At 44.0% G+C, this 72,089-nt stretch overlaps 1 long non-coding RNA gene across 2 annotated transcripts; it reads left to right on the forward strand.

Moving 5' to 3' along the window:
* The first annotated feature begins 3,232 nt into the window (after positions 1–3,232).
* Positions 3,233–41,100, forward strand: LOC141941466 (uncharacterized). Of its 2 annotated transcripts, none has more exons than XR_012628335.1 (6): positions 3,233–3,353; positions 4,698–4,775; positions 33,720–34,333; positions 36,733–36,799; positions 37,652–37,732; positions 38,869–41,100. It is a non-coding gene; the product is annotated as an uncharacterized LOC141941466 (long non-coding RNA). The 2 variants fall into 2 exon arrangements; XR_012628334.1 differs by having other exon boundaries at positions 4,698–4,763.
* The last annotated feature ends 30,989 nt before the right edge of the window (positions 41,101–72,089 follow it).

Genomic DNA, 72,089 nt, shown 5'->3' on the forward strand with positions numbered 1-72,089 from the left:
TCCTGCAGTATTTGTTAGTAGTTCCCATTGCTGGGAATATTGGCAAATGGGGTGCTTGTTCAAACACTGCTCTCTAAAAGTGGATGCCTGAACTAGCAGGCAGGAGGCCTGACTGATGTAGCTATGTTGAAACAACCTCAGGTAATCACTCCTTCGCGTGTCTGGTAGATGGAGATAGGATTGGGGGAGGCCCTGAGGACACGCATGGTGAGTTTCTATGGAAGCTTATTGGAGATGGTATAGCATGAAGGGAAAGCGGTGCCCTGGTTCATGGCTGTCTTCCTGGGCAGCATTAGGTCATGCAGATAATCCCATGAACCAGGCAAAGAGCCACCCATAGGCTTTAGAGATGGACTGCTGATTCCCAGGGTGGTTCAGCATCACACTGCAAAAGGACAAGATCCAGTTGTTCCCCAGTGCCAGCTCTAACCCCAGTTTGTGCTTTCAGCTGGGTTTTTAGGTGACTTTCTGGCAGGCCCAACACAGATTGTCAGTTTCCCTCCCAAGGACAAGCATATTTGCGGAGACAGGTTTGAATTTCAGCTTGTTTCTCTCTCCCTCTCATGGGACAGCTTGGGGGATCTGAGCAGATCCCCCTACTTTGATCAGTAGTAGCAGAGAAAAGGCATGTCAAGGAGATGGAAACTATTTGTGGGTTGAATTTAGCAAGTGGTCTTGTCTGAGAAAATAGTTTCTACAAGTGCTGAAACACTTCCTTTCAGACAGAGCTTTAAGCAGGTTTCCTACATCATGCCATGCAAAATGTCTGTAGTGATTAACTGTAGACAGACTGTGAGAGGGATGATGAGTTTCACTACAACTCAATCAAACATCTCTTTTTGTGCCCCAAAGTGAAGTTTAAAATGGTTCTAAGCAATTAACAGATTAGGATATTTTTAATGTCAGGTGTGCCTTTGTGGATTGATCCACAGTACGTTCTTCCTTGTGAAGTATTTTGCTCTAGGCCATCTGCCAACGCTACAGAAGCACCAGACTGTGACAATGAAGGACTTGGGAAGATGAACTGAAGTTCCTCTCCCCACTCTGTAGTTCCAGTTTCACCATTTTTTAACCCCATGACAAACACAGAGTAGCTCAGAGCTCAGTATGTAAAGACTTCTTTGAATTTGCCGGTTTTGTCCATAAGATATGTAAGTGCCATGACCATATGGCACTGTCTCATTCATTCAGTTCCTGAGCTTTGTTTGTTTGCTCAGGTAGTGTCTCCAGGCAGTCTCCTCCGCTGTTTACTTTACTCAGATTCTATTTTCTTTACTCAGACTCTGTTTTTGTTAATATACAGGCTGCATTAAAAAAGCTAAAACAACTTTTCAACTCCTTATTAAGAATTTATTTTTGAGCTATACATTTATATTTTTCTAGTGCAGACACATCCACCAGAAGGTGGGAGGGTGTCATCTGTAAGAGTAAAACCATAATTTCTAATCTATGGGTTGGCAAAGTTGTAGTGTAGCTGTATGCTACAACCAAATCTACAACATAGGTGTTCTAGAAAGCATTATTGTAATTTCCCATCCCATATGGTACCAACAGCTGCAATATTTTATTTTAGGCCATTGACTACTGGAAGAAAAAGTGCATTGACCTATTGGGAGCTGCTAATTCTCTTGTGTTTGCAGAGTTCAACTGGCTCTGCCGAGCAAAGAGGGGAGGGAGTGGGGCAGGGATCAGTGACCCCTCTGCTCTTCCTGGGCTCAGTTCTGTGGCAGTCCCCCAGACAGAAGCAGGGGGAGGCTGGGCTGGCTGAAGGGGAAAATGCTGCTGACACATTCGGGGCTGTGGCAGACAGGGCCATGCAAAGCTCCTCTGCACATGGATATGATCTCTGTACTTATCTCTGTTTGACTTGGCATCCAGCATTCCTCCTGACAGATCAAATCCTGCTGCTTAGGTAGTTATTTTGTCTTCCTAAAGGCTACTCATAGCTGGGTGGGTATCTACTTACACTGCTCACACTTTGAGCCTGACTGGCCAGCTAGTTTTCCACCCATCTTGTGCACCAAGGTGGTATCTCAGTTGGATGGATTCACCTGCTCAGGGGGTGGGAGGTGTACAGCTTTGTACATGGGAATAGGGAAAAGCAGCATTGTTGTACTGCAGCTGCTGAGTTAGATTTCAGGTATCAGGAACACTACTGCATCCTGCCGCACGTTGCTTCTCTAAATTTATCCCTGTCAATACCTCCTGGGTTAGCTCTGGTCTGTGTCCACAGGCTGGGAGTGAGCCAAGGGCTAGGGAGAGGATGGGATGCTGTGGGTCATAGCTCATACTTCTGTTCAGTGCCTATCTGTCAGAGCCAAGGACCACTTCTCTCCTTACGTGGAAGAAAGAAGAAATCATATCCACGATTAGAAAGATGTGTAGCTTGTTGGCTGTGGCGGGGTGAATGAACTCTCCCATTCCTGACAAGAAGGGGTGCAACAAAATCAGTGTTTCAGTAGAGGGAATTAAGTATTTCACTCTTACACTTTTCCTGTCTTTCAGCACATTGCAAATAACAGAATGGTTATAAATAAAGCTACCCTGCTAAGCAAGCAGCTTAGGCTGGTGTTGGTAAGAAGAGATCAATTAATTTCTACTCACACCAGAAAACGATATTCAGGTCCCCTAGATCATAAGCTTCTTTGGGGACAGCATCACTGTATCACTATATATTTCTCTGACTGGTAATCAGGATGTAGGTTTGCAGATGTGAGGATGCGAGCCTGGGAATTCCCTATTTTGTTTTTCAGTGTATTTTGTAGCCATGTGAAACAGACCAAGACCTATCCAAAATGTCCCTACTTTCTCATTGTAGTGAAAAATTACATTTATCAGCATGGCTGAGTATTAGAAAAGTTATTAATGGAAAGAGTATGCAACTGTAAGGAGGTGATATTTAGTAACATGCACATGAAGTTTTTCTTCCATTAAAATGCTTCAGGCAAGAATGTATTGCTTGATTAGTTTTCTGGAGAGCAGATTTTCATTCATAATGCGAACACACATCTCAGCCACTGCTATTAATGTGAACATGCTCTAAAATGAAAATACGAAGAAGACAAAGCCAGGAAGCTGTCAGGGCAGCATAAAACAGCATCGGATCTTGACAAGGTGGGCTGTCCAGTCTCATAATAGTGTTTATGTACCATGCAAGGCACATGCTTGTGTGAGAGTCACTGATATCAGCAGAGTAGTCATTCACATAGCAGTCAAATTGGATCATCCAGTGGTCTTGGTGCTCCTCTCCAGTGTTTCTCTACAGTCCTTGGCTTTTAGGATGTTGTGGACAGAACTGCATGTTGCAACTTCCTGGGGACTGGATGACTGTTTCTCATCTGTTGGCTGAAGAGGTGAGTGATTTTTCCAGAGCTTACTTGGAAAGGAGGCTCATTACTGCAGTACCTTGCAGAGGGTTAGCCTTTGCTCTGCAGATTGCAGAACAATCTTGGTTGAGTGGAAGGTGAAATATAAAACAGAGCCCTCTTTCAAACGGACACTTTGTCTGGAAAATGCCAACTTCAATTTATTTTCCCTTCTTAGGGTCATCTGTGTTTCAGTATGTACGGCAGAGCCAGTGAGTCCCGCTGTTCAGCACTGTCACTCTGCTCAGTACAAAGCATGGTGGTTTGCACCCAGGCACACCACTATGCAGAGAGGAGAGCAGGTTAATGCTGCTCTGTTTGCATGTTGCCTTGGCCATATGAATGCATCAGCAGAGAGAGATAAATAACACAACAGAAACTGGCAATGAAGTGAAATTGCAGTGTCTTCTAGAAAGAGGATTGTATGAAGGGCTTGCTCTTCCCTTGTGGGTATGAGGTCAGCAGGAGAGTTAGAATGAAGGTGAAACACAAATGGCAAGGAGTAAAGGTAGTTTCTAGCAATGAAGGATGAAAATCCTCTGCCTTGTGAGCACTACAGAGGCTGAAGGGGCATCTTTTGCAGCTGATGGGTGAGCTTGTGTCCTTCCCAATCTTCACTTTGGTTCCTCTTCTCCCTCCTCAGTGAGTTCAGCCCTGAACAGCCAAGTATATCCTTCCCAGCACCACACTGAAACTAAATCCTTTGAGTGCAGTAGCTTTGAGGCACAGGGCTGAAGCTAAGATCAGCAGGCTGAGGCTTACATGACAAGTGGGTACCCAAATAAGAACAGCCAGCATATCTGTGTGAACTAGCAGAGTCTCCAGCCCGTCTGCCCTACAGAGAAATATGTGCTGGCTAATTAGAGGTACCAACTTCTAAATTGCTCTGCTGTCCTACTGGAATCTGTTCTTGGCAGTGCTCCCTTGACATCTGAGCTCAGAGCTCTGAATCTTTGCATGGGGGAACCCAACTGCTCCCAAAGGTTCCCCTCTGATCACCTCCCAGCCTGGCTGAGAAAGAAAAAAGACACATACATCACTGCCTTGATCCCCAGCTAACAATGTGACTGTGGCCAGGCTGACAAAACATAGTAGTTGAATAGTTTTTCCTTTAAAAACATCCACAATTCTTTTTCCTCTTAGATTCTAGTATTTCTGCTGCCATATAAGTTTTGGGATCAGGTAAATTGGAAATAGAATTGTTACCAAAAAAGTAAAAATTAACTGTTGAACTTAAAAATAAATCTATGAATTACTGTTCTTTTCCCCTGTTTGCATACTTCACTACTTCTGAGTTTCCTTCTGACATGGAAATTTCTACTGTGATTGCAGCCTGGCCAGGAAAGCTAAAAGCAGGAAATACAGATGGATAACTTGTTCACAGGAGAAGAAGAAGAGGTATGTGAAGAGGTAAACCTACATAAATATCTTAAGGCTAAGACACAGCTTGGAGTTGAATTAAGCTGCAATCCCTGTGCCTAGCTTTGCTCATTCAGTCCTTTCCTGTGTTTAGTGTAGTTGACAAAGTCCCATAAATTTCATGCAAGCTACAGGATAATTGAAGTTTCTGCTGTTCATGTTTGCCATTTCTCCCAAAGTACTGGAGGTCCTAGCTCCTGTTTTCTCCCTGCTGTAACACGAACTGCTTGACAGATTAATAGCATGTATTTTTTTATCTGTCTGCTTTTATAGTGTACTGTGAAACCTGGAAGTATTTTTATTGCCTATCATTTTCTCCAGAAAATGAGTGATTATTTGTCCTTTTTTTTTTCTACCATGAGAATTCAGGCTGGTATTGACACTTCCTGGGGCAATCTCTAGATGTAAGCACCTTTCACAGCAATATCAGCTTGCTCAACTACAATTCTGGGACTTTTTCATGTAGTGAATCCTTGGGTTCACAGGCAGAAATGTCACCTTACCACGCTAAGGAGAGAAAAGCTGTTCAGTCCCTCAGCCATTTTCCAGTCTGTGATTTTCACCCAGGTCTACAAATCCAGCTTCAAGCCTGTCTTGCCCTCCAATATACTGTGACATGTGTCTGTGCATCACCCAAAATCACATACATGTGTCTGCATGAGGAAATGAACTCATTATGTAGGGGGTCTGGAAGTGTTTAAACACGTAAGGTGTTATCTCAAAAGGCAGGAGTCACAGGGAGTTTCCTCTGAGCTTTCCCCATGAACCACATATCTCCAGTTTAAAGTTTTAGGGCAGCTCATGATCTGCAAGGCTTTGTGGCAGGGGCTTCTGAACTTCATCAGGTAAAAAGATGTTCTGCTGAAGGGGAAAGAGGAGATATATGGCATAAGCAGAACCAGGTTTGGAAGAGGAGTCAATGACCCAGAGGAACATTAGCTGATATCCTTAGAGAATCTTCAGATCCTTAAGGATTGTCAGAGTTTCATCAATCCCCAACCATCTGGTGTGATTTATATCCCATTTCTCCCATTTCCAGCTCAAGGCCAGGAGCTGGCTTGCAGCACATTTTAGTCTGAGTCATGGATGAGAGTTGTACCTAGGAGAATGAGGCTCTGTCTTGTGCAGGAGAGGAGACTTCAACCTAGTTCTTGCTTGTTCAGTGTCCTCTGGGCTGGACAGGCACCCAGATCTGGGGATAACAGGACATGGAACAAAGACAAGGAGAAATACTTGCTTCCAAAGACCACCTGTTGCATTTATTACAGAGTTAAAAATTGGTGAAGAGCATTTTGTGAAACTGCAGGGAGGTATCAAGGTGTTATGCTGATTTTGTGTCTTGGAGAACAACAATCTGTGCAAGAATTGTACAGGGGTGGTTCAGTTTAGAAAAGAAAAGACTAAAGAGGCATATGGTGAAAGCCTTACATTCATAAAAATCTGCTCTTTCTCTGCAGAAGGGCCATTAATTGTTCTTTGTGTCTTCTTGGACAGCACAAGATGTCAGGAACATCATGTCTGATAAAGAGAGCTAGGGTTGCCTCATGGGGATGGAGAGGCAGACCCACTTTGGCACTGGGCTAGCCAAAGGCACTGTAGGATAATTTTGGTTTCACAGAGAAAAGCACTGAATGTGCTGAAAGCTCTTCAGCATTCCATGGCTTTTGTGTTCAAGATATGGCAAGTTTTCACACCAAATTTGAAAAACTTTGTAGAAAAAAAAAAGTGAAGATAGACTGTGTACCTCAGGTCTTGTTCATGTGGCTGTGCTCACCAGCTACTATGTTTTGTGGGACTTCAAAGGCACCTGGATTTTGAAGGAGGGCAATTACTTTTCTAAGGCCTGAGAAAGTGGGATATATGAGAGTGGCTGCTGAATGTGCTCTTCAAGGGACCTGTTACTCAAACCAGATTGTTGCTTAAGGCATTCTTTCCACATTATTAAAAACACTGGAGGTCAACTCAAAACCTGAATTCTGTATGTTATGTATGGCCAGTGTCAAAACAAGGCAGGTGAGACAGATCTGCTTCAAGAGCCACCATCAAGGGCACCTGGAGCAGGGTCTCTGGTAGGAGCAAGGTGCACACACACAGCCTGCATATGAAGGTCCAAGGATGTCTCGGCCAGTGCAAGGGCTTACACTGACTTCAGTGTTCACAAAATCAAATGCACGGAAAAGAAAGCAAGTGACCAGGGGAAAAGCATGACATGGAGGAGGGAACAAAGGGAGGGAACCGAAGACATGAGAAACCCCAGAAATTCAAGTAAGCTGAATACTGAGATACTAGTTTTGGCCTGGGCTGTTGAAGGTTATCCACTGCTTGATTCATAGAGAATTTTTTTCCTACTCCTGTCTCAGTCTTTGATAGTTATTTGTGCTGTTAAGACATCTATTGTACAAGGAGCTGATTCAAAGCTCATGCCTCCAGTGTTCCTAGAGTCTTGAACTTCAGGACAGAAATACACACATCATATTTAATTCTTCTAGTCAAACTGACACTCTCCAGACCACTAGGATTAAAATATGGGCTTATGGTTTTCTTATGATTGGAAAATGAAAGTAAAATATCTTTATTCTCATTTCTCCCCCCTTCCAAAAAATCATATAATTAAGTATCTGTATCTACAGATGTCCCCTCCCTATATAGACACTATATCATATAATTAGCTACATGCTCAAATAACATCTAGATATTCAAGCTTAACCCATCAACATGAATATATCAGAAAAGGGAAATGCCAAGATAAAGAAACCAGTGTTGCTCTCATATTTTTAGACATATTTCTAGCTAAAAGCAATGCCACAATGATGGTCTTTTAACAGAAACATAAAGTTGTATCCAGTGGTTTCCACTCATGGAAACCCTCTCTCAGAGTTTGAGAAGTTTTCTTCTCAACAGAAAATAATGGGCTATCGCTCCTGTAGCATGGCACAAAATGTGGGAAATCCATCTTCTGCATTTCTTATGCTGTTTCCAACCTGCCACTCAGATCTCTGAAAAAAGGTACACCTCTGCTTCTCCATTTTTTGCTGAGGGATGCGAGAAGGACAGCAGTACAGCTCACAGCATCCTGAGTCAAGGAATTGGCACAGTGACAATTCAGGCATTTGGGGAACAATCAGCCCATTTGAAAAAAAAAAATTACATAAATGTGTGCTGGATAAAAACACTGGGAAACAAATTACAGAGAAAAGAGAAGCTGATATAATCGTTGTAAACAAAGCCAAGTATACAATTAGAGCTACTCAAGGCTTTTATTATGAGAAAGCCAGTTAATTCAACAAAATCCCTGTTCAGCTCTTTTTAAAAACAAACCAAAAAAATTCTGTGCCAGAGAAGCAAACTTTGTAGAGGAGCTATGTTTTATCTCCAGTGAAATTTAGTAAGGGAGTAGAGAGCAAGATTTTTTTTTTTCTGGAGAGCTGTTGTCGTGAGAAATAACTGGACATCACATATTAACATCAAACATAAGAATAAGGAATTGCAGCTATGAAACAGTCATTCTTTGAAAATGAAGCCTTCAATTTTCTTTTGTCAGGCTATCTGATCAGCTTTGCTTTTCCCCTGTGGCTGCACCATTGTTCTTCAGTATTGTGTGCCCCAACAGCACTGAAACACTCAGAGTGCCTGAAAAGCACCTTTATAATTTTGTGGCCAGAGAAATAGCAATGTGTCTGCCACAGGAACCCCACTGGTGGGTCTCATTCATGCAAGTGAGGCAAGAGCACCACAAATTCCTGGAATAAAAGCAACAGACATCCTGGACTGTGATATAACTGTTTTATAGGTAGATGGTTTTTACCTGGGTGGTTTTGCAGAGGAAAACAATGCAGTGAGACCCAGCAGCACATACAATTTAGGATGTAGGGAGATGGGAATATACGCTGTATGGGGCGCTTAAGTCTGGTGTTTGCAATGCCTGACTCCAAGCAGGACAGACATATTCATCTCCTATTAGCAAGAATTATCCTAAATAGGGCCAGGTGCATCAAGTTCATAGGTCGGGAGAGATGGGCTAATGCTGGCAGCACTGCCGACGCGTGATGGATGAGGTGCTGTGGTGCCCATGCTGTGGTGAGAGAGGCAGCAAGGGAGTGCACACCTTTTACCATTTCAGCACAAGCGGTGTGAGCCTGGGGAGCACCAGCAGTGCACTGCAACACTGCTCCAAACACGTGGCTGGTCCCAAATACATTGCAGGATGCCAGAAAATCCCCAAGGATTGAAGTGTCTTCGTCATCAGTTCTGCTGTCCAGGGGTGAAACCTATCGCTGTAAGTCATTGGGAGCAGCTCTCCAGATTACCTTTCACACGAAGAGGGTAGTCACTGCCTAGGATGTGGGGCACATTATGGAATGCAAGAAAAGACACTTTTGGAATTGCATGCGACTTACTATGGGATGCTTAGGGGAGGAAAACAAAGGGAGAAAAGGAGAGGGCAGTTTAGGTGATTTGGGGAGGAACAAGAATGGGAAAATAAAGGGGTAAGGGGATAGAAGGGCCAGTCACTTGTAAACAGTCAGTACACTTGTCTGGCTGTGCTCTGCAACCAGTTGCTGCTGTCTGTCCTATCTTCTTATAAACTTGCTTTCTAACTCTTTCCTAGGTGATGGACTCTGTTTTCTGTGCGCACATGTGTGTATGGGGGTGTGAGTGCAGCAGCTGAAGTTGACCGTGGGTCGGAGTGTGACAGGCGTGAGTGTGGGTGTGCAAGGGTGTGATTGCTAGCTGGGGCCAAGCCAGACCAGCCAGTAAGCAGGTGACATGGCCTGGGAGCAAGGGATGGGGGCCGTCTTTGAGGGTCAGCTCTGGGTGTGAAAGCACCAGTGTGTCTCTAGGGGCAAGAGCACAGCGGGGTTGGTCGTGGGATCAAGGGTGTCCTGACCAGCTGCATGTGCATGATGGTCTGTACCAGCAGCTGGAACAGGGCTACAGTCTCAGGGGGTCATATGGTCCCAGCAACTGGGGAGACTTGGATCTAGGGACAGCTACTGGGCAGACCAGGTGTCTGAGCTCAGATACTGGAGGGATCCACCTGGTATATTTGCATGTATGTTCTCATTAAGGAACCTTCATTCTGCTCAGCTAGAGAAGGGATTGAGATGAGGCTGCTGGTGCTCTTTGTGTTGATGTGAATGTCTGTTTGTAATCTCTGTGGCTGGCCATGTAAATAAATATATATGTGATATATAAAAGTGCTCTGTGTGCATGTGCCTACTGGGAAAACTTTTTTAGGCTCACTGTTGTTTGGACCTTGGGTCATGGAGCTGCAGCAGCCTTGCATCTCTCAGGCTATTGAATTCAGCATGCTGTATTTTCCTTGAGCAGTACCAAGATTTTATCTTGGCTGGGGAATCTCTAAAAACTATTGTGTTACATTTGTGCGTGTGGCATGGTTTTGGTAGTGGGGAAGGGGCTACAGAGGTGGCCCCTCTGAGAAACTTCTCGAAGCTTCCCCAGCTCTAAGTCAGACCCACCTCTGGTCAAGGCTGAGTCAATTAGTGACAGTGTCTGTGCCTCAGTGATAATGTATCTAAGAAGGGGAACCTGAGAGGAGGAGTTGTAGTTGTGAGGAAGGAAAACATCTGTGAAAATGACGAGGTCAAGTGGAAGGAAGGAGAGGAAGGGGGGGGAAGTGTGCCAGAGAAGAGAGCACCCTCCTGCAGCCCGTGGTGAGAGGGCAGGCTGTGCCCTTGCACCCATGGATGTCACTGGTGGAGCAGATGCTGACCTGCAGCCCATGGAAAACCCCACACCGGAGCAGGTGGCTGCACTCGAAGAAGGTCAGGACTTTATGGGAAGAAGCCCCCACTATTGTAGTTTGGTGCTGGGAGGACTGCAACACGTGGGGGTGACCCATGCTGCAGCAGCTTGGGAAGCACTGTGGCCTGTGGGAAGGACTCACATCAGAGAAAGTTCATGGAGAACTGTCTCCTGTGAGAGGGACCCTATGCTGAAGCAGGGGAAGAATGCAAGGAGTTCCCCCCCACCTTGAGGAGGAAGAAGCGGTGAGACTGACTGTGTCCCCCATCCCCTGCCCCCTGCATTGCTGGGGGGAAGGAGGTAGAGAAATCAAGAGCAAAGCTGAGCCCTGGAAGAAGTGAGGGTGGAGAGAAGGTGTTTTTAGAATGTGGTAATGCTTCTCACTGTCCCGCTCTGTCTGTTAAGTGTTGCTGTTGTTACTGTCTGAATCAAATTTATGTTCTTTTTCTTCCACTAACAAGTCTGTCTTTTGCCTGTGACCATTAATGGGTGAATCATCCCTCCCTGGCCTTATCTCAATTCCTGAACCTTTTTCTTCATTTTCTCCTTCCCAGCTCTGGTGGGGAAGGGGGCAGTGAGCAGCTGCGTGGTGCTCAGTTGTCCTCTGGGCTCAAACCACAGCAACTATGTAGTCCCTGCTGAACTTGCCTGAGCTGTTCCTTGAACTCAGCCCTATTTCTTGGGCTAACATGGAGGCAGGTTAACAAAGTAGACAGTTTTTAGAGCTGGTTAAGGTGCTTCAGAGAGGATCACAAGTTTACTCCCTCTTCTCAATTGGTAGATCCATCTTCCTTTCATGCAAGATACTCTAGGAAGCTGTTGGATTGCTCATGATTTGAACTTTATGGAAAGTTGAGCAAAGTGTGCTGTGGCTCACAGCCAGCAATAATCAGGGCAGGAGTTTGTAGAGACTCTGAACTTCAATTTGAAAAGTAAAAAAAAAAAAAGAAATTAAACATGAATGGAGTTCTGTGGCTTACTGAGCAACAGCAAAATTTCTGACACTTCTTGTCATCTGGGTAATGAGAAGGACATTTATACAACAGGAACACTGTCATAGGGTGAGTTTCCTTCATGGTCTGTCTAAACAAACCCAGATGTTTAAGGAAAAGAAACCTTATTACAATTAGTGCTGGTTAAGAACTTTTGGATGGTGTGTTTACTGCCTATATATCTGTAGTTCATCAAAACTGAAATTTTGTGTGAACATGCCCTGCACATCCCAGACCAGCTAAAAACATTGAAGTTTTCAGCTCCCTGCCAGACTGCTGGCACCTACACTCTCAGGCTACAATTTTGCCACCGGCAACACAGAGCTGATGCTTTCCTGAGGGCCTCAGAGAAAATATAACAAATGTTTTGCCTTCTCCGATGTCAACTCACTGTCCTGATGACCAGAAATGTCCCTAAAGCCAGCTTTTCTTAAACCTTGCCACTTCTGGGAGCAGTAGAGCAGAAAAAAGGGGAAGCAAAAAACCCTAGTAGAGGAAAGAAAGAGTGCAAAAAACCCCAAATAGATTTCCTGGTCTCCTCTGGGAGAGAGCAGACATCCTGACAAATGGATAGGGTCATCCTTTATGTATTGTGTGTTTTGCTTGTAGCTTGTCTTTGACATACGATTTACCATTAAATATCTGCCTTCTGTCCTTGAAAAGCACTCTGTATTTCAAAAGGAACAAAAACATCCTGCTGAGGTAATATTCTAGGCTATTCAGTGCAGCCAGCTGTCTTGCTGAACTGTATCTCTTAGGACCTTTTGAGGCGGGGTTGTCTTAATTGTGAGCCACTCTGCGGTATATGCAGCTGCCTGAATTGGATACCTCTCAAGGAGGAAAGATGATGAGCTGCTGCTGGGAAAGATGTTTTTTTGGAGGCCACAGCACTGTGTTTCCTCTTCACTGTCTCTACACAAGTACAGTCCCAGCAGCTCTGAGAGCTGTTGGGCCTTAAAAGCATTGTGAGCTCTTGGGAAACGGAACAAGAAAACACCTCTGAAAAGCTCTTGGGGACATCAATTCTAAGCCTTTGTCTGGGTAGCAGGTCAAATGTCACTTTGGTATGTTACTATTACTTCTTTCACTCATCTGGAAGAAAAAACACGAGCAATTTAACCTCGGTTTTTCTATAGGTCCCATGGCTGCAGCCTGTGTAGAGGAAGCTCTGCTATATTAATAAATAAATGTCATCTCTTCAGAGGTAGCTGAACAGCCCCACAACACTATCACAGGTGTCACATAAATGCTGCAATACAACATATGGTTTTCAGTTGATCTTACCAATGTTTAACTTGGTCTTTCCCACCTTGTTACTTTGGTTTGATTAATTTATGGGTAAGGTTATTAATTTTTATAAAGTTTCACTTGCAAAGATTTTCAGTGACAGGGTGAAACTGCCTTGTCTGTATAGTCTATGCATCCGTCAGAACATTCTGCCACCATTTACTGGCCTGAAGTCCTGTGAAAATCTGGCTTATGCTTAACTTCTTCCTTGAACACTGAGCATTTCTTCCTAAACTTCTTCCCGGACCTCCCACTCTCCCTTACTTGCAGTAGTCTGTGAAAGACTCCTGAATAATTCAATAGTACAAAGCAACTGTCAGTACCTTTGGCCCAGCACTGTCCAAAGAAGAGCCATGCAGTATCAGAGGCTTCACCACATCCTCACCCGTCCCTTCAGGGACACATAAAACTGACCATTTCTTTCTCCATAAAAAGACCTCCAACTTCTATTAAGTGTAGCTATGCTCTGTGTGAAGCAAGCAGTTAACTCCCAATAATCTCAGGCAGCAGCCACTTTCCCACACTTGCCAAGCTGATGCCAGAGTTTGCAGTCAGCAGAGGCAGCCCTGTGTATTGACATTAACTATACATCCCTGTCCATCTTAGATATATGCTTATATGTTGTATTGGGTTTGTGTGGTGGGGTTTTCAGTAGCGGGGGAGGGGGCTACAGCAGTGGCCCCCTGTGAGAAGCTTCTCAAAGCTCCCCTGGCTCCAAGCCAAACCCACCTCTGGCCAAGGCCAAGCCAATTAGCAACAGTGGCTGTGCCTCTGCGATAACATATTTAAGAAGGGGAATCTGGGAGGAGGAGTTGGAGTTGTGAGGAGGAGTTGTAAGGAGGACACCTATGCCAACACCAAGGTCAGTGGAAGAAAGGAGGTGGAGGAAGGGGGGGATGTGTGCTGGAGCAGAGACCTCACCCTGTATCCCGTGATGAGATGGCAGGGCTGCCTTTCTCCCACCCATGGAGGTCACTGGTGGAGCAGATGCTGACCTGCATCCTGTGGAAGACCCCATGCTGGAGCAGATGGCTGCACCCAAAGAAGGTCAGGACTATATGGGAAGAAGCCCCCACTATTGTAGTTTGGTGCTGGGAGGACTGCAGCACATGGGACAGACCCATGCTGGAGGATCTCGGGAAGAATGCATCCCATGGGAAGAACTCACGTCAGAGAAAGTTCGTGGAGGACTGCCTCCTGTGAGAGGGACACCACGCTGGAGTAGGGGAGAAGGCGAGGAGTCCTCCCACCGAGGAGGAAGGAGCGGCGGACTGACCGCACGCCCCCATCCCCTCTCCCCCTGCATCACTGGAGGAGAGGAGGTAGAGAGATTGGGAACAAACTGAGCCCGGGAATAAGGGAGGGGTGGGGAGAAGGTATTTTTAAGATGTGATAATGTTTCTCACTGTCCCACTCTGTCTGTTAAGTGTTGGTTTTGTTAGTGTTTGAAATAGTGATGTTCTTTTTTCTTCTCCCAACGTATCTGTGTTTTGCCAATGACTGTAATGGGTGAGTCATCCCTCCCTGTCCTTATCTCAATTCCCAAGCTGTTTGCTTTATTTTCTCTTTCCCATTCCTGAGGGGAAAGGAGTGAGTGAACAGCTGCATGATGCTCAGTTGCCCTCTGGGCTCAAACCACGACACAAGTGCATATGCATACCCTGTTGATGAACATGTTTCCCTCTAAAACTCACTTTCCTCATTAAAAAATGCTCAGAGGACACCTCCTTCTTATAGAACATTGAAAACTACCAGTGGTGTACCATTAACTTATCAGTGGAAGTTTTATACGACAGTTCTGGCTCTGTTTTCATGCCAGCCCTACAGAGTTGCTGCGGTAAGGTGGGGCTCTGCACCACATCTTCTTTCCAAAACATTTCCAGAAAAATGCCCTTTGCCAACAACCAAAAAGGCTGACTCCAGCTACCCCAGTGTAGGTCTTCCTTTGAGCATGGGCAGATTTCAACATGATGGTGCTAGAAGCTAAGCTTCTGATAGGATTTGTACGTACGCTCCCTGTGCTGTGCAGTGAAGTTGTGGATGGCTGCAGAAGTGCCCCGGGAAATATGCCCTCACTGTGAAACAACTCATGGGGAAAACCAATCCCAACCTGCTGCACTGAGCACAATGGGCTTCTTCCAGTACAGCCCTTCATGTGAACCCTGCCTGGAGTCTTGCTTTGCCACTGGTCCTTGTTTACTTATCTTGCAGGACAGCAGTTGATAACAGCACGCACACACACGTATAGATATATATTCACATATACACACATTCACATGCAGAGCACATCACTGGGAATGATGCTACTTTATGTGTCTCCCTAAATCATTTACAAGCTCTTTAAAATGAGGGGATTCCTGCTCCAGTATACAGCATCATCTTCTAGCACTACTACAGAAATAATGTAGCTGCTGTTAATTATCAGCCAAGGGAAGGGTTTATACATTAAAAACAATTCTTTAAGAGAGCTCTGTATCTCCCGGATCTTATCTTTCCTGTAAGAATGACAAAATGCTTTGCAGGACAGGAAGGGAAATTCCCACATACACTTCTCCTGAATCCACAAGATGAATTTTAATCTTTTATTTGTTGGTGATCCCTAAAACCATGGATTTTACTGTGCTGAACTCAGACTTCTTCTAGCTTCTCTTCTGACTTTTATTTCTGCCCTGAAATTCAGATTGTCTAGCTAATGAGCTTAAGCATGGCTGTCAGGAGAGTAGCTGTAGTGCAAAAGAGAGAAAAAGCTCCAGTTTGCTTCTGGAACAGACTTTTCTGTCTATGGTAGAGAAGAAGATGCTCTGGTTTATAGCAAATGAGCCTTTCCAAATGAATTTGGCTGGGCATGCAATGGCATCTTCCTGTCACTGAAAAATAAATTCCCCCTGAAAAATTCCCTTTTGATAAACAACTCTCAGAGTGACTTTGTTAGGTCAGAATTTAAACAAGAAGTCTCCTGTCTGTAGCAGGCCAAAGTCAGGGAAAAATAGTGATGGTTCTCTCAGCTATACGCAGCTGGGTTTTTTTCATCCTGGATCTCCTGTCTTCACAGCATGGTATGCTCCCAAAGCCAGATGCTCTGAGCATGCTTCATGGGCAGATGCTGCTGCTGCTCTGGTTAACTGATCAGGAGGCAAAGAAAAGCTCTGTTGTGAGCAAATAGTTAGAGCTGGGTGTCTGGCGAGCTAAGCACAGCCCCTGGAAGAGCTGCCTTCTTGGCGTCAGAGCAGATATCCTTTTCAAAGATATGTTCCAGTTTCACTAGCCTGGGCCACCGCTTGTCTGCTCCATGGGGAGGGGACGTCCCCTCTGCTCTGAGCAGGCTGGGTGAAATGCCGTGCTCTGTTTGATACAGGATGACAGGGCTTTGCAAGCCACGGCAGGACTTTTGGGCCATCAGCTGAGGAGTCCCAGGTCTGGAAACAGAGCAGGAACTTCCCTGAGGACCAAGAGCCACTCAGGCTAGTGCAGAGAGACATGGATTTTCTCTCTGCCCATGGGTGATGCAGCCTGGCCAAGCAGCAATAACATTTACCTACCTGTAGTGTATAATGTGCTACAGACATGAACAGTGTCTGTGAAGCCCAAGTGGGCAGGCAAGCTTAAACCTACCTGACACCCCATTAGGGACTTTTCTTTTGGCATCTTGATATCTTTTAAAATCTGATATTCCACAGCCATTGGATGTGCAGGTGTTGCTCCTGAGTGGCTGGTGCAGAACATGAGCCAAGTGCAGATTTCCCCCTGGACACTACTGACATCCTTGCTGCCATTCCTTGTTTCACAGGCCGGTGAGAGCTTCCTAAGTTGTGACCTGCTTGCACACATCCCAGATATGTTAACTGCCATTACAGTTTTATTCTCAGCCCACTGAGCCTATCAAAGAATAGAAACACACCTTTCCAGAATTTCTACCCTTGGAATTAGCAGAATTTTTTTTCTTTTGGATATATCTGTGCAAATTTGGCAGGGTCAGGAGACTCTTGTCCCAGCCTGAGAGTCATGAGGACAGCCTATTTGTCTACTCTTATGATTTCTGGAGGAACAGGACACCAACATGATCAAGATGCTTCTGTCCTAGACCAAGGGATCCTTCCCAGAGCCCGAATCTGTGGATAAGTGAAGCTCTCTCAGCTTTGAATTGGAATCTGTTGAAAGCTCACCAGTCTCAAAAGGCCTGCTCCACTGTCTTGGTCTCACAGAGGTCCAACTGTTGGCTAGATCAAATGTTCAACATAGCCCTAATCCACAAATCAAGTTGTTCTTTCCCTCCATTTCCCAGTAATTTCCCAAAATGTATCTTCCCAATATATTGTTTGCTACCAACTCACCTATAATATATGCTCCATTTCCCTTTAGAATGGAGGCCCATTCACACTCTGTGGCACTGCTGAAAGGTTTCCCAAAGAAGGTGGTACTGCTGTCGTCTTCTTTTTCCAGACTACACATCTATAGCAGCACCTTGTAAACTCTTGCTCCATCCTATAATCTGTTTCAGCCTTTTCCAAGTGATGGGTATTGTCTTAGTGTTTCTGCAGCCAATAAACCTTGGGGTGGGAGCTGTGAACACACAGGTACCCTTACACAGAGCTCTTCAAGTTTTATTTCATCCAGATCTCTTTTGTTTCCAGAATTTGCCCTTTCAATCCCATCCATCCATTTAAAAGCATCATTTGGCTGTGCAAGGCTTCCTCTGCTTGGCAAATGAAAACTTTTGTCAAAAATTATTTATGAGTCTGTTTTTTTCCTCAATCCCCTTTGTTCCATCCTAATCAACATTACCTGTTTTGTTCCACTGTTATGTGTACTACTCAATTTTGTGTGCTGTTGCTATCCCTTCCTTCCCGAATGTTCATGAATGTGATGAGGTGTTTCCAAACCAATTTCAGAAATAAAGCTCAATTGTCATCTTTTTGACAGTCAGTGATACCTTCCGACTACTTAGGGAGGGCAACTGAGCCAACCATGAGAAGCAAATTTCAGGGAGAGGGACAGGAGAAGGGAGGCAGGCAGGCAGGCAGGCAGAAAGAAAGAAAGAAAGAGAGAAAGAAAAAGAGGGAGAGAGTCTGCAATCCCACAGTGAGACAGAGAATCTGAGTCTATGGAAACTGGGTGAATTATTGATGAAATAATAAAACTTTTAAGGGATTTATGTGCTAATTAATAATAGAGTTAATTTTTATTAAATGGCAAACTCTCAGCTTATGCCATCCAGCACTGCCATGCTGAAAGCAGCTCTGCTTTCTCCTGCTCCAGGCTATGCTAAAGGCTCACAGGGATTATCCCCAGAATTCACACACAGGTGCTTTCAGATTCCTTCCACATCTCTTTTCTTATCTGTACATTAATCTCAGCAGAAAAGAAAGTGAAGTCAGGAAACTGTAGTATATTGCCCCAGTGTGAAAAGTCTTAGCTACATGACTACATGCAGTTCAAAAAGAAAATAGTTGAGAGAATGAAAAATTGGGTTTGCCTTCACTTTTAAAACCTGGGGGCTGCAGAGGCTTACAGATATGGGAAGCATCTTGCAATGTGAGTCTGATCAACTCACAGAAGAGAGTTCAAGAAATTAGCATTTTTTGGTTTTGAGGTGGATTACTAAATATTGCAGTGACTTTCTTAGGAACGAGGAAGGTCTCCATCACTTGAAATCTTGGATCAGACCTCTTCTGAAGTGATATGCTTCAATTCAGCAAGAAGTTGTCAGATTCAGTCATATAGTCTTTAGATGGAAAGGAAAAAATTAATTCTTCCTGTTCTCTGATCAGACTGGAAGGTTATTGCAACCCCATGCTATTTTCTTTCCTGTGAGCTGTTGATTAACATGTTGAAGATATTCTAGGATTCTAGCTTTTAGAATCATAGGAAGAGCTTGTTGAAGAGATCAATTTTTATATGGAAAGGAAATATATTCTCTCAGACTAGCTAATGTTATCAGAAGAAACAGACCCAGTTTGGGGTGCACAAACTCTTCTTCAGAACTGAAAAGAAAAGTAGTAACTTTCAAGAGGAGTTCAGTTTGGGAGTATCTGTTCTGAGGGTACAGGGTGTGACATTTTCTCTAGTGCTGAAGGTGCTTTCACCTGCCTCCAGATTGTTTGCAGGCAAGGAGTTTCCCAAGAGTAGTTGTACAGACACAACCAAAGAAAGAGTAAATTACAAGATGGGAAAGGAACGTGCGAGTTGGGTCAGGCTAAAAACTGGTTCACACTGACTTGGCCATCAAAGAAATAAATTGTAAATTAAACTGAATTCTGATCATTGCTTAGATGATTTGAGAAAAATGGTGTGTGGTGACCTTAGCTGGCTGCCAGGTGCCCACCAAGCTGCTCTATCACTCCACCTCCTCAACAGGACAGGAGGAGAAAATAGGACAGGGATGAAAAGCTCCTGGGTTGAGATAAGGACAGGGAGATCACTTACTAATTACCATCACAGGCAAAACAGACTCAACTTGGGGAAAACTAATTTAGTTTATTGCCAGTTAAGCAGAGCAAGATAATAAGAAACAAGAACAAATCTAAAAACACCTTCCCCCCACCTCTCCCTTCTTCCTGGGCTCAACTTCACTCCTGAATTCTCTACCTCCTCCTCCTGTGTGGCACAGGGTGATGGGGAGTGGGTGTTGCGGGCAGTTCACAACACCTGGTCTCTGCCACTCCTTCCTCCTCACACTCTTCCCTTGCTTCAGCATGGGGTCTCCTGATCTAGTGTGTAACCCATGGGATACAGTCCTTCATGACTTTCTCCAACGTGGGTCCTTCCCACAGGCTGCAGTTCTTCATGAACTGCTCCAGCATGGGTTGCTCCAGCATGGGTCCTTCCCACGGGGTGCAGTCCTTCAGGAACAGACTGCTCCAGCATAGGTCCCCAGCGGGGTCACGGGTCCTGCCAGAAAACCTGCTCCTGTGTGGGCTTCTCTCCATGGGCCGTGGTTCCTGCCAGAAGCCTGCTCCAGTTTGGGCTCTCCACAGGTCACAGCTTCCTTCAGGGCACATCCACCCACTCCAATGTGGGGTCTGCCAAGGGCTGCAGGTGGAGATCTGCTCCACCGTGGACCTCCATTGGCTGCAGGGGAAAAACCTGCCTCACCATGGTCATCTCCATAGGCTGCAGGGAAATCTCTGCTCCAGCGTCTTGGAGCACCTCCTCCTCCTCCTTCTTCACTGACCTTGGTGTCTGCAGGGCTGTTTCTCTCACATTTTCTCACTCCTCTCTCCTAACTGCTGTTGCTCAGCATTTGTTACCCTTTCTTAGATATGTTATCACAGAGGTGCTGCCACCGTTGCTGATAGGCTCAGCTTTGGCCAGCTGTGGGTCCATCCTGGAGCTGGCTGGAAGTGGCTCCAACATGGGGGCAGCTTCTGGCATCTGCTCACAAAAGCCACCCCTGCATCCCTCCCACTACCAAAACCTTGCCACATGATACCCAATACATGGTGTTAGACAGTTTTGGAGAAAGTGATACAAATGTTATTTGTTGAATAGAACAAGAGACAGTTATTCACAGAGTTACAGACTCACCGAAATACTGGTCAGAGGGGATCTGCTAGGAGCAGGGTTCTCACCAAGTGCTAGATCAGGGCAGCTGTGGTTTTACCTATGTGAGTTTTGAAACCCTCCAAAGATGGTGATCCCCCGTCTTGCCAATGACTGGGGATCATCCAGGGAAAAAGTTTTTCCAATGCCCAACCTGAACATCCCAAGCTGCAACTGTGGCCATTGCCTCTGTTACACCACCTGAGCCTGCTGAGGGGAGTTTGGCTGTTATCTTGGTAATTACCACCCAAGCTGTAGGCTGGGATTAGATGTCCCTTTGGCTTCTGCTTTTCCAGATTAATCCATTCCATTGCCCTCCACCTCTCCTTGTATTTCACGTATGCCAGATCTGGATCATTTTGGTAGGGACCAAATGGACCAGCAGTTTGTGGAGATGGTGTGTGTCATAAATCCAGTACCACTTTTGCAAGCCTGATTTTACAGATTCAGTAACCAGCAGAAAATTTCAAAGGTCTACCTCAGTACTGTACTGTTGTTCTGGCCAGGGTCAGTATCCCATTGTCAAGCATTGGGTTCATGGTGCATATGCAAGGTGACAGAGGCCCAGCACCAAGCTGTGAGAGCCAGGTACAGACAGATGTGGAGCAGCCCTTCAGGCCACATGTGCACCAAGAGAGTCATTGCAATATGCTGTGGGAAACAGTGTTCCATGCTGTGAAGTCAGGTATAAAAACCTGGACCTAGTGGAACTGGTTCTTCTAGATCATGGGATTACAGCAATTGGAGAAGTGCAAGTGGCATCACGCTTTCGAACAAGGGCGTCTGGGATTTAAGTTTTACTCTTCAAGAATGAAATTATTTTGTTTTCTGACATTCTTGGTCAAGCAACCGACTAGTGCTGGTGGGCATCATGATCTCAAAATAATCCTGAAGTGAGGGCAGCATTGTTGCTGAAGTGGTGAATCTGCCATAACTCTGATTTCTTTTTTATCCACCCTAGACTAGCTACAAGTTAGCAGCAGTAGACAGAGCTGTTTGCCTGCATCTTCTCCCCAAGTGTTTTGCAAAGGATAAGCTATGTCATTCAGTTTTGAGTTTATTTTAAGTCAGCAATGAAGCTTTTGTTTCCTGGAACAAGAATGTGTGGAAAAGATCAACTGCTCTTGAAATCCATGCTCATGAAATCCTTTTAACACCTCATAACCAGAGTGCACAGAAGATAGTAGAAGAGTCTGGTAAAAATAAATTAGCAAGAAACAATAATGAAGATTTTAAAAATGGAGCTCTGCTAAGCTGCTTAGAGAAGGACATTTAAATCTTCTTTTTGAAGTTGTACATTCACAGATTTATACACTATTACAAAATTAATCAGGGTTCTGTAATGTTTAATATCAACTTTTGTCATTACTCATAGCTGCATAGCCTTTGACATGTGTTACATTCTGTTATTTTTCTTTATCAAGAATTTAACATATTTTTGTTTTAATTTTATGCAGTGCTTTTATTTCCCTCTTGAGTATTTTAAATTTATTCCATGTTTTATTCACCCACTAGTGAACTTCTTATTTCCTTTGAGAATCATAAAAAAAGCCTTTATTCATCTAACAGGGAGAGTCCAGATGTCTCCAGCTAAACTGATGATGTATTTTGCACAAACCTATAAAATCAGGGCATTAAACAACTCTAATCCCCTTCCCCCCAAAGGAATTATATTAGTGTCACAACAGTGTAACCAGATTTGGGTTCTATCTCATTGTCTTCACTCTAGTTTTAAGTTCTCATTCAGATCAGCGGGCCTGGGAAAATATTAGTGGATAAGGTATTTAGACTGGAATTTAAGAACAGCTGAAAGGGGTTATGTACACAACTCTCATTTCACTCTCATTCTATAGGGCCAGGAAAGAGCTGTAGGATAGGATTTCTTTAGAAATAAGAAATATTTGGAATATTCTTACTATCCTCACAAATATTCCATTTCTCCTTCATGTTTTGGGTTAAAATACATTGTTTATGTTCTGTAAATTGGCACAGATCTCCACAATTATGTTGTTATATTCTAGAACTAACAACTTGTCTGTCTTTCTGCTTTAAAACTTCTCAGACTTTAATATATTTGGAAGTCAGAATCTGGAATTAGCTGTATCACTGACACTAAGCCTAATATGTACATTAAAATACATTTATACATCAGATTTTCTATCTGCAGCACCAAAATTAACCTCCTGCTGCCCCACAGTGCATTTCACCCAGGTTTTCCCTACTTACTTTCTGTCTTTCCTTGTACAAACCTTTGCCTCCATAAAGGTGACAGTGAGTAAGATATATACAGAGCCATGAATCTTAGCTGTGGACAGTGGCTCAATTTATACGTGTAGCTGCAGAACTGGTGTGTTTGTGTGACTACATAATCAGCAGTAAGTTAAATATACTGCTGTTTGTGTACCTACCTGCCTCTCAGTTCAACAGTTCAAAAACCCGGAAGCCTTATAGAATGCACCCAAATCAATATCTGCCCACTTATTTTTCAAGTGCCTGCAGCCACATGCACATCCCTGTGGCATAATTAATTGCTCAGAGCCTGGATAAACCTTCACTTTCTCCTTTGCACATTCTAAAGATGGTAAGAACAAACTTGTTGCTCCATGAGAGATGATGCAGCCTCCAGCTACAATTCAGCACACCCCTTGGATTCATGACCATGTCTGCCCACAAAACCAGCAAGAGCGTGACCATCCCCATCAGCTTTGCAGCCTTTGCATGCAGGCCTTGAATATTTGAGTCCCTACCATTTTAGCCATGCTCCATCTACATGGAGTGCAATGGCATGGCCCCTCTCTTCTTGCAGGTTTTAAGAACGTGCCTTTGGCATTACAGTGTTTGGGGCAACACTGTAAGCCTGAACAGCCACTCTCTGCTGACTTGAAACTCGAAGCTACCTGATTTTTGGTTGTTGAAAATCAGGGTGAGGGGGTACTGATGAGTTGTTGCAGGCAAAGAATCTCTGGACTGCTCCTGATGCAGACTGTGCATTTTGGAGGCAATGCCTTAATATGCTGGGCTTTAGCATGGTTTGCTAGGACACAAGGCACACGTGATCGTGCTGCCTGTCAGTGAGTTGCACTTCTGAGCACTTGAGTCTCTTGATCAATCTTACCAAAATTTGACAGTGGTCTCACAGATACCAAGTCCCTTGAAATTTTGTGAAACAGGATGGACAGGGATAGAGCAGTCTTTACCATGGCACCAGTGAGAAGATCAGCCCTTGTGAGACATCAGGGGAGACACATGTTTGGTCTCAGGCATACTACTAGGCAAGATACACATTTTCAGAAGAGAAAAGACTTTGAGGAACCATGCCATTTGTGACATGAAACTAGGCCCTGTCCTCCCCAGATTGGCTGGTAATGGGGTAATCCAGATCTAAAAGAGGCTACAGCTTCCCAGGGCTTGTGGCATCTCCAATAGCGAAGAGTGGTGGTGATCCCCTGGGAGATGTCTGTGACTCTCAGGTGTGTGATGTAAGTGGAAGTAGACAACTGGGCTCAGTTGTCCATCTGGGGACTGGTCACTTCAGGATATGCCATGATTTCTTCTTAATAGTCACAGGAAGCTCTTCTTGCATATACCATGTGTACAGAGAATATCACGTATGCAGCATCTGAGTGTTTTTGGACAAGCCCCATGCACTGTCCCATTTCCATTGCCTTCGCCTTTTGGATTCTCACCACCCAGGCACCCTCCCTCTGCACACAAAGTTGATCCTGTTTGTTATGTCTCTTCTGGTCCATGCAAGGTCCAACAGCATGCCATGCATGCAGTCTTCCCTTTGTTTCTGGGCTTTATTAGGACAGTGGCTTTGTTTTCTTTGGCAAGGAGAGTTCATATTAATGATCTATTTTGAGTTTTATTTCTTTAATACAGCCAGTGGTCAACAACATATGCTACCTCTGTGCCTGCTGACAGTGTAATTAGGTGCCTGTTTTCTCCAACAATGACCTCTCTTCCTCCTCCAAGTCCTGACCTGATAAATAAAACAAGTCCTTTGGTTACCTGAGGACAGCTACACAGTCCAGGTGCAGGTGGGAATGGTGTCAGTTCACTGCCCACCGTGCTTGGCCCTGAGTGAGGGAGCACATCAGTGCTGGTGGAAGAGAGAGCTGGAGAGAAGCGGAAGAGCTCAGTGTGAAGCAAGTGAGGAGTGAGCCAAGCTGGTCGCTACTGGGAGGTGGTGCAAGCTTTGGTGTAGGGTTGAGACAACAAGGCTTTCTCTGGCTTTCCTGGTGCTGGATTTTGATCTGGAAGGAGGCACAGCACAAGGATTCCACCCAGAGCCAGTGGGACAGGAGGTGGATATGGAGCAAAGACACTGACAATGTTGCCCAATCTTCAGGGCACAGCATTTTGGAAATGCCCTCCTCCCCCCACCAGTGCAGCTGTGGAGTGTATTACCCAGGTGAAGCCATGGCCAGGGGTGTTGTGGGCATCTTAGGAAAACAGTACTGATGCACCACAAGCCCCTTCGTGTGCAGATTTAGCCACCAGCCCTGCAACCATGCAAGAGCAAAACGTCTGCTATGCTGTGGTGTACAGGCCAACCACACCAGCTGTGCTCATCTTTAGTGCATGTGCACTACCCTAGGCACATTGTTAAACAGCCAAAACATAGAGATGGAGTTTCTCTGGAATTTCTATCAGCTTTGGACAAAACCAAGAGCCTCTCTGTAAAAATACTTTAAGCCTTGCTTGGTTGTGGGTCATCTCCTTCCCACAGCTTCTCACTCAGGCAATGGCTACTACAGGGATCCTGGTGTTTTCCTTCATCAGACAGCTTTGTGGTAGGCCTGCAGATGTTGAGGTTTTCTGTACAGCCACTTCCCAGTGAACCAGCCCCACCTGTTCATTCTAACACAGCGTAGGTAGAAAGATGGAAAAAACAGAGATAATATTTTCTTCCTTCTGACTCCTAGGGGCTAAACCATAAACACACATTAAGCACATACCTGTAATTTATCTCTTTATAAGCTAAATGTTCCTTGTAGAAATTAATTTTTAAAAAACACTTTGGTTCCCAGGTTTTTTTCCCTAGATTCTTTTTTATTTTTTCCCATTACAGAATAGATGGACTAACTGCTATTCCCACTGTTCTGGTTAATTATTTTAACTTTAAAGCTAACTTTAAAACTCCATAATATTTATCTCCTATTATTTTGTCTGGTGACAGTTAACTTCTAGAACAATGATTTAGTGTGTGTTTTACTTCTTACAGTTTACTATCTTCTGTAAAACATTCTAGAGATGAGTCCTAAAACACTTTTCACTCCCAGTTTTGCCTTCTGCTTGTGACTGAGGGCAATGCAGCAAGACCACTTGTCTCGCACAGGTTTGGAGGACATCTCCTTAGACATGCATGACAGAGTGAAACACATCATCATCTGGACTCTGCAGAACTGATCAGGAAGGAAAATGTGTTTTAAAAAGATATCTTCTGGGATGAGTTTTGCAAACCTAACTGCTTTGGAAATTGAAAGATTTGGAAATTCTACCTCTGCAACGCACGGGTCTTCAAGTCTGGATACCTTCATTCTTTCACTCTTCTCTGCAGACAAGACTCCAGGATGAAATCATGTGTCCTTCTGTCTGATGTGTACTGGGGAGAGCTTGTTTGTACCAAGAGAGGAGAATGGCCACATGAAAATCTGTGCTGAAGATCCCCCAAAAGTTCCTGCAAGCTATTCCACACTGATAGGTTTAGGTTGGGGTGTTTTAGTAAAATTTGCATAGAGCAAAATGTTAGAAAGAAGTGACTGAAACCAAAATGTAGGGGGAAATGCAGGAGTTAGGAGAAAGGGGAGTAGACCAGATACTGTTGATACCGCTATCCCCTCCAGCTTACCACACAAAAAATGTCACAGGTTTGATTGATAGGTAAAATAACTGCCCTGCTGTACTTTACAGCAATTTTGAACAAGTGTCACAAGCATAGTGCAAAAATACTGCTGACAAACAGACAGGGGGGACAGTAAGAAAAGATAGACACTGACAAAGACTTTGACTCATTAAAGTTCCCCTGCAATAGGGGGAAACCAGCCCATATAGTCACATGAAACTCTGCCTAAGGCCATATCTAGGGAATTTGTTAAGGGTCTGGGTCTTTACAGCATGACTTGAATTCACATAATGCTTGTTTTCCTGCTGTTCTGACTTGGAGTCAAAAGTATAAAGGCCAGAGGGGAAGTTTGGGTGTCCCGATGAATTTTGTGAACTGCACCCTGAGCTTTTTAAAAGTGATAGAAAAATGTTATGCCTATTGTCACTTTGGACAGATCATTGAAAACTGTATCAAGAGACAACTGGTGAAAGAGTCTCTATTTAACCAACTAAATAATGCATCATATGCAACTTCATGGAGAAAACGTTAATTGTTTATATATTATGAACCTTTGTGCAATTTACCTTCTTTTTTTCAAGTTCAAGATAAGAGAGGTGAAAAAGGATACTTTATTTAAGGAAGGTTTAAAAATATTTAAGAAAGGTTTAAAAGGAGATGTATGATGAGAACTACATGCACAAATATGTGTCCATATAAATATTTCTCTGTGTGTGTGTGTGTACACATGGAAACACATTTGCTTTAATCTCTGAAGAGGGTGGAAAAGTGACTTGATGCCTACATATTTTCACCTGTTTGCTGCTAGTACACACGTCAAACCCTGCGATATGGTAGCTAGTCTGGGAAGTGCCACTATGATAACTTATCATATAGCCTCTCATTTTCACTTCTGAAGATTCAGGCATGCAAATGACTGGCTGCATGATCTTTAAGGGGTAAGTTATGATGTTTGAGGTTTTTTTCCCCATGATAACGTTAGATGACAAAATTACTGAATCAGCTGGAACCAAAGCAAGAGAGCTCGCTATTGATGCTAGTTTTGTTCACAGAGGCAAATAGGCATGCAGGTCCATTTGCAGTTGTTTTTAATTCCAGCATGAATTTTTTGTGAGGAGAAGATGTGTTTTATTCCTATATCTACGCACACAAAGCCCTGGACTCCTTCGCGCTCAAAACTAGTTGGACAACCAAGATCCTGGAAGCAATCTGATAGAAAAAGATGCTAATTTCTTATTGGAGCAGCAGTTGGGATGTGGAAAGACAGAAGAAGTAATTGGGAAACTGGATCCTTATCTGCAACCTAGAGATACAGAAAAACGTGCTCTATTTGCAGCCATTCTCAGTACAGACCCTTTTCTCTTGTCTGTGTGACAGCTTCCAAGCTGAAATTTTTATCCAGAAGATAATGACAGGGAAAATGTATCCAATAGAGCTATCAAGAACTGTAACTGTCTATCATCTCAAACACTTTATATTCCAGTAGTATTGCATTTCTGTGGTATATGTGTCCACCTGACACATATGCCCTCTCTTGCCAGATAGAAGCAACACACCCAGTGCATATGTGTTCCTCTGAAACACGACAGACAAATGAAGTTATTTAGAACCTGAATTAAAATATTGCTAATGTACAGTCCACAGCCAGCATGGACTAATGAGCTGGGCTGGGAGTTATGAGGCTTCACTTGTAGTTGCTAATGTGAATAAAAGGTTGGCCAGTTCTCTTTAGCAGCTTTTCTGTCCCTCTTTCTGTCTGCATATTTAGGTCACACCATTTTCAGCACCACAGATTCCTGTTGCCAAACCTGTACTTTGGTGGGGTCCTGGGGCAATCAGATGATTGCTGAGAAGGGATAGATCATTAGAATTATGATGTCTTTGGGGAAGTACACATTAGCTTAAACATTTCCCACTTGGATCATTGTGGCAGCTAACCTTCTCCCTTCATTACTTCTAGACTGATGGCAGGTGACCTGCATCCATCACTGCGGGTGTTCAGCAAGCCATGGGAATGCAGTGTAGGTCTGTGATGTTGCATTTGAGTAGCAGAGCAGCTGAGTGTGTGCTGGCACTTGTCAAGTTGTTCCTCAGAAAGACCAAGTCGTGTTGGATGGCCCTGTGACAGTGCTGAGGCACCTGCAGGCTTCAGGGTTTGCTCCAGGTAAGCAGAGCAGAGCCAGAGCACAGCTCTGATGGGCAGGCTTCAAAAGAGAAGCATCCAGGGAGGAAAAAGTTATTAGCAGGAGGATCTCTATCTGGGCTTTTGCAGACTTTGAGCTGATAGACTCTCCAAGGGGGAATTTCAGTGCTTCACTTACTTCATTTCCCAAGAAACCTCTAAATAAAGGGAAAATGAGAGAGATGGAGACAGAAGAAACCAAAGCTTTTGACTGGCACATACTCCCTCTGCTTTGAACCCTGTAAAATGACTGAAGGTCCTGGCACATCTGGGCTCTTATATATCCCATAAAGCTGAGTGCATTTCATTTATGTCACACTTTTGAATATGCTTGAATGCACAATGAGCCATGCTGTCTGCCAGCGAAGGAAATGGAATGAAAGCAGAGCTGGCCAGAATGCCATAGGGCTGTTCCAAGACCTAGCAAAGTCTGGCTGCATTTTCAGAAGGTTATTTAATCTCCCCGCTGTTTTATATTAAAGGGATAATGGTCACAGACGAGAACCACTGACACTTGTTGGATAATAATCAACTGGAGTGTCTTGTCAGGTCTGGCTGCAGACCAAGATATGGCTCCCAGGAGTAGAGGTTCCCAAATGTCTCACCTTCTCCTTCTGCAGGTCTCCAGTATGCTCCAGCCATGCTTTTGACAGAGCTGCTGCCAGCTGTCAGTCAGAGGAGAGTTCAGGACATTTCAGGCTGCTCTTGAAAAATGCCCGTCACTGTGCACAAACATGGGAAAATCTCTGTGTCCCTTTTGTGCCGACATGAGAAGCCACGGCTCTTCCAAATGGCTGGGGTGACCAACAGCGTTTAAATTTGGTTATGGTGTGAAGATTATTTACATAAGTATCTCACAAACTTTCCTGCTGCCAGGGAGTAGCAAGGACTGGCTGCGCCCCAAGGGAGGGAAGCTGGACCCAGCATGATAACGTGGCTGGCAGGACCTGTAAATCCAGCAGTCTCCTGAGATTTGCCATATTTGCCTTTAGGCTGCTATTGTCCCTTGTTTACTGGCACAACATGCTCTTAGGATAGGTACCTACTGGTATTTACAGACTGAAGGATACAGACAGATTTACTGGGATTGCCAAAGAAAAATGCAATCCTTTGTAGTTAATTTCCCTGCTGGCACCATGTGCACTGATTGAATCATGCTCCATGGCCAACTCTCTCAACATGTGATCGTGCCTCTCGCGCCAAGACAGGCACATTATTCATCAAAACGCAACATTAAACTAAATTAATCAGAATTTTTTCAACTAAATGAAGCAAGATTTACCCCCTCTTTTTCTTCTGCATTTACTGCAGTGATAAGCAGACATCCAGTAGCCTAAAGGGATATTCTAGATACTAATTTCCTAGCTTTGTAGTTGTACACTTTCAATTTTTGCAGTGACTCTGAGCTGCTCTCCTAGCAGGACACAGAAGGGAGCTCAGGCTGGATACAAGCATATTGTGCACAGTAAGGCAGTGCAGGATTGAAAGGCTACAGTATTGTTTATGATAGCAAAGAACCTGGCCCTGCCTGAGATGTGCCTGATGCCTTGAGCATTGCCCCTCATTGGGTTGATTTAACACTCACACTCATTTAAAGGCTAGGTTGGCATGGGCCATCCTGCCTCTGCTGCTACACTGTGAAACCCTGAGGTCCACAGCTTCAAAAGAACTTTTAAATGCCTTTTATACTGAAGAACTTCAGCCAAGATCACTTCTAAAAGAGCCAGTGAAATAGTCACAGCAATGGAGCAATCTGAAGGGTTTCAGGAGTGCAAGGATGCTCAAGATGCTGGGATGATGAAGGAGTACAAGGGTCAAAGAGAAAAGACTCTGTACCTTTGATGAAAATGCTGAGTTCAGGAAATGTTGTGTGTATCCTGTCTCCCAAGGAGATCAGATTTTCCAAAGAAATAGGGGGGAAGGCTGATGCAAAAAGGTGGAGTTGTCTTCTAACCTCTTAATTTGTTTTGGTCCAGGTTAAACCAAGCACACTGATTCTCAAGCTTTGGTGATGCTCTGCTTTTTCACAGGAGAAAACTCTGATTGGTAGGGCAGCGCTACCTCCCTATGGAGCCAAACCAGAGACTCTGAAAACCTCCTTTCCAGGGTGTATGCTCTTCCTAAGTACCTGTTTGCTGTGTAATAACTGGGACAGGGACAGTAACAAGGGCACAGCAGGTGTTCTAGGCCTATGTTCTGTACCTTTGCAGTTCTTTTTCCAAAAGTATGGAGACAGGCAGAGTGGGAGAAGAAGGGAGTTTTGTGATAAAACTCTGCAACCTTCTGCACTGCAGCAAGGGAAAACTGAAGCTTGTCTTCAGCTTTCAATCCCAAATTGTAGGACCCTGCAGGTCAGGGTCTGAGCTGGGCAGAGAACCTGGGAGTTGAGAACTATTGCCTGCTGTGAGTTTGGGGTTGTATTTCAGTCCTCCTTCCCTCAATTTCCCTTTAAAACCTGTGGGTCAGCCCAGCCTCCTTGCCTGCTGTTCTTGCAGTGCCATTTCCCCTTTTCATTTGTCAACTCCTTCCTCCTGCTGTAAAGTTCATGTGCAGTCAGTCTCCCTGCTCTTTACTCCTTTCTGCTGCTTTACCAAATGTCAGCACTATGCTTAGAGACGACAGTTAGGCTTACAGACCTAGCATAGCCATACCAGTTTTAGTACCAGCTCTGAGTAACTAAGCACAAATTAGGGATGAAAATCAGCTGTGTGTATATCAGATCAGATGTGCCTCCATGGGGGCTGCTCATGTAACCTTTAATAAAAAAAAATCTGCTTGTAAAGCATATCTGTTTGCAGCCTGAAACCTGCAACGTGACAGAGTCCAGCATGATCAGACCAGGGTACCTTCTTTCTACAATGCCATTGAGCTGAACCATACTTCCTTCATTAAGCAATCAGATTTCTAGCCTTTTAAGGGCTTGAAGTCTCACAGGATTTGGCCAGCATTTGTTTCAGACACTGAAGAGCTCTTCTTTGCCTAGCAAAGACATGAATGCCTGTTTTTCCACTGATTCAGGGCATCCTAGAGCTCCTCAACTGATACTCTGTGTGATGTCTAATCAGACCTGCAAGACAACAAAATATGTTGGTTTTTTGGTCATGAAAGTTCTTCATAACATCCCCCGTAGGCAGTACGATCATGGTCATGTCACCTTCTCAATATCTCAGTACAGCTCTGGGGACATTTCTGGAGCAAGGCCAGTTTCCACCAGCTAATTCAGGTGGTTAAGTAATCATCAGTGTGTTTTGGATGTGTTTGATAAGGAAGGTCTGAAGGGGTAAGTCCCCACTGATCCTGCCGTCCTCAACTGAACAGGGTAAGATGAAGTGAATTTCTGTCGATCCCCATCTGAAACAGTAAAAGACAAAATGGAGTAAGGCAAAAAGCTTTTTTAGTTAAAACCAGACAACAATCAGCACACAACTGGCTAGGGAGATTTTCAAAATATGATCAGAGGTGGCTGCCTGTGTCTCTGTGGGCAGCATACTGTGTAAGGAAACCTCTTTCTCCTCCCTGAGGTGGTTTCTTTAGGAAGAAAGCAATCAGCAGTGGTGGCATGAAAGAGATCAGCCTTAAATCTCTGAGTAGAGATGAAAGGGGAGCATTTATTGTCTGCAAGACACCACTTCTGGTTTTCTGCAGAATCAGCCAAGTAGCTCTGCACCAGTTACACTTATTTCAGTGTCTGCAAGACTTTCATCTTATCCAAAAGGGTTGCACGGTTCCTATTTTCAAAGAAGAGATAAGTTTCAGGAAGAGCAGCAGACAACATCAAACACCTTAGCAGGGAATCTGATGTGAGTCTTATTTTCATGCTTTTCTTGTTTCAGAAGAAAAAAGATACTGCAAATTTGAAAAATTCCTAAGGAGAAGATTTATAACATCAAGCCCCCCCCATCCCATCCCCAAAATGTGCAGTAGATACTTCTGCTTAGACAATTCATCAGCTGTAAGATCAGCCTCCAGCGGTTTAGGGGTGCTTCGCAAGGTGGAACACTGCACAGCAGCAGAGACGTGCTTGTAGCTGGTCTATGCTCTTTTGTTTTACTGTAGATCTGCTGAGCTTTCACTCTCAGCCAGATTCCCAAAAGCCGACGATTAAATTTAGCAGCTTTGACAATTCCTATTATAAGATAAATTAGTGTGTCATGTCCAGTTGTCCTGCTGCAACAGTTTCACAGGACAAATTAAACCATTAAGCTACAACACAAGAGGATAACACCATGCTCTGGTATACAAAACAGCTACGGTAACAGAAAGGCATTCTTGTACACAAAGGGGAGGCTGTTTTGGTATTTCAGGCTCTATCAGAAGTGTTTTCCCAGTGGGACATCCCACTTAGACCAATTAATATCTGGACTGGCCATGCGGGGAAGCCAAGGCAGAGCTGTCTCAGCCCAAGAGGGAAACGAAAATGCCCATTGGGTGAGAGAGCAGGGAAAGAGCTATCAATCCCTTTAACTGCAAGAAGGGAATTTGCACAGTTATATATGGTACAAACAGACACTACTCAACCTCACCTGCTAAAAGGTAGTGTCCCTGGCTATTTTTCCCCATGCGACAAGTTCTCTGCACCCTTAGGGAGAAATGCAAGGGTTAGGGCATGCTTGTTTTGGTTTTGGTTGCTTGGTTTGGTTGGTTTTGGGGGGGTTTTGGTGTTTTTTTTTCCTTTTTTCTTGATTTCACCCTGCCCCACCACTAACATCTATACTGCACCATAGGCTTCCCAGGACCCAGGTGGTAAGTTTGTATTCATTTCTATAAGAACTGCAGCTCAAATTAAGCATTCAGAGCATATCAAGAGCTGTAGTGCCGTATCCACAGCAGGCACTCCCCCTGTGGAGGATCACTCCAGAATGTGGCACTGGGTGTCCTGGATCAAGAAACACAGACACATGGCTCAGTTACCTGCAGTATGCTGTCTTAAGACTCAAGGTGAAAAAGAAGCAAGAACTCAAGGCTGCTATTGCAGGCAGTAATTGGGGGAAGCAGTTGGCAAGGCACAGACAATTCTTCTAGCTCACACCTTTCAGCTGTCATCAGAACAAAATCCTAAATCAATATTATTGGTCCCCAGAGAGATTCAGTGGAGCTAAATTAACATAACCTCATAAATGACAGGCTTTCCCATTCATCTCAGTCCCTAGCAAGAAACTATTCATTGCTGCTTTACTGCAGCAGTCTCCAGGAGCAGTCCCAGTGTTTCAGGTGCTCCCACATAGCACATAAAACAAAACATAGCACAAAACAGGGCTTCCCAGCTAACTTCAAAGCCTTAATTCAAAGTCAAAATAATTTTAATCTCTTTATGTTTATAGAAAGGACAAAACATGCATGAATGTAACCCTCTGTGTTGGAGTCTTCTTCATGACACCACCTTAAAGAATCTCCTTCTTCAGTAACGGAGCTCCCTGTTTGCAGAGCTGAAGGTGAGGATGGACAAGAGTTGATTGACATTAAATACCCTGCCAGCAATAATGGGCACAGTTCTTTCCAGGCTTTTGTGCAATATGATATATCACATCTGCTGCTGCAGCAGAGCATGTTGTATTTTTTGCTCCACCCTTCCTCAGTGAGGACTTGTCCTCTAGCATTCTGGTGCTTTCTCAGCCTCCTGAAATACAGACATGACATAAAGTTGTGGGCCTTATCATGAGAGAAGCAGCTCTTCTCTCCAGGAACAGCAAGGCCAATTGCCAATGGGATAAATGCCATCCCAGTGCCCTCGTGTGATCTGCGATGCTCTGGCGTTCTTCTGTACAAGCATTCCACCAGATGACCACTACTGATTCACTGACTAAAATAATGCACGAGAAGTGTGTGTTGTGATAGTTCCTGGACACCCTTGTCCCCACTCTGCTAGGCACAGGAAAATCAAGTAGCCAAACAAAATGTCGTGGCCGAAAGACTTCCACCTTGGCTCTGCAAGGAGGTAAGTTTGAACTGAAACTTCCATGTCTCAAAGCCACATCTCACAGTGTGTTAAATGGTGGTTTCAGCAAACTCTGAGCAGGGAGATGGTCTTTAGACCCTGTTTGCAGTGACCTGGTGTTCTGCACTAGGAGCATGAGAGACAGACAGTGCAGGGCTCTTTACAGATATCAGTAAGAAGTGCTCAACAACAAATGATGGAATAAAATAGCTGTTTTAATGAGATAGAACAAAAAGAGGAATATAGATAGTGAGTAAATTTTACATCCCTTCTGATACTAGGAACCCCACATTCATGCAGGATGGGACAGACCCCGGATGGATTTTCCCATGCCATACTGTGCAGATCCTGTTCATGAAGAGGCTCTGCCTCCCTCCCATGCCATTGTGCCTTTTAGTTTGCTTAAGAAACAAAATTATTTACCTTCTCCTGACAGCCTGAATGACCTCTGTCATAACACCTACTGCACAGCACAGGCCAGCACAGGGCACTCCAGCAGGTTCCCTTGCAGTGACTACTCATGCTAACGTACAGGCTGCTCAAGTCCTGTGTACAATGCCTGGTAGGGCAGACATGGACTGTTCATGATTTCTAATTCCTTAAATGCAATGTCTTCTGTGAACCTCCCAATACAGCTGGGTCTGTGACACGGCAAGGAAGTGAAATACTGTCCAACCAGAACCCACACTGTACTGGGGAGAAGATTCATTCCTTTCAAAGGCACCAAGCAATAATGAAAAGCAGGCAATCATTTACAAATGGAAATAGAAAACATATTTTTTTTAACCCTGACATCCAGAGGAAAGGTTATTTTTTTCTATAATATCACAGAAGTTGGAGGAGGGAAGGTACACAAAAGCAGGGGAGGAGAAACATGAGCTGTTTCAAAAGCTGTGTGGTTGAATGGGGAAACTGATACAGTGGACGTGGGATGCTGTCAGCACCCATACCATGACGCTGTCAGGTAAGCTGCCTCTCTTCACAGTGCAAATCCTGGCTCTGCTCCCGAGGTCAGGCTAGGCTGAATGGCTCTCTGTAATCCTGCCTGGGTTACATAAAGCTGCTGTATAAGAGGCCCCTGCTAATTGCATTAGCATCGGGCAAGACAGAGAAAGGTCACGGAGAGCTTTCTCTTGAAGTCATCCAGTCCACAGGACACTTTGAGCTGACCTGAGCTGGTACTACCAGTTCGTTCTCTGATTCTTTAGTTAAGGCTTTTTCTTGCTGCTGGTGTTGGAAGAAAAGATTTCTGTGAGAGTATCAAATACATGACAATCAGTGGAGAGTTCAAACAAACTGCAGGGATACAGAGCAGGCTGGGTAAGGTATTTTCCTCATTTGGAGCAGAAAAAGAGCTCTTTGTCTTCTCAAGAAGTTTATTTATGGAAAGGCCTGGAGAAGAAAGGAAGGAGAACAGAAGCACCTCAAGTTTGGGAAGGAAACTACTCTAGATGTGACCTAGTTTTCTGTGCTAGGAAATGCTGTTTATTACTTATCTGTTGCTCTCACTTTTTAGTATGCATAATAGCCACTTTGCTAATTTTGAAACAAGCACCTATTGAAAAAGGAGGGATTTGTATGTGTATAGAGCTTTTCAGGCTTGAATGTCTTGGGTGTTCTCATTGTCTTTTTAAATATCTCAAGGTCACGGGGATATGATGAACAGCGGGACTGAACTGCATTTTATTGTTTGTGGGAGTTCACATGTGCACAGCAATTTTCTCCACTTGGGTTGGACTATTATGTTGTGTAACACTGAATTAAAGATAGCCCACAGAATGAAAGCAAGATGCATCTCACCTGTACTGTCAGGATTCTATAATAATAATCAGCCTGCTGAAAATCACATAATTGCTCTGATCTAGGGGCTCAGTTTTCTGTTTTCCCATCTTTCTGATTATTTTAGGGAGGGTTTGATTTGGTTTTCTTAGTTTGGAGTGTGTTTGCATGAAGGAGAGGCAGAGGAAAACCCTGATTTATAACTTTGCAACAAGACTTAGTAACCTGCTTGGCCTGCACATGCAATGCAGGATGACTGCATGCTGCAAACAGTCTCTCAAGCATCATTTCTTCATTAGTCATTCTGGTCTGTGCTGCCAGGCTGGGTGGCTTTCCTGATACAGCTATGCCATCAGCCACATTGGTATGCACTCTTTCACCCATGTCCCTTGGTTGTCTCTTCATGTTATTTCATTTGCACAGTCCAGCCTGTGAACCCAGAGACTGGGCACAGAACAGAGGAGAGTTTGTGAGGGAAGAAAGGGGTTCAGAGAAGGCATCTCTTCCACGGTACAGCTTTACCCTCCTTTCCTCACAACCGCCACAGGAGCACAGGGCAGAGAGATGAGGGTGGTAGTGTGTCCCTTGTCTGTCTTTTGTAACTGCCTTGCATCTTTCAGGAAGAGTCTTTCCAGTCAGTGCCAAGGTGACAAGAAGGAAGAACTTGGACTATTTTGTGCTATAAAGGTAAACAGGTCACCAGGAAGAATTTCAGCACCTTGCCATCCACACATCTCCTTCAGGTTTTGGAGTGTGGTCTCCCATCCTGAACTAGCCTCTGAGCAGTCCTTCTGGGACATGATGTATTCAGGTAGAACCTCAGACAGAGCTGCAGACTTTGACGATGGGGTGCAGGAGGCTGGGGTAAGCGTCCCTCACCAGGCCCTTTGGGAGCAGATATCAGGACAGGTAAAGCAGTAGGGCCTCCCAGGGAGAAAGGCATTGTAGTACAGGCCTACAGACAGGAGGAAAAATGGGCAGAGGGTCTGGCAGCTCTAGCCTGGGGAGGGCATGGAATATGGTGAGGATGTGGCATATGCCAGGAAGCAGACCAGTGCTCTGACCCTGCAGAGGCTGAGCCAACAATAAAACGCCTCCCTACCCTCATCTCAAGAACCTCTAAATCGTAGAAGAGAGATAGCTGGGGACTGTCATGGACCTGTGGGACAAAAACAGCCATGGTGGATTTTTCCATGTCTTTGTTTTAAAAAATAATTTAATTTGTGCAGTAAAAAGATACTTTAAAAGGATCTTTAAAAGTGCCAAGAAGAAACACAGAGCTCAGCTGGAAGAAAAAGAAACACTGGTACAATGCAAGGAACCCACATAATAAATGGGTACAAAGGAATCAGCCTTGAATGACAGCATAGCACTTCTTGGGTGGAAAACTGGGGACTGGCTTATTGTTAAAACAGTCCATATTTCTCGTGGGAAGTAACCATGCAGAGTAGTAACACTAATGTAAATAGAAATTCTCTCCAGAAATTATTTCTGAGAATGCCAACAGTGTTAAAATAGTTGCTTGCTCTCTCCAAATAGACGCTACTGAACTTGAAAATTGATGTAATTCCAGCAATGAGCCTGTAACTTTCCTCTGCAGTCATGTTGTTGATTTACCAGGTAAAAAACAAATATTCAGATTTAACACAGTAAGACAAGTAGGATTGAATTTTGCTTTCCAAAAAATGAGATGTCATGGTCAGGCATTCTTGCTATCAGGGAAGATTTGGGAGCATAGAAGAAAGAAGGAGGAAAGATAAGGTTTGGGCAGAAAATCCAGCTTGCTGCCTCTAGATGTTGAGATTACCAGGAAATCCACATATGTTTTTAAAACTTTTTTTTCTTCTTTTAATCCATGCATAACCTTTACTTTTATTGTAAGTAAATGACATTTAAACTTTCTGAGTGGAGTTCAATTCCCTCCTTAAAATAAGCATTTTTGTTTCCCTTTTTGTTTGTGTGTGCTTCCCCAAATTTGTATCTCACTAACTCAAAAGCCAAAGCACCATTACAGTACAACTAGCAACTCAGTTCATATCCTTAAGAATTAATTAATTTTGCAGTAGATCATTTAGATTCTGACTCCTCTTTGGGTACTTCCATTAAGACATAATTGTTTTAAAATGAGACACAGTATTCAAACAGTTATTCACCAGCCTATCTCAAACATACAAAGAATCACATCATTGATTAGCAGTGTTGCTAATGAGTGCTTTCCCTGTGTTTCCCACAAGAGTCATGATTTCCACCTCTAACTTCTCTTCCAGTGTACCCCAGAGTTGAATAGAGTGACTTTTTTGCTCTATGGTCCTCCAGAGTGACCCCACGGAGCTGCCAGGAACCAGCCTGAAATCCCACTGACCCTTCCCTAGGCACTAAGAACTGGCTATTTCTAGGTGGCTCATGACTGAAGACAGGGTGAGCACCAGTGGCCATCACTTTATGTGTCAGCTCTGCTGAGATCAAGGTCTGAGCTGGACTTGCAACACAGAACGTTTCTCAAGTGTTTCATGAAAGCTGACAATTAATACAGCTAAGCTGTTCTTTGCAGTGGATGTGGTGTGGCTCAGGACAAAATGACCTATAAATAAATCATACCTGGATATTAATTTTCATATGAATTTTTAGGCTTTTAGTTTGAATAAGCTTTCCTCCACTTTATACCAACAACTTTGTGATGAAGTATTGCATCTGAATTATTTCATTTCACGCTTGACTTCTTTATATTAATGGTATTTCATGCATTTATATTTCAGGGGAAGCTAAACAGAAGGCAGTGTAGCAAAGCAAATCTCGCAGACTCATTTGTCAGTGTCACTTAAGGTGATGCTGTCTCTGCTGAGTCAGAAAACTGCCCATTGATTTATGACTGCCTGCTGTTTGAAGGAAGCTTTCCTCAGGTCATGGGGTCTAAAGCCTAAAGAGACTTTCCAATCACCTGCTCTGACTATTCACATGCTTCAGGCTGTCACACATTCCCTTGGAACCCTGAGTCTTTTTTGGCTAGAAGGAAAACTCCCAGAAGTGGATCCAAAAGGACAAGGGATCCCACCTTCATTGGAAACTGCAGCTTGTAACCATTAGTTCTCGCTCTGTGTGTGTTGGATCAAGAGCGCACCAGTACCTGCTGTTTCTTTTATTCTGTGCAACTGAAAAATAGCAGTCAAGTAACTGGTAACCCACTGGCCATTTTAGGAAATGACTCATTACTAAATGATTCTTATTAAATTATAAAAGGCTCATAGGCAGCCTGTGTTGTACTTTTCCAGTACTATGCTGGGCAGACTTGCATGTACATGCAGTGCAGTGCAACGGTTCAGGTGGGACCTCCTACCTGCAAGGTGGGAGCTTACAGGGCTGTATCCTGGGTTATAGTACCAGGTGGCATCTTGAAAGAGTCCCAAGCTTAACATCAGGTTTAAGGTTTCATTTGTGTGTTAGTAATACAACTGACTTCAGTATCTTTCTATCGAGTCGAGAATAACTTATTTTTGGAGACAAATAACTCATGACAGCTTTTGCTGAAGATTGAATGGGCAAGAGAAGATACACTGCAGCTGTCTGAGGCTAGAATTCATCCAGCGACTAGTCTGGAATAAATGGGGAAGGGAACCTTGAGAAAGGGGAAAAGAAGTGCTTGCAAGGATAAGACTGCCATGCTTTGGAGTTCTTAGTCTGGGAGATGACTGATCTCTCCCTGATTACCGTATTTTCTGGGGGTAAGAAGCAGCCTTCTAGTACACTGCAAATAGTGAGTGGAACAAGGGAAATAGCTAGGGGTGGGATGCATTTTGATGTTCTTATCTATGAGAGGAGAGCTGGGACTGGATCTCTTGCAGTGTTATGGTGTTGATAGATGTCTGCAACAAGCCAACAACATGGCTTTGCTGTGTTTGTTGGACTCAGCTCTGTTGTGCCTGCTAACAAAGCTTTTGTGGGGTGTGTGCAGGTGGTGTTAATCTCTTCTGCTCAGAGTTGGGCAAAGCAAAACTATTTCCTTTCAAGGTCATCTGTAGGATGCTGCTGAGTTTCCAGGCTTGACGGTAACTAAGATTTGTTCAACGAAAAGCTCCAGTTAACTTCATCCAGACCTTTTTGGCTTCCAATAGCCTTTGGTAGAAAAGAGAGAACCAGAAAAGAATGTTGTGGAGAGACCTACGTTCTTAGTTATGCTGGGAACAAGAGTCTGACTTTTCTGGGAAGGCAGCTGCCCGGGTTAGTAAAATCAGGAACACTTTTCTGAGATATAAGTTTCTCTTCTCACCAAAGGTCACTTCTACACAATTACTCACTTAGAGATATCAATTAGCCAAAATAGAAGTGGATTTGAGCCAGATGCTAAGAACTAAACCCTGCTCATGTGGTTTACTGACTGTAGTAGAGAGCCTGTTGATTTACAGAAGTGTAGTTAAAAGGAGATCCAGGTCTTTAATGAGGTGCTTTAAAGCAAGGAGTTATTTATGAGGGTCTGTACTGGGTGTGGCTGAGCCAGAATTGGTTTTCCCCTGCAGCAGCCCTCATGGTGCTGTGTTTTATGTTGGGAGCTGGCAGGGTGTTGATAGCACACTGGTGTTGTGGCTACTGCTGAGTAGTGCTTACACAGCACCAAGGCTCTTTCCAACATTTCCCCCCCAGTGGGATGGGATGGGCAAGATCTTGGGAGGGGACACAACCAGGACAGCTGACCCGAACTGACCAAGGGGATATTCCATACCATATGATGTCTGCTCAAGTATAAAGCTGGGAAAAAGGAGGAAGGGGGTGGGGTCACCCTTGGTCCTCCGAGGCAACCACTACGCGTATCGGAGCCCTGCTTCCTGAGAAGGCCCGACATCACCTGTTCATGGGAAGTAGAGAATAAATCTGTTTTCTTTTTTTTTGTTTCTGCGTGCGGACCTTTGCTTCGCTTTGCTTATATTAAAACTGCTTTTGTTTTACCCACAAGGGTTGGGGTTTTTTTTACCTATCTTATTTTCTTTCCCCTCTTTGCCCTGTTGAGAAAAAAGGGGGAAGGTGGGGGGAAGTGATAGAGCGACTTGGTGGGTACCTGGCATTTAGCCAAGGTCAAACCACCACAGGGTCTCATGAGTTGAGAGTGAGGATGCAACCTCCAGGTAGGTAAGAAAAGGTGAATAGTTGAAATAAGCTCTGGAATCAGTCGCTTAGTAAGGCACTTGCTCATGCTGGGCTGGGTCCCCAGGTTTCACTGGGATTGGGACTGGGACCAGTTGGTCTCAGACTTAGTGTTTTGCTGGAGACAAGCCCATTTGGAGGGCCAAGGAAACCTTAGCACCTGCCCTCCACCACTCCTTTCCTTGTTTTGCTGATGTTTTGACAGTCAAGTTAGTATCAACTGACAGCTTTGCCTGCCCTGGCTTTTGAGGGGAATGGAAGGATGCTTTCAGAGTGGAAATCCTGTAGGGAAGGGTGCTGTTGTTTTTTGTCTGGGCTGGTAAACTGTTCAAGGCTGAAATTGGACTGGACATCTGGATGTGGGGTTATTTATTGAAAATGGAAATCAGCAAAGAAAACTATATGTGTGATTTTCATGCAGACCTTATCAGTTCAGCAACATTATTCATGTTTGTTTCTGTTCCATTGCCTTACAGTCAAGAAAATGGGGTGTTGTACACTTCCAGTGTAAGATACAGTCACTGCTCCTAATAATTTTCCATTTGGATAGGTGATTTTTCAAATACTCCCAATTTCTGGAATGCTAAATCTCTCCCAGAATAGGGCCAGACCACTTAGGAATATTTGGATCCATGTAGATCCTATGTATGTACTTTGTTAGTTACCATTTCAGTCCCTCAGAAGTCCATGAATCCTTGGGACTGGGGTTGAAAACCACTGCCCCAGACAGAGATGGAGAAGCAATTTGCTTGTGTAACCTATCTGGGGAGTAGTGAAGTTGCTGGAATGATATTGTATATTAAGAAAACTGAACCTTGTGCAATTTGTCACAATGGTCACTTTCTGTTATGGTGATTTCTAAATAAACTTGCTTCATAGGTCAGAATTTTGCACTGAACTCTCAGATGTGCTTATTTTTTCTCATTTATGTGAGATTAAATTATTTCTTGTCTTGTCATGTCATGGATGGGCACTATAAACAGTACTAATGAGGCTGTCTCTGTTATCTTGTAGTACCTATGACTGATATCCACCAAGTAAAATTAAGATAGGCTTAAATTAATTTTTAACCTTCTGAATGTTTTGAAACAGTGCAGGTGATTTAATTAAAAATGAGATGTGAATGAGCTGGGACAACTGCATTTGCTTTCATGGTATATTCAGATTTGGAAATGGACTGTAGGTGTAACTTTGTGGTAGGGCCACTGAATGGCTGCAGGAATATAAGGAAGTGGACAGCGGAGACTGAGACTGGCTCTTCTTAGTGTTGTGTTGCATCTGTGATCTGGAAAAGCATTCACATTGTATATTGAAATAGAAAGGAGCACTTGGAGCAGTGCTCTTACCTATATTGACAGGCTTGCTTTTAACTACGAGGGTGTGACTGTTGAATAAGGTTTGGTATCCACAAAAAGCCTTATCTGCACAGAGGTGATGACCTCCCTGTGGTATCAGATGAGCTTTCCTAAGGAGCTCGCTCCTGGACTTAGGTGCTTACGGGTCAGTCTTGGGCCAAGTTTGATAGGAGGCTGGACTTGCTGTTGCATTGAATCCTTGCTTTTAACTTGCCTCTCCTGTCCAGACCCTGGTGAAAAAGAAAGGGTTGCTCCAAACTTGGTCCTCAAACCATGAGACCTTCCCATGCATAGCTTGGAAGCAGAAAAGCCTGGGATTAATGGCAAGTAGCAGATGTAGTGGATGTTTGGTGTCTTACTGTTTTCACTCCTCAAGAAACCCATCTCAAGCTTTTCTGATGAATTTTTTTAATCTGCAGAAGGCCTACACAGCTCTGAGGAAGTACAGTGCATCATTTCATAAGGCCGGTAAGAAGGATCTTTTTTTTCTTATTTTATTTCATAATGATTGATTGACCAAACTCAGGTTTGCTAGAGAAACTTTTTTTCTTCTTGCTTTGGATCCTAAATTTAGTCCTACAGTGCTTTAGAAATATATAGAGGCAAATCAATAGAAATATCTTAGCAACCGTTTTATAATAAAGAAATAGGCCACTGTTATATTTTTTTCCAATCTTCCTGTGGAATAAGTGTCATAATTCCTGAAAACTAAATATAGCAATGCGCATTGAATGCTAATGGGCAGATTTCTCTAACTAAAAATGTTATAGACAGATCTTCAGAAAGCCTGTAGGGATTCGGTGAGGATCTTAAAGATAAGTTGTTGATCACATCTGAAGTACTGCAGACCAGTTAAGGACAGTGGCCAGAAGTAGTCTGTGTATCTGGTATTTCTGTGATTATTTTAAAGGGTGAGGAGTCAGAAATGTTTAAATGGAGTGTCCTGCTTGGGATAGTGTGGAATAACCCACTCAAAATAGAATTTATTACTTAAATATCCCTCTTTCCCAAAAACAATCTTAGCAGGAACTTGCTTTGATTCTCCATGCTTAATGGGTTTGCAGGAATGACTGAGATATTATAAACTCTTGAGATAGGAAACCCACTTCTTTTCTTACAATGCTATTGTTCTTCATCTCTGCTCTCTTAATGAGCACTCTTCAGCTAAATACTGTAGCAGTGGTGCCCAACCTGAGGGGTTTAACAACCAGACCACGAGCTCATGTTGCAAAGGAGCAATCCTACCCTACCAGTTTTCCAGTTATGCAAAGGAGGAACTGGCCAGACTATTCAGACTGGGCTCTATAAACTTGTAGTAGACAGAGACAACCTGCAAGGAAGGGATGTAAGCAGACCCTGCTGCTCAGACACCTTCTGGTATTTTTGGAAGCTGCCAAGCACACCTTTGAAAACAAAGCCTAGGGAGGAAGGCATGAGTTCTTGGTAGGCTTTAGTGAGGTTGTTAGCTGCATCATGAGTATCTCTGGTTCAGGCACAGAACAAGGATGCTGAGTGAAGGCAATTCTGCCACAGCTTCAAATATAGTGGCACAAAGCCTGACACTGAAATATTGTGGGCTTTGCCTTATTTTGCACTTATATTTGTGGTATAATTTGTAGTAATTCTGAACCAAGGCAGCTGCTAAATCTACATGCAGTTGTCTAGAAACAAGCTGAAAGCTCTTTCTCAAGTGCAATCATACTATAAAGACAGTGCTATCAACATCATACTCCCATGTGTGGGCAAGGTTTGTTATCTTGTGCTAGTGAGAAAACTTAGATCCCTAATGATTTCAGCTAGCAAGTAGTTAAGCTTGTTTTATATCATCCAGCCAGGCCAGATTAAAATGCCTCTTCTCTGCCTGTCCCCAGAAGGGCATAAATAAAAGTAAATTCAGACATATTCCTTGCTTTGGGACATGTTCTTGCAAGGATGTAGGATTTTTTTTTTTTCCCCTAAGCTCTGCTGATTGAATTCTTCAGTCTCAACACTTTTTTCAGGTTGGGGAGAGGGAGACAGGTAAGCAATTGGTCCTGTTGTATTGGCAGCACAGAGAAAGCTTGGGAGAGAAAGACATCCTGTCCCTTGACAGGTCTCACAGGGAGCTGCAGGATTTTCTGCCAGCAGTAATAGGGCCCGCCTTTCCCCCTGACATCTAGGAGGTGGTGCGATGTAGTACTTTGGGAAGGACAGGCCAGTGGCTGGGCTCTGGGGGATCTAGAACCTGCAGATTACTCAGGTTTGATCCACCAAAGACTGTGGCTCACCAGCTGCTTCTCCAGTCAGGAAAGCCAAGAATCACCATACCCCACAGCCTTTTTTTATTGTTGTTTTGGTTGTTTTTGTTTGTTTGTTTGTTTGGTTTTTTAATCCTATCACTGAAATTCATCTGGTGCCCAGATGTTTGCTGGCAGAGGTACATAGAACTGCCCAGTAAACAGGAATGGCCAAGGAGCAGCGTGTCCACGGGCTATGTGGATCAAGGCAAAGGCTTGGCTCCATACCGGCCAGGATCCCAATGCCCCAGGGAAACTCTCAGTGAGCAGACCTGTTCCTCAGTCCCTTGTTCAATGGCTGTTTAAAATACCACTTTCCACTGGACTGATGAGAGGTATCAGCTGCTCCTGAGTCTTCAGGAGATGTCCTAGTATATGCCTCACAGTACCAGTGAAGAGCTAAGGTAGTGCAGGATAGTCTATGCGTTGGAGGTTGAGGTGAGTGCTAACAGGATCCCTTTGGCTCAGCTGCAGCAAGATAAATTCTTGCTGCCCTTCCCAGAGAAAACCTTCTCAGCCTGCATGTGCAGAGGAGTAGCACTACCCCTGTCCTCCTCTGAAGACCACCTCCTGCTCCTCTGGTCTGTCTCCCATCCTCTGCAAGGCCTCCTCCCCCAAGGACCAGAGCAAGCACAGCAAGGGCAGGCTGCAGGCAAGGCAATGAATTGGTGCATGGGGAGTGGGGAGCATTCTATCAGTTCAGTTAGACTAATGAGCTAGTCCTGATAGCTCTCTCTTCGGAAAGTTCACATTTGCAAAATTAGCTCTTGAGGAAAAGCAGGACAGCAATTTTAAGTGCCTTAAGAGACTTTTAAAAGCACAAGTTGTGTTTGCACATCCAAAGCTGCAAATGTTTTGATGATCTTCAGATTAATTGAACGATGTTTCAGTCTGATTGAGTTTCTTCATTGCCCCATGACAAATTGCATATCTCTGTGATATGGGTGGGTGTGCCTTTATGTACTTAATCCTAACTACCAATAAGTAGGTGTGAGCAGTAATAGTGCCTAGCCCTTACCTCAGGGGGGCCAAGTAATCAGGACTTCACTGACTGTGAGTGGGGGTGATAAGATCATATTATTTTAGGGCTGGGAAAGCGGACTTTTTAGGAGATTTATCCTGTCAAAGGCCTGGGGCTAAAGCCGTATCCTGGCTATAAGCTTCATTGCTAGCTCATCAGTTCTGTGAAAAACAACCATAGAGCTCCCATGAATCTAGGTCATTTTGGGGATCTGGGCGAGTGTGGAGCAGGGGGCTTGTATGATTCTTATCTTAAATACACTGTGTCAGGTACAGCTGGCATCAGGCCAAACACAGAATACAAACCCAGGTATTGCAAACCCCTATGGACCCAAACAGCTGTTGTGCACTGCAACAGCTTCTTCCACGCAGTCCTGCAGAAAGGATGCTTTTAAAGCACATATGGACTCTGATATTCCCAACTTCTAGGTGACCCCTTGGGGAACTTACTGTCCTGGTTTAACCAGGATAGGGTTAAGTTTCCCCAGCAGTGGGGGGGAGCTCTAGCCGGGTTATTCAGATACCATGCGGACGTCACATCCTGGCAGGTCACATTTTCCTGGCGCGGAGCGCGGTGCACTCGTGGTTTTGTACATCGTGCTTCAAACTGCTGTATTTGGTAGCTATTTTGCTCTGTTCATTGCTATCACTATTACTGTTATTGTTATCGTTGTTGTTGGTTGTGTTGCTATTGCACTGTTGTATTAAAACCTTTCCTTATTTCAGTCTTGGGGCTTTGTATTTCACTCCCTTTGTGGGGGAGGGGCAGCGGCCGCGTGGTCTCAGACCCCGGCAGGGGCTAAACCATCACACTTACAGAGAACAGGGTTTTAGGAAGCTTGTAGAAAACAGATCTGAATATTTTTGGTGGTAGCACAGCAGGGAGTGGAAGATAACATGGGGTTGGTTCAATGTTGAGGTAGGTGCTCTAGTTGGAGGCTTTAAAATGGTGTTCTGAAATCTGGGAGAGCCAAGTTCTCCGCTCTGAGGAAGGCTTGTTCCCATCACAGCTCTCTGATTCTTCTGGTGCTCACTTCTGTGCAGGTGTTCAGCATAAGTCTGGGAAAGCTGTGGTGGTGTGGGACTTCTGATCATAATGTGGTACATAATCTGTGTTGTAAGTTGGTTTCCAGTTCTGGATGCTCCTTTCTCAAATCATGCGATGGTAAGTAGAGCAGCTGCATGTTCTGGTTCATGACTGATTTAGTATGAGCAGGGTTAAAAAAAAAAAAAAAAGGTGCTAATGTTAGGCAGTTGCATATTCTTCATACAAAACTCCTTCTAGGCAGTCTTTCAGAATTTAGATAATTTCTTAACAAGAATTATGTCACTTCACAATGTGCTGTGTGAGTCTAGCATGTATCAGAATACATAATACTCATTCCAGCTGCAGGGCACTATGGTGATAAGGAATATTAAAATTTTTTTTAAAAAATCCTTGATTAAAAATAACACTTATTGCAAGATCAAGAATTTCAGTGCCAGAAGGAGATCAGATCTTGGCCTTTGTTGAATTACCTAATTAATCTAATGCTCCAACATTTTCCAGTTTTTCCAATGTGATGGAAAATGTTTTGCAAACTTGAAGGATTGCGGAAGTAGAAATACTGGGCTTTCCAATCCGATTCTGCAATAGGGACAAATAATGAAGGAGAAGCAGAAGAATGTTGTGGAATTTGTGTGTTAGAATTAGCCAGGCTTGGCCCCTTTCTCAAATTTGCTGCAATTGTATGAAATAGTTGAAGATGAAAAATGAGGTTGTCAGCTAAGACCCGAGTACCCTGTCACATTGCAACAACTAAAATGGGTAAATAAACTTTTGATTAAATATAAAAGTGCAGTTTAACAGAGGACAGGAATACTCTAACAGCTGGACTGAAGTCCCTGACAAAGGAATTGCTCATTTTTCATTTAATTGGATTTTTGTTATTCCCTACAGACAAATGTACACATAGGCTTCTGATGCTATCAGCTGGAGCATCACTATGTGGAGCCCCAGATGAACATGCTGGAGAGGGGGAAGCTGTGTGTCTTAGCCATAGTCATAGAATCGTAGAATCATGGAATGGTTTGGGGTGGAAGAGACCTTAAAGATCATCTAGTTCCAACCCCCCCTGCCATAGGCAGGGACACCTTCCACTAGCCCAGGTTGCTCAAAGCCCCGTCCAACCTGGCCTTGAACACTGTCAGGGAGGGGGCAGCCACAACTTCTCTGGGCAACCTGTGCCAGTGCCTCACCACCCTCACAGTAAAAAATTTCTTCCTCATATCTAATCTAAATCTGTCCTCTCTCAGTTTAAAACCGTTACCCCTTGTCCTATCCCTACACTCCCTGACAAAGAGTCCCTCCCCATCTTTCCTGTAGCCCATTTAAGTACTGGAAGGCCGCTATGAGGTCTCCCTGGAGCCTTCTCCAGGCTGAACACCCCCAACTCTCTCAGCCTGTCCTCACAGGGTAGGTGTTCCAGCTCCCAATCAACTTGGCCTCTTCTGCACCTGCTCAACCAGGTCCATGTCTTTCTTATGCTGGGGCCCCTGGAGCTGAACACAGGACTCCAGGTGGGGTCTCACAAGAGTGGAATAGAGGGGGAGAATCCCCTCTGTCAACCTGCTGGCCACATTTTTCTTGATGTAGCCCAGGACACGGTTGGCTTTCTGGGCTGTGAGTGCACATTGCTGGCTCATAGTCAGTTTTCCATCCACTACTACCCCCAAGTCCTCCACAGGGAGGGCTGCTCTGAATCCACTCATCCCCAGGGGTACCCTCATACCCAGGGGTACTCAAGCCAGCGTGTTGCTAGAAGCAAGCATTGTGTTTTCCAGCAGTGGTTCAGAGGGCTATGAAGATTAATGGGCTAGTGTTAACTAGCACAGCTCCCTAGCTTTAGCAGTACTATGTTTGAGACTGGTTTCCTAAAGAAATAAATCTTGCATGATCATTATGTCTGTCTGGTCTTTCTTCCATTCCAAATAACTCCTGACCCTGGTTGACAACCTTGATTGATCTGATGAATTAGCAGAGTTCCCAGAGTTAATGAATTTCCTACAAATAATGGGGAAATTACTGGCCAGAAAAACTCCTGATTGACTCAGAAGTTTAGTGCTGTGTTAAGTCAACTGGCCCAGAACAGCATCAAGGCAAGCTGCAGGCTGTGCCCTCTCCAGCTGCAAACAGGAGATCAGCTACAAATGTCTTATGAGACAAAGAGAGACTCTGGGAGTATTGCAGTGGGGAAAAGTAGAAAAGAAAAAGTTAAAGGATGCAAATGTGCTGGAATTAATTCCACTAACTGGCAGATTGGATTGTTAAAGAACTAGAAAAGGAAGGATAAAATTCCCTGTAAATATCTGTACCTTTCCTGTCGCTGCATTGTCCAAATACCTTCTAGTCCTATGTGAAGTTGTACAGCTAGCCTCTAGCTTGCGTGACTTGTTCTGTCTTCAAGTCCTTTCCACCTGCTGTCTCAGGCCAGCCTGCTGCCTGTGTTCCTGGTACATGAGCTGAAAAAAGCTGATGTCCATGTTAGGTGGCCTGATGAGAGAAAGATGAATCCACGGTGACAGCAAGGGCAGTCCAGAAATGCGGCTGCACAACTTCAACTTGGTGCATTGCTTTGGTGATGGTTGAAGCTTGGCTTGTTCAGGGGCTCTGAGTTGTGCATTCAGCTTGAGTGGAGCTTCTCCTTTGCAACTATCCATTCACACCAGGACCCATGCCCAGTGCCACCAGAGATGATGCAAACACAATAGAAACTTGGACCTATAGAAGAGTGCACCCATGCTATCAGTTTTGTTGTGGCTATCCTTGCTCTTTCACAGAGCATCCAAATTCTGTTAAAATGAACTTGTGCTGAAGGACCATGTCGTGGAGAGAAGGGTCTGAAGAGGTGGTCTAGCAGTGTCTGTCAAAATCAGTGAAGCCCTGCTGGGACAAAGGTGCAGATGCTCTAGATGTGTGATGCTCTAGATGCTCTTGATCCCCCCCCTAAAAAGGGATGCCTGTGAATACCTTCTAGGCACTGTTTATCAGCAGTGAGACAGAGCTTGGATCCACATGGTTTAAAAGGCTACGTGGTCACTACAAGTTCCAGAGAAGACGGATACACTGCAGGCCCCCCCTGTGGCAAACACAGCAGCTGCTTGGTGCATGGAGTCTTGGCACAGTCATCTTTGTTGTCCCCGATAAGTATATGCACGTATGTAGCTGAGAAGGATGTTGGGAGTCTGCCCAGAGCTGAACTTGGCCTGGTTACGCACTGTAAGGTAGGTAACCATAGGCAAGAGAGAAGTGGCAATTTACCCAGCAGTAAGTGCTTAGGTACTTGGGACCTCTACCTGTGCAGAGCTAGAGGGGACCATGAAGGCATCATTAGACTCAGGAGGGTAACCCCTCTTTTGGGGGTCCTTTCCCAGCAGGAGACTGGGGGGGGCATATGATAACATGAAGATGTGCCTAGGTGGCCATATGGAAAGAAAAGTGACACAGCAACTGGGAGGGATGTGGCTGGAAATGTAAAGTTAGGCACAAGGCGTGGTGGTGGATCTGCTTCATTGCTCTCAAACCCTGGTCGCTTCTGTTGCTTTGTTGTTGTGGGATGCAGCAGGAGCTTGCCAGCCTTGAGGCACAGTGGAGTAGGAGGATGACTCATACCTAAAGTTTTGAATTAAAAATTTAAGTCACAGTTGGACATTTGGATTAAAAAAACCCAAAAACTGTTTCAAAACTATCTGTGAAGGAAGATGTACTGAGAGATACCCTAGCTGCTCTGTGATTAATATTGATTACAACTGTTTGAATCTGTAACTTTCTAATTGTGGCTGGCTGTTACCTACCACTTTTGGTGTGAGTGAGGTGGCCTGCTCTGGAGGCTGGCTCAGGGGATGATGCAGTTGCATCTGTAGTTGTTGCAAGTGGCAATCAGTACCGCACATGCCTGTCATTCCTGCGCTAACCCAGCTCCTTGCTACACTGTGGTGTCTCATCCAGAGATGCTCTTTTGTGAGAGTCTGTCAGTCCTCCAAGTTAGGAGATGAGGGAGGGATAATGTTTCTCCCCTGCTTTAACAAGACCTGTGCTTCAGTCTCTCCGACAGCTTTTAGGAACTTCAATCTTAACCCCTCATCTCAAAGTATATAGAGCACATCAACAAAGATTTGGGTTCAGATTTGGTGACGTCTTAGGTGTTTCATGAAGAAATATCAAGAGTTGACTAAGTCCTTCTGACCAAACACTGTTAAAATTTGGTTATTGTATGGATATGTATTATAGGGAGAAAATGCAGAGAAATTACAATATTTCAATTTGGTAGACAAGACTAACATCAAAGCTATGCAAATTCAGATTGGATGCTGAACACATATCTTTCATACTGAGTAACTGTTGGAGCAAAGCGTCCTCTGAAAACTCCTTCAGCTTTTGATGTCTTTAAATTACAACTAGGTACCTTCCTTCTGGCAAGTTATTTGTTTTAGCACAGGCACAGTTGGATGATGGCCTGTGGTTTGTAATAGAAAAGGTCAAACTTGATGGTCTCCCCATCTGTTCTGGAATTAAATCTTATGGATAAATAAGACTTTTTCTTCAAGTTTTGTTTGCAAGTAAAAAATCTTTAGCATTAATTAGCATTAGTCTCTTCCCTTTTAGTATCTTCCTTCTGGTATTTTCATGAAAGATTAATATCTGCTTTTATGAGCAATATTAAAATAGGGCTGTTAGCATCCTCAGTGATAGCCATCTTTTAAAATTAAACCTAAAAAATACTAAAATTTTCCTTGAGAAACAAAAGGAGCAAATAAAGAGCTGCAGCCATACTGGCCACTGGTTGTATTCAACAGCAATTTTACTATTCAGCTGTTGTTCTATTTTCTGTCAAAGAGATTTTTATTGTGTGAGTATGCATATCGTGAGGCTGCAGTACAACTTGGAGGCACAAAACTTTGTAGCAGGTACCCAGTAAAGCAAACCAACAAAATGTACCTTTCTGCAATGAAAAACACACATGGTGAGGCTCAAGGGAATTTCAGTTATGATGGGTATTGCTGAGTAATATATATGATATGGGACATACTGGAAATTACTGGAAAACTACCAAAAAGATTCACTTGTGTTGAAGTTTTATTAAGTGTGAACAGACACATGTTGAAGTCTGTTTGAAAACCTAGGCCATATGCTGGGTATTGTCAAATCTCAGACTGGTAATCTCTGTTTCATTATAGCAGGTGAGGCTTTCAAAAGACCTCCAGGATTAAGCAATGGGCCCCTCCTGAAAGTAACAGCCAGCATACCCAGTTAGCTCAGACCTCCTCTGCAAGGGTGGTTTAGCCCTTTCTCTCAATCATCTTTACTCAATCTATTATTCCAGCCAGGCAACTCTTAACCTTTTTGAAAAAATTTGCTACACCCAGTCACAGGTACTAACATACTAACTAACAACATGGGAATGTGTGTACAAGAGTGAGGGATGCTAAGTGGTCAGTTTATCGCTTGTCCTCTGTCTGAGGTACCTTCATCTAACCTCCCATGAGTCTGTAGGGTGCTATCACTCAGGTTATCACTTCCAGGTCTAGAATAAACCTGGTTTGGAGGGGGAAACTGCCTATTCTTGGGGTCTTGGACATACACCCTTCTGCACAAATAGTGCTTTCCAAGCGGAGTTGGAGATAAATGCTCTTTGATGATTTGAACAGGTCTGAGCTGTCCATCTGAGTCTTGTGGGGCGGGTTGCAGGGATGAGTGTAACCGCCTGTTTGGGCTCTGTTACCCAGGTGTTCGGTTTGAATCTCAAACTCCAAAGCACTGCTGATTACTCACACTCTCAGCATGGGTGCTTTTGCTTTGGGGGATTAAGTGAAATGTCATTTCTAGAAATTGAGGGGAGAAGGATGTTAAATGTCTCTCTAAGGCATCAATCATTGAGGCCTGTTGTTACCAGAGTATGTGGGTGTGGTATATTAGTACTGACAGGGGCTCCTAAAATGCTTTTCCGCCCAGCTAATCGTCACTCTATGCTTGCTCTTAAGACTATTGTTGCACAAGGCCCATAATGCTTAGACTAATTTTTAAACAAAACAGCTGGAAGTGACACACGGGGACAAATTCCTTAAAATTATTGATGCAATTATGGTGGAGTTGCTGCTTGCACACTGAATACATCCCTCTTGCTCTGAATGATTGTGGTATTTGTGCCGGAGTACTGGAGCCGAAGTTGTAATTGCTGCCTCCCTTCTTTTTCTTTCCTGAGGTGGGCTGAGAAAGGAAGGCATGCTGGGTTAGTCAGGACACATTTTTTTGTGTGCTTCTCAGTCTGGATGATTTCCTCTTTCAGCTCAAAGTTATGTGTCCTGGTTGTTCTTCAAAGTTTCTTAGGGTAACTAAATTTACCCTGGTGCATCAAAGCAATGAACTCAAGCTGACTCCTTCAACCAGCCTGCACCTTTGGTAGGGAGAATTACATTCAGGCTGCCTTGTGCAGTGTTTAGGAGTGAGGTATTATTCTCAAAATAGGGGTATGGAGTTAAATATAAAATCAAAGAGTTGAGCAAGGCTGTTTTTCAAAAGATTGTGCTGTCAGCTGCGCAGGAAGCTTTCTTGTTTCACACAGAGGCAATGCAGCAATAAGTTTTTTTTTCTTATTATGCACAGTGGGTTAGCTTTATTGTTATACACTGCTTACTAATTCTATTGGGTTATTTTCCTCCTTAGTTCATCTATTGGAGGAAGGATGCTTGGAAAAGAAGCTAACATCTCTTTAAATGTTCATATCCTCATTGCTAGCTTGGATGGCACCTCTTGCCATGCAAAAAGTGAGTGATGTTTTGTAGGGTATCTGTTGCAAAGGAGGGAGAAATCCCAAGCCCTCTGGCAATCTCTGCTGTTGCAGTGAAGTACCTTGCCATTGTCTGAGCACAACCAATGTTCTGCCCTCTCTTCTGATGTTGTCTTCCATATACCTCAATTCTTTGCTGTTTGTCTGAGATGCCCTTAGAACTCAGCTTCTTGATTTCTTTGCCTGCTGCCATTCTGCTCTCTCATTGCTCCTCTGGTGTCTAGTATGGAGAATATTTCTCTCTCTTCTTTCCCATGTCCTTTAACTGCCTCTCTCTTTTCCTCTGTCTGTTCCTCTGTTGATGAAGATCCATATAGACCTGTCCTGTACACCTTTCTCTCTAGCTGTGCATCTCACCTTCAGTCTGTTCCAACCAGCTGTCTCTATCTGTTGTCCCTTATTCCATACACATTTCTGTTCATACCCATTTAAAATACACATTAATTCCAACTGGTTCTTGCATGAGGCCCCTCCACAAGCATCTCCAAAGCTACTTAAGTGACTTCCATCAGACTGCTCCAGTGAACATCTCAGTCACAGCAGCTACAGAAAAAACTTGGGTTTGGTCTGTGATTCTTTTGCTTGCTCCTGCTGAAGAAGAAATGAAGAGTTTGCAGGAGTCTGTGTGTTATGCTATGTGCCAAGTATTAATGGAGTATTTAGTGAGTGTTAAGAGACTTGAGCTGAGGCTCAGAAGTTTCTCCAGGGTTACATGGGTTGTCTGAATCATGTGCAATATATGAATCAAAATGCTGTCTGCAAGCTGGTTTAACCCATTTATACATTACAAGGATACATATGTGAACCCAAAGGAGTTGGAATGTAGTTACAGCCTGAACATACCATACAAGCAGATACCAAATACATTTCAGAGAACTGAGATGTATGATTTAGGTAGTCAACAGTCTTGGCATCGTCTACAGGATAGCTATATCAGCTCTAGTACTGTTTGATCAGCAAAATATTGCTGCTTCTTAGGTTCCCCAAATAAAAAGAAATCTGCAGGACAACTCTACAGCCTGATAGGCCCAGGCTTTAAATTCTTTGGGCTTGGGACTACTTCTCTGAACTGATTAGTGCTCAGTACTATGGTGTTCTGGATTCCCTCTTGCTTAGTTAAATTCAGCTCCTAAGTCTTTACCACCCACTTCTTCGTTGAGATGGGAAGATATCTTTTATTCTTCCTCAGCTAGATGCAACTCTTTTCTCCTCCTCATGGATGTTCTAGCAATGCACATAACCCATGTTAGCATGGGCTGCAGAGTGCAAAAGCTTTAGAGAAACCCCATCAAACAAACCAGTGGCAATTGTTAATTAGGGTCGTTACACAGTTCATGGCTGTAGAGGCCAGATTAACATGCTTCTTGGCAGTCTGTGCAAAAATATTGAGCCACCTAGAATCATGGGCAGCTGCAGAATGATGTGAAAGCATGCCTTTTATCACCCTGTTGATGTGTCAGTTCTGGTATTAACTAGGACAGTGTGAAGCAGTATTTTGCCACTTCCTGCTGCTGTTACTCATCTTTACTATGAAAGCTCAGAATTCTCCTTCGCAAAATACTGCAGCTCACCAGCTACCTGGATAAAGATGATCCTTCTGCTGTTGGACACTATAGCTCTCTCCTTTAAAAGCTTCATTTAAGGGGGGGGTTGAAACAAATGTATCTATGGGAGACCATATTACTAGAGTTTTATTTTCTCAAATGATTTTTCAGCTTCTTTTAACCCAGAGATGAATATGTCAGAAAAGCCCAAAAATTTAAGTGTGAGTTTTGCAGGGAGAACTTCTAGGTCTGCTTGTTTGCTTAGAGTAAAGAAGAAACATTTTCCTTTCAGATCCATATTGGGCATTTCTTTGGTACCAAAAGAAAAAATAGCTTTAAGAAGGGTGAGTGTGTTGTTGTTATGGTTTTTTTTTGTTGGGTTGGTTTTTTTACATTGTTATTGTTCCTGCATTAAAAGGACAACAGGCATAGTGAAATATCCATTTGACAGTCTAAAATCATGTAATGTAATCTGGCCTTGTAGAGACAGAGCTTCCAGTGCCTCAATTAAGCTTGGTGTATTCAGTTTCACTTCCTTCATGGAGGGAAAGATCCCTGCATACTTTAAAGGATTAGCATCAAGTAACAGGCATATGTTAAATACTTGTTATCCACTGCTGTTGACAGCACTTCAGCTGGGGGCGGGGCATTAAACCAACGAATCAGAGGTGTAACAGAATATCTGTGACAGAGGCAAAACACTTGTGCATGAGTTAAGCCTGCTAACAACGCTACCTTTCTCTGGCCAGTCAGTGGCAAAACTTTGCTGTAGACTCTGGGTGTGCCAGGTCCACAGGTAACCTCATTTTGCCTGGTCCTAACATGGCCTTACCTCAACACAAAGCAGTCCAGGTCCTTTGATTTGGTCCAGATCTGAAAGTGGTCATGCTCTTGCTCTTCAAAACTTGTGCTGAAATTGCTCTGAGATGAGGACTCAACCCTTTATTATGTCCAAATGATCACAGAGGGCCCTTTCCAAACTCCTGGAGTCTTCTCCAAGAGGAGAATAGGGAAGGTCTGTGAAGGTCCTCACTGACTGGAAGCTAGGCAATGTTATTCCAATTTACGAGAAGGGCATGAGGGCAGATGCAGAAAACTACAGACTGTTAGTCTAACCTCAGTACTTAGAAGAATAATGCAGAAGATAGTACTGGGTGCTATTGAAAGGCATTTAAGGAACAATGCAGTCATCAGGCACAGTCAACATGAGTTCACAAAGGGAAAGTCCTCTTTAACTAATTTAATATTCTTCTTCGATAAGGTCACCTGTCTAGTGGATGAAGGGAAGGCGGTGGATATAGTTTTTCTGTATTTTAGCAAGGCTTCTGATACTGTCCCTCACAGCATCCTTACGGACAAGTTGACCAACTGTGAGAGGAGCAGATACATGGTGTGCTGGGTGAAGAACCGGCTGAAGGGCAGAGCTCAAAGGGTTGTAGTGAATGGGGCTACATCTGGCTGGCAACCGGTCACCAGCAGTGTTCCCCAGGGCTTGATCCTAGGGCCAGTCCTGTTCAGCACATTTATCCATGGCTTGGATGCAGAAGTTGAATGCACCATTAGCAAGTTTGCTCATGATACCAAACTTGGGAGGTGCTGTTGGGACAAGATGCCTTGCAGAGGGTTCTAGATAGATCGGAGCATTGGGCAGTGATTAGTGGGATGAAATTTAGCAAGAACACATGCTGGATTCTGCACCTGGGATGGAGTAATGCTGGACACAAGTCTAAATTGGGAGAAAAGTGGCTGGGGAGCAGCCCTGCAGAAAGGGATCTCGGGGTGCTGGTGGGCAGCAGCTCAGTAGGAGTGAGCAGCGTGCCCTGGCAGCCAAGAGGGCAAACTGCATCCTGGGGTGCCTCAAACATACTAGAACCAGCCGGTCAAGAGACAGGATTATCCAGCTGTAGTTAGCGTTGGTGCGGCCTCACCTGGAGTACTGTGTGCAGTGCTGGGCCCCGCAATTTAAGAAGGATGTGAAGGTCCTTGAATGCATCCAAAGGACACCACCAAAGCTGGTGAGGGGGCTGGAAGGCCTGTCCTGTGAGGAGCGGCTGAGGACTCTGGGTTGGTCTAGTGTGGAGAAGAGGAAGCTGAGGGGCAACCTCATTGGTCTCTGCAGCTTCCTGAGGAGGGGATGTTGAGAGGGAGGTGCTGGGCTCTTCTCCCTGGAATCCAGTGATAGGACGCACAAGGATGGTTCAAAGCTGTGCCAGGGGAGGTTTAGACTGGACATTAGGAAGCATTTCTTTACTGAGAGGTTGGTCAAACCAAGAGGCTTCCTAGAGAGGTGGTCGATGACCCGTGCCTGTCAGTGTTGAAAAAGCATTTGGACAATGCCCTTAACAACACGCTTTCACTTTTGGTCAGTCCTGAATTGGTCAGGCAGTTGGACTAGATGATCATTGTATGTCTTTTCCAACTGAAATAGCCTGTTCTAGCCTATTCTGGCCTATTTTTCTCTCTGTCATGTCTCCTTTTCCCTTCTCCATATCCTTTTACTGAGGAGTGCTGTGAGTCTTTGGTCCTATCCCTGCTGGAGCTAGTTGTTAAAGGCTCACAGGGGTGTAATGTATAGTTCACTGCTGTTAAAAACTCATTTACCACAGACAGTGGCTGAATTCAGTATCCAAAGGCTAGGGAATCTGCAATACCTAACCAGGTAAAAATATATTCAGGCTCCTTGTGTCTCAGACCAAGACAAAGGCTTTGACCTGGTCTTTGACATGATAAAAATCATGCAGAGCAGATGGGGCAACTGAGGCAATTGGCAAGTCTTAAAATATAATGACATATTCTTAGTCTTTTTCCATATGCTGGTTTTGGTTGGGATAGAGTTAATTTTTTTCATGGTAGCACAGGGCTGTTTTGGATTTGTGCTGAAAACAGTGTTGCTAACACAGGGATGCTTTAGTTACTGCTGAGCAGCGCTTGCACAGAGCCAAGGCCTTTTCTGCTTCTCACCCATCCCACCAGTGAGTGGGCTGGGGGTGCACAAGGACCTGGGAGGGGACACAGCCGGGACAGCCGACCCCAACTGACCCCAGGGATATCCCAGACCATGTGACGTCATGCTCAGCATATAAACCTGGGGGAAGAAGAAGGAAGGGGGCGGGACGTTTGGAGTGATGGCGTCTGTCTTCCCAAGTGCGGTGGTTTGACCTTGGCTAAATGCCAGGTACCCACCAAGTCGCTCTATCACTTCCCCCCCTTCCCCTTTTTTCCTCAACAGGGCAAAGAGGGGAAAGAAAATAAGATAGGAAAAAAAAAAAAAAACAACCAACCCAACCAACCCTTGTGGATAAAACAAAAGCAGTTTTAATATAAGCAAAGCAAAGCAAAGTTCCGTGCGTGGAAGCAAAAAAAAGAAAACAGATTTATTCTCTACTTCCCATGAACAGGTGATGTCGGGCCTTCTCAGGAAGCAGGGCTCCGATACGCGTAGTGGTTGCCTCGGAGGACCAAGGGTGACCCCACCCCCTTCCTCCTTTCTCCCAGCTTTATACTTGAGCAGACATCATATGGTATGGAATATCCCCTTGGTCAGTTCGGGTCAGCTGTCCTGGTTGTGTCCCCTCCCAAGATCTTGCCCATCCCATCCCACTGGGGGGGAAATGTCGGAAAGAGCCTTGGTGCTGTGTAAGCACTACTCAGCAGTAGCCACAACACCAGTGTGCTATCAACACCCTGCCAGCTCCCAACATAAAACACAGCACCATGAGGGCTGCTATAGGGGAAAACCAATTCTGGCTCAGCCAGACCCAGTACACCAAGTCACTGTTACGCGTGATGGAGCCCTGCTTTCCTGGGGATGGCTGAGCACCTGCCTGCCAACGGGAAGTGGTGAATGAATTCCTTGGTTTGCTTTGCTTGCACACACGGTTTTTGCTTTACCTATTAAACTGTCTTTATCTCAACTCACAAGTTTTCTCACTTCTACTCTTCTGATTCTCTCCCCCATCCCAACATGGGGGGAGTGAGTGAGCGGCTGTGTGGTGCTTAGTTGCCGTCTGGGGTTAAACCACGACACTCCAGTAAGCTTCAGAGATGCCCTTTGAAAGAACATGCCATCAATTACAGCTGTGTTTAACATGCCCTTTTTCTAAAAATAAATTAAAAACCCTACCCTTTTTCTTAAATCAGTCTTAATCCTTTGGTTACAGGTAAGCAACTTGATTTTTAAGTAAGTTTTTTTACAATTGGGAATGTGTTCCACTCTGATTTTATGTTCAGGGTTATTTCAGTTAGCTTTTTTAAAACTGCTGATAACTTGTTCACTCTTTGTTGCCCTTCAGAATTTTAAGTTCTCTTTCTTAATTCCCTTCTATTAGGACAGATAAAACACATCATCATCAAATGAGTCAGTTGTTTCCATCTTCTGAAGTGTGAAATTCAAAGGCCCAATGTTTTCATTCAGTGTCATTTTCCAAAAGGAAAAGGTTACTTTTCATAGTGGATTCAAAGACAACATTTGGAAAACATGTCAGTGAGGGGTAAAACTGCCTGGATCTTTGTTTGCTTTTATTTCTAGCTGGCTCTTGTCACCTTTCGGAACTGCCACCCTGTGCTCTGAGAGCTCTGTACAGCTCTGTTCCAGGACAGTACCATGCCTTGATAGCAACTGCATATCCTGGGAAAGCAGCTGGGAGGAGGGAAGAAAGCTGACGTGGTACAGGAAAGACAAGGGACTCTTGTATTCTGCACACAGAAGTCTCATCCCCCCAAAAACTTTAGTTTGTGGTTTTTGACAGAGCCAGACTGCTCTCAGAGACACATGGTAAAAGAACAGCATGAGTTGTAAGGAGCAGTGCAGTGCTGAGACAAACCCAGAGAGGCTGTGGAGTCTCCATCCTTGCAAATATTCAAAGCTTGATGGGATGAGCAGCCTGACCTAATGTCACAGTTGCTCCTACTGTGAGCAGGAGGTTGGACCAGAGACCTCCAGAGGTCCCTGCCCACCTAAACCCTTCTGTGATGTTACATCACCCATGCTTAATACAGTATGTTTTATGTGTATTAATACTTTTTGAGAGAAACAAGAAGGAAATGTGTGTGACAAGGAGCTTCCCAGGTAAGGAGGGGAACAAGGAACAGGAGAAAGACATCACAGGTATATCTTACTTGGTAGTGACAGGCATTTTAACCATCAGTCTTCTCCAGTGCCTGCTTTCCTAGCATGCACTTATCCATTGAACACAGTTTAATATCCCAGTTGCAACAAAAAGTAGACTCAGAACAATGAAGAAGCATGGGATGCCTGGCAGGCAGCGAGGAGCAAAGAAGTCCCACCCCTGCTTCATATCCATCACTTCAACTCACTTATCAAAGACTGCAAGTCCAGTGCAAACAGACATGCATTTGGAAATGCAGCAGCTTGTGGTAAAACCTGCCTGTGGCTACACTTCTACAGATACAGAAAAAGTGAGGTTTTAACAGAGAAAAAGCCAGAGCCATGCTCTACAATGGCTCTGTCTCCTCATGTGAAATTTCTGAGGGGAACCTTCTTCAACCTGGAGACTCTCTGCCTGCATTTTTTCTGCTTTTATTAGTTAAATGTAAAGATGCAAAGTTTTATGTATTTTGTTTCACTTTGCTTTACTTTCCCCTTTGTCTTATGTGGAAGTAGTTTACTGCGATTTTAGATTTTTTTCCAGGGCACTAGGAATAATGAAAGTTCCAGTTTTAAAAAAAAGTGTAGGAAAAAGCTTGGGGAAAAAAACAATGCATTGGAGAACCAGGAGAAGGTAAGTAATTGGGAGAGTGACAGTGACTAAGGAAGAGAGATGGTGTGAGACAGAACAGGGTTAGTGTCTGATCCAAATCCACTGGGACTTACTGGGGACTGGGACACTATGCCTGAGAAACCAGGGACAGACAAGCCCTGAAAGAGGAAAGCAAGGAAAGCAAAGAAAGCCAAGCAGAAGAGGGATTCTCTGGGAGGGTATGCAAGTAGGAAATCAGTACAGGAGACAAGCACAACCCAGACAGACTAATTACTTAAAAACTATTTTGGAAGGAAAGTTTCTCCCTCATCTGGGACAGCTCCCTCCATCATTGCTCCCTCCATCATTTCTCCCTCCAAAGCTACAACTGCCCTGGCCCAATCCTTGTGATAGTCCTGCTTCTAGTGGAAGGCTGGAGTGGAGATGTCCAGTGTTTCTTGCAGTAGTGCTTCTGTGAGTCTTATCTATCAGACTTATCAGATAAAAGTATTAATGGGATTTTTTTCCTGCCCTTGGGATTTTAAAGAGAATGAGACTGCCTGCTGGTGAAGGAAGGTGGGATGCCCCAGACAGGTGTGTTGGCAGAAACCACCATCCTGGCCTTGGGCAGATGTGGACACTCCAGCTCTCTACCTGGCTGGTCATGCTAGGCAGAGGTTTTGGTTTTCTGGAGCTTCCCCAGTCTTGCTTGTATCCCTTGGGCAGAGCATAGAAGTGAGAGCAAATCAGGTCTACGCCTGGAGAGTCAAGAAAGAAAGGAAAGCAAGAAGAGGGACATACACTGGCATCTCCTTCAGACACCGTGCCAAGGTGGGGAATCACTGAACAGAGCGCCTCAACTGTGAAACTTGCCTCTACTTGTTGGTCTTGTCCTGCCCAAGATCAGAGCAGCAGTGATTCTCCAAAGGCTCAGGTTAGCAGCATACCAGGGCTAACAGGGAGTGGAGGCTCTTTGAGCTCTATCTCAGAGGAAAACCCTGGTTAAACTCCAGTAGGTAGGCAAGAATCCTTCTGCTCAGGGGTTGCAGGAGTCCTTCAGCAGTGGACAGGCTCTCTTCCCAACTGCTTTCACCTTCATGGGTCCTTGCAACCCCAAACTAGGGAGTCTGAGTGACAATACCCAGCTGTCTTAATGTGGCTCTTGTTACTGTGACAATTTCTTCAATGAATCTCCTACACTGACATCCTGTGTTGGCTGTCAGAAATGGAGGACTCTGTCCAGGCTCCCAGATGCTGGGGAGCTGAAGATATTCTATGGAAAATTGTTGTACAGTTGCTTTCTCCTTTGCCTTCACTCGTTTCCCACTCAGAGCTTCCTTAAGTTCTTGCTTTATCTCTTTTCCTTGTCCTCTTATGTTTAAACAAGCATCACTTGCACCCTCTCCCATAAGGAAATTTTCCATGTGCTGCTGTTTCCCCTCTCAGCAGAGCCGTTGCTTATCTGTGAGCTCTGCCCTGGCTTCCCTTTGTTCCCCAAATACACCCGCCTGTCACTATTTGCAATAAGCAGAGGCCTCTTAGAGGAGGTAGGTATGGCTGTTAGATGCAAGTGTTTACTATCATTATTAGAAGCTGTTCTTGAATGGAGAGATATTTCCACAGATATTGGTTGAGTACATTGCAAGAGTTTCCAGTATCTTCTTTAACAGCAGTGTGTTTAGTTTTACAATACTGCCTTGAGACATGGGGACTGTTCTTTTTTCTTGGGGAAGGAATTACAGCTGTAGCATGTTTGCCAGTTCTTGTATAGCCCTGTGAGGTTTTTAGCTCTGTCTGAGAAAGGTTTGTCCTGTATCATAAAAATACTTCGTGTTGGGAAGTCCATAAGGAAGGCATGCCTGTGTAATTTAATCCAGGAGTTCACTCGGTGAGCTCATGCTGGGCCAGAAAACATACTCACTTGTTACACATGGTCCTGCAAAGGCTGGCAGCCAAAGCATGGAAGATTTAGGAAGCTGTACCCAGGATGGGCAAACATGCTGAGCTATCATCTGTAAAAGGGGTTTCAAGACTCACAAATTCCATCTAACCTTGGCACATTTGTGGAGATAACTTATTTCTGTCTTTGAAGTTGGATGCTCAGATATCTCTAGATTTTGCAGTTTCTCTCAATGTAGAAGTGGTGACATTTTGGGGTTTTTTTTAAACAGTGACTTCCTTAGCATGGGTGTCCTGGTTTAACCAGGATAGGGTTAAGTTTCCCCAGCAGTGGGGGGGAGCTCTAGCCGGGTTATTCAGATACCGTGCGGATGTCACATCCTGGCAGGTCACATTTTCCTGGCGCGGAGCGCGGTGCACTCGTGGTTTTGTACATCGTGCTTCCCACTGCTGTATTTGGTAGCTATTTTGCTCTGTTCGTTGCTATCACTATTACTGTTATTGTTGTTATTTGTTGTGTTGCTATTGCATTGTTGTATTAAACCTTTCCTTATTTCAGTCTTGGGGCTTTGTATTTCACTCCCTTTGTGGGGGAGGGGCAGCGGCCGCGTGGTCTCAGACCCCGGCAGGGGCTAAACCACCACAATGGGTAAATTGCCAAAAGCAATCTAAGAAAAAGATGCAGCTTTTAATTAAGCCACATGTCTCTGTAGACCTGCCTTGTTCCGTATGCAGACGCTGCCTTCCAAATGCCACCTGTCTGTATCTACATTATCTACCATGTCCCTGGGCAGCAGCTATGTGCTGAACTGCTGCCCTTGGAGTGTCAGGGATGGGCGGGTGCTCATTGGTGTACCTTGGAAAGCTTGTTTGAACAATTGTCTCCATCTCCATGTGTGAGCTTCTTTAGTCACACTATCCACTTCAAACTGGGTTTGTAATAGTAAATAAAACATCAAGGACCCAAATTCTGGTGATGACAGTATTTGTAACTACTTGACTACCCTGAGGACTTGCCCATGGGTGACTGCCCAGAAAAGTGTCTAGTCACTTTTGTGATGTGCTTTACAAAGGCAACTAAATCAGGAGAACATCTATTATGGAGCAGAGGGGTAAACATAATCTTTTATGCATGATTTCAACATGTCTACTCCCCAACATGTCTTTTATTCCCCAAAGCACAACATGAGACCTTTTTAGAGTAGAAAATTCTGTTTAATATGTTTCACGATGCATTTGAAGTCCAGCACAGAAACTTTTTCCTCGTGCTCAGCTCTGACTAAATATGCCTTGGTTTCTCAGGAGAAAAGCTTGCTAGGAAGGAGAGCACTCTGAGATCTCCTTTGATGTACTGATGAAATCATTGCTGTGTTTTGTATTCCAGCAGGCATGCCGCTGTGCTTTATTTATATTTTTAATGCAATGCCATTTTATATGTATCAAAACTGGCAATGAAATTAATATACACTATATAAATGCATTATAGAAAAATAACTCTGACAGCTGCTTTAGAGAAGTGATTAAAATTTAAAAGGCAATTTGCCAGTAGGAGAAAACAAAATAAACTCATTATTTACCATGGCTACATCCCTAATGGAGTGTGGAAATTATTTTATTAATGTTTTTGGTATTTCAGAGGGTGGTTTTTTTCTTGACAACCACAGAAGATCTGCTTCTTCACAGGAAAGATGATTGCTCCAAAATTTAACACTTTCTGTGGCAAACCCAGTTGCTCTGGCAACTGCTTTCCATCCAGAAGATAATCTTCAAGAAATAATTCTCTCCCTCCATTTTGGGCCACCATACTTGTAAGCCAACTTGGTTTACTCCTCTAGATGCTCATAGCACTTCCTCTAGAAAGAAATCTGTGTAGAGGTGTTGGACCACCAGGTCACTGGAGCTTTGCAAGAAGGGTACAGCAAATGCTTTGGCTAACTTCAAAAAAAGCTCCTTGGAATTTTCAAAGCCTGGAAGGTACCAATATCATAAGCAGCAGAAAAGAGAAAGGTCTTTTCTAAAGTCCTGGTGAAAAAGGCACAGGGATGGGTCATAAAACTGTTCACAAGGCATCTAGATCTGTGACCTGGCCCTTCTCAGCCAGACCTTCATACCCCTCAGCCATTTTCTTACCAGGCTGAAAGCTAGGACTTCCCTGTACAACTCTTGTAAGGCCATTGTTTGTAAGTCCCTCTCCCTAAAACCAGGAATTTTGCTGAAACCAGACTTCTAGAGCTTTATAATGAGTTTCCCAGTACAAGCTTAGCTTACTTAAACTTACCCTTTTAAATCAACTGGGCTGCAGACCACCCCACACTCTAGACTCTTGTCCTTATAAAGATCATCTGGCACTTCAAACAGCAGGAAGAAACTGTACTCCTGAGAGCTGTGACCACCTGTGAATTTTTAAAATTTTCTTTGAATTGACTTAGCACAAATGGAAATAGTAACGATTTTCTTCTGACAAAAAAATAGCCTTAAGGTTTTGTAAATTGGATAGCAAGGAAATAAAGACTTGAGATGTGTTAATTGGTTGTGATGAGATGTATATTGACTGAGCAATTAGGATGTCATTCTAGGAGGATGCTCGTGTAAGAAAGATGGTTGTTGGGCTGGACTGTTTTGATGTAGAGACTTTGGAGCCTTTTACTTGTTAAGGTAACTGTTGCCTGAATAAGGTAAGTGGAAATGTTGAAACAGTGGAAGATAGTGCCCTGAATAGCTCTTGGGATATATGTCTGCTGTGTGTAAGTGTACGCATGAATGAGATGAATCCCACTTATTTTGGCTAGCTGTCTGTTTTACTTATTGCAGTACAAAAGAGATAACAAGACCTTGTGTTGTAAGAACAGTTCTTTAATGTTGCTAATCAAAGGATAGCATAGCAGCCTTTTTGCATGTGACTCTTTGTAATAATATTAGTAGAGCAAAAACCACAACTGTAGCCAGGTCTTATCTCTTCAAGCTAATCTGACTGTCAGCAAATGTATCTTATAATTAAATATTACTTTAGTCTTTTCTAGCATCTAGGTTTATTCCTTCAAGGCTTGGAACTGATTACATTCAGGTTTAACCTTAGCCTAGGCAACTTTCTCTGATAGGCCTTGAAAGTGATAAATTCTAAAGGCTGACCTTTACTTTTTCTAACAGTTTGGATACAAAGTTGTAGTAAGGTGCAATTGCAGGTACTGCTTCTGAGGAATTTGAACTGGTGACTTCCTTTAAAATTTAAAGTCGTGATGTCAGCTAAGGGAGTAAAAAATATTTAGCCAACTCAGTGGAGCACAATGTAGTGAAACTGTAATCTGAATAAACAAATTGGGTGCTTACTGGACCCCGCTGCAGACCATTTGGCTTGGTTCCCTTGGGTCTGGGGTTCCTGCAGTGAGATCCTGTGCCACCTATCTGGGCCAGAAAACCATCACATTTCTTTACATGGCAGCTATGGCAACATGGAGAGTATTGCAGTTAGCCTACTACTAGGATACTAGGAGTATCCTACTAGCCTACTCCTGTCTCTGCACCAGGTCTCGAGTGACAGGTGTTTGCTGCTTCCCTCCCCCGGGTGAGAGGAGATGCCCAGCAATCTCCTTCTGTCCCTGAGTCTGAAGAGGGAAGGGAAAATGCCCATTCATCTCTTTAAGGGACCTGCTGCTCAGGCAAGTTCAGGAAAATGCTGCACACCATGATTGAGTCTTCTTGGGTAGGTCTGAAAGGTCTTGCCATGTTTGACACCTTTTAGAAGTGAAACGTAGTTTGTTGGTAGCTTCTGAGTTTGAATAACTGATTTTTCTAGTGGAGATTTTTTAAATTTGGTTGTTTCTTTCTTTCTTTTTTGGTTGGTGGGTTGGTTTTGGTGTTTTGTTGTTTGGGGGGTGTTTCTGACTAAACCTGCTCAGCCCAGAAGTTCCTTGGTCATGCCCATGCCCTCCTGTAACATGCAGGAGAATTTGACAAGCCTTCTGGGCAATTTCACCTGCTCTCAGTATTAGTAATCCCTGCCTATGCTCTATGATGGGACTATCATCATTTGCCTCTAAGCAGCCCATGTTCTTTACCAACGTGCCTCTCATTCACAGGTATGAAATAAAGTGGTGCTGTTTCACAGCTAGGAAATTTGGACCACAAAGACTTTTTGTGTTGGAGTCCTCAGGTGTCCTCAGGTGCCCTTGGTCACCTGTTTCCAGTCCATCTTACTCGTCCAGGGTCACAGATATATCAGTCTCTCCAAGGCTAGCTTTCACCTGCAAAACTAGGAGACGGCAGAATGATTTTGGACTGTGGTTGAATTCTTAGGTACTGCCTGATGCCAACAGCTGAAGGACAAGGCCTGACTGTGAGGAAACCCTTGCAGGGTGACCTGTTTTCCCTGACCCATGACTGCCCTGACCATACCATGGGAGTCACTTGAAACTCTGAGAAACTAACATATGCTAAATACAGTTTTGTCAGATACAAATCTCTCTTCCAAGCAGAGATTACCCAGACAGTGAACTGCTCAGGGCAAATTAACATTACAGAAATAATAAAGCAGGTTTAAACCTGTTTCTAGGCATCTGGCAAGACCTTTCAGGCTAATAATGGAAAGGGCAGCAGTATTATGTAGTAATGGGCGTCCTTTCTCTTGTTCTGTGAACCTGCACTTCATTAAATGGCAACCTTTCTCCTGTCCTTAAATAGTAAACTATGGCAGTAGCAGTATAAAAGCACTTCAGTGTTTTATACCAGCTAAGGCTGCCTGCTATCTATAATTACAGTCAATACTTGGACTGGAGGGAAATGCCTTAATTTTCTTAATGTTTCATGCATGGAAAAAGAATGAGGCTTTTCCTGTATTTCTAATTGCATTGGCTGGCTCTAGATGAGCGTGCTTTTCCAAATTATTACCAGGCGCTGGCAAAAGTAGAACTGAAGTAAAACCTTCTTGCAACTAAATGCCAGTCCTCACTGCAGCCTACTTGTGCAAGCTTCCATCTCAAGTGCCATTTAGTTTTGGGACCCTTAGTTCCACATTCAGAGACCCTAAGCCTTGATTAAATTCTGCCTGGAAAGCAATGAACCTGGGAGCTCTCTGTGCCCTAATGAGTGCCAGTTTTGTGTTGTGCCATCCCTTGCAGCCCTGAGGTCCTACTGGGAGGGAAAGTGGATGCCTGAGGTCTTGGATGGGGAAGAGATGGAGAGCAACTTTGATCAGCCAATGAATTACAGGTAGAAGAGAGGAGAGCAAGGGAGAAGCCATAGGTTGCAGGGATCTCTCTAGTGTCTCATGGGTTGTCTTGCTGGTTGGTGGGAAAGGAATGTCAATCAAATGAGGAGAGATGATTTATGCACAGCTGATATTCTAACTGCAAGCACTGCCAAAATACCTATAGCACTGCTGAATCCTTACTATAAGTCTAATTTGGTCAACACACCTGAGCACAATCCAGAGCAGAAATTTCTTCATCACTCACTGACGTGCATAGTAAACTTACACACGCTTGTGTTACTGCTGGTTGCCACTATGCACCTGCAGTATAGGCTATCTAGGTATGTTACCAGCTTGTTGGAATTAAATTACAGTTGATATGAAAGCTTTCATGGTAAGCAAAGATGAGTTGTTGACCTGAGAAAGAAATTATTTCACTGTCTTGCCAGAAATATCCCATTTAAAACCTATCATGTATTAGCCATGTATGTGTGTGAAAGCTAAGGGAGCTAATGCACAAGTAGCCCTGACACCAGTGACTCCGGGCCCTGGGCTGTGCAATCTCTCAGGACTAGGGTTTTCCACTGTTGAAGGTATGTGCTTGGTGCTACTGGAGCAGCCTCAGATTCATGGTGCGCTGGCAAAGAGGAAAATTGAAGAAAATGCTTGCTGTCCATGGCAGCTCCACTCCCTGTGCTGGCAGTCACAAATCTAACAGCAGTGGCTGGAAGAGGAAGCCCTGCCCCCCTATCTGGAGAAGAGGCTTCGCAGAAAGAGAGAGCATATCTGGCAGGGATCTGGGGATGGGCAAGGAAAGCAGTACCTTTCCATGTAGGCCATGGCTCCTCAGCAGGTCTGATCTGCTCCCTGCAGTTGCTGTGTTTTTGCCCACAAGGCCTTTTCCCATCTCCTTTTCTTTCACAGGAATGCATGGCAACACCTCAGCATTATTAAATAGCAGTGCTATCCTACATACAGCTCCTCATGATCTTTGCACACAGCAGATGTGTACCTTGGTGCAATGCACGTGGGTACTTGGCTATGGCTGGGCTGAGGACCAGGGCACTGAGCTGCCCCAGGGCTAGCCACTGAATATGCTCCACATGCTACTCTCCTGTCCCCTTCTCAGAAAACCACAATGACTTTATCTCCTCTGGGGAAAAGCCATCTTATCTCTTGCCCATGCTTAGGAGACATTTCATGGCCAATAAACATAGCCATTTATTTCTAGTCTTCTTCTAAGTGAATGCATTGGGTCTTTTGAGGCTTGGTTCCAGGGGAGATTTCCCTTGGCTCTCCCAGCTCTCTGCCTGCCACTGTTTTCTGAACAGCAGTTGGGTTAAATACAGATTCCAGCCCACATGTTTGTGGGAGGAGGGCATCTCTGCGTAGGCCATTACAAATCTCCCAGGGATTTGTGGTCCCCATCACTGTAGATTCAGCAATGAGGACCACTGCTACCTATGGACTCTGACTGTCTATTAGTTGGATTATCCCCTGGTTATACTCTATACTCTGCCTATTTCCATCTAAAATACTGCATGTTAATTTTACATCCTGGTCCTTTAGAGGCTGGTAGGAGCTCCCACCTTCAAGGGAGTTGGATTTACAGCTAGATAAGTAGTGTCACTCAGATCTTTTGCCTTGTGTTTCTTCAGTTGTTGGGGTTTTGTTTGTTTGGGTTTGGGCTTATTCGGGGGTTTTGTTGTTTATTTATTTATTACTTATTTCAGGTAAGTGTTACATCTTAGAGAAGAGTCTTTCTCTGGAGAAGCCATTAAAGCCTTGGTAGTTTACTCAGGATACTGTGCCCCAGTGTACTTGTGGTTTGAACTGGTGCCTCACAGAGAAGGCGTCCCAAGAAACACGAAGACAGAACTACCTGTAAAGGAAAAAACAAATTAAAACCCCACAACCCCACTGTCAGAGAAATTGTTGCAAAGTAGGGATGCCAAATTTGAACAAGATGACTGTCAGCAGCTTAGACAGGGAGAAGAACTCACCAACTGCATGTTTTGGGAAGAATTCTCACATGTATGAGGAAAAAAACCTGCAACAAGCATGGCCTGGTGTTATAACCTGACTGTAGTGTCATTAGCACCAGAGTAAATCCAAGTAGCACTCAGGGCAGGGAAAAAATAAAAAGAGGGAAAAAAATCAAAGCTCTTAATCCAACATTTTCCTACACTGTTTAAAGTGGAGCCCAGTAGCACCTAGATTAAATTATCCTAGAGAAACACAGTTGTCTAATCACTTACATGGCATTTCGAGATTGATGACAATCCCAGTTTTCTCAGTCTCCCTCACATGAAATGTTGCATACCTGTCTGCTTTTATCTTCCTTGACAGCCAGGTCATATTTGATAATTCCTTCTCTAAACCAATGTACCTGTATTTTCTATCTCTTTAGAAATGAGAGTTTATGGTGGTTTTGCTGTGTTAAATAGAATCCATTGTCTCTTACATCTCTTATCTCCATTTTGGTATTTTTCTATAGCAAAAGACATTATTGAAGCTGAAATATGTAATTTTACAAACTCCTACACAGCCATAAAGCACACAGATATGTATTGTATCTGATTTACACAGCAAAGTCACAAACTGCACTAAACTGGTTAGGTAAAATAAACACTTAGTGGTAGTGGCAATCAGGATGGGGAAAGAGCCAGTTTTGTGCTGGGACATGTCAGGGCGGTGTGTTTTGAACCAGACCGCAAAGTAATTTGTTTTTATCCACCTTGGCTTCATAGTCCCTGCTAGGGTAACACACTCAGCTGGAAAAGTCCTTCCCCATTGTAGCTGCTTGCATATGTCTTGGTCATTGTGGTACAGGGATGTGCCCCTTGTAGCTGTCCCCTACTGAACAGGGGATGAAAAATCGCTGAGCAGGACCACCAGTGATGCCTTTTAATGGGGAGAGAAGCCCCAAAAGCAAGTGATGATGCTGTGTGAGCAGCTTTTCTGAGGGAAGACTGATCCCGTGATGCCCAGGGCCATGCCACATTTCTGTCCTGGATGGAGGTTTCATGCCCAACCCGGCTTGCAGGGACGGGGAGGTTGCTCCCACTTGTTAGAAGGAGGTGTGATGGGGCTAGTGCCTCTGAACTGGTCACCTGCATGATGATAACAAATCCTCTTCCCCTCTCCTAGGACCATGGTCAGAAGGGCCTTTTGTGTGCCACTGTCCTAAGTAAGAAATATGAGAACACTTCTCAAATGAAAAGGTTTGATGGGGACGGGGGACATTCATCAAGAACTCTGTTGCCTCAAAGACAGGCAGCTAAGAGATAATGGAGAAATTATTTTAAACAGCAAAATATTGATTCTACTTTTCAGCCAGTCATAGGACAGGTAAATATATATGTACATATATTTATTTTGAGCGTGAGAAAGAAACTTCACAAGTGATTTTACAATCTTTTCTTAGGTTAACACCATCTGTTTACACACAAATGGCAGCATGCCAACCACTGAAGCTGGGGCAGGAAGCAATGCCAGTGCAAAGGCTGCATTCAGCCTAGCCAAAGTCACTTTGATTTGCAGAATAGCCCAGATTTCATCCTGAAAGTCTTCCCACCTCCTCATTTCAGTTACTGAGTCAAAGAATCAGTTATTTGAAAAACTCTGTTTTTTCTCTGCAGTTTGGCTTGACACCTTGCTGTTGCATTCAGGTTCCCTTTTTGCTTCCTTACTTCACATTTAATGCCAAGCAAAATAAATTTTTATGCTCAACTAAGTGTCTAGGACCTGTCTCTCCTTCCAGAGAAAAAGCCACACCTGTGGGTAAAATCGGCCCTCCTTCAAATTCATTACAAAAATTGAGAAGGGGTTTCAAGTATTCTTCTGAAATAGAAAAACTAGAATATTCTTTAATTAGTTGAGGAAAAAACCACTTTGAGCAAATGTTCCTTTAATATTTTTTCTTGTTCTTGGAAGAGTTTTTGTACAAATGTGAAAATTAGGATATGGAATGTAGGATCTTGTTTATGTGAACATATTTGTTGAAAGTTTATAAGGGCTGAATATTGCAGTAATTGATG

Source organism: Strix uralensis, chromosome 3 (genome assembly GCF_047716275.1).
Source record: "Strix uralensis isolate ZFMK-TIS-50842 chromosome 3, bStrUra1, whole genome shotgun sequence".
NCBI lineage: Eukaryota > Metazoa > Chordata > Aves > Strigiformes > Strigidae > Strix > Strix uralensis.